We start from the raw sequence: 72,089 nt of genomic DNA, 5'->3' as shown, positions 1-72,089 counted from the left end.
GGAAGAACTGGATGTCTACATGTAAAAGACTGAAACTGGACCCACACCTTTCCCCACTCACAAAAATTGATTCAAGATGGATAAAGGACTTAAATTTAAGGCATGAAACAATAAAAATCCTCCAAGAAAGCATAGGAAAAACACTGGAAGATATTGGCCTGGGGAAAGACTTCATGAAGAAGACTGCCATGGCAATTGCAACAACAAAAATAAACCAATGGGACTTCATTAAACTGAAAAGCTTCTGTACAGCTAAGGACACAATAACCAAAGCAAAGAGACAACCTACACAATGGGAAAGGATATTTGCATATTTTCAATCAGACAAAAGCTTGATAACTAGGATCTATAGAGAACTCAAATTAATACACATGAAAAAAGCCAACAATCCCATATATCGATGGGCAAGAGACATGAATAGAACTTTCTCTAAAGACGACAGATGAATGGCTAACAAACACATGAAAAAATGTTCATCATCTCTATATATTAGAGAAATGCAAATCAAAACAACCCTGAAATATCATCTAACCCCAGTGAGAATGGCCCACATCACAAAATCTCAAAACTGCAGATGCTGGCATGGATGTGGAGAGAAGGGAACACTTTTACACTGCTGGTGGGACTGCAAACTAGTACAACTTTTCTGGAAGGAAGTATGGAGAAACCTCAAAGCACTCAACCTAGACCTCCCATTCGATCCTGCAATCCCATTACTGGGCATCTACCCAGAAGGAAAGAAATCCTTTTATCATAAGGACACTTGTACTAGACTGTTTATTGCAGCTCAATTTACAATCGCCAAAATGTGGAAACAGCCTAAATGCCCACCAACCCAGGAATGGATTAACAAGCTGTGGTATATGTATACCATGGAATACTATTCAGCCATTAAAAAAAAATGGAGACTTTACATCCTTCGTATTAACCTGGATGGACGTGGAAGACATTATTCTTAGTAAAGCATCACAAGAATGGAGAAGCATGAATCCTATGTACTCAATTTTGATATGAGGACAATTAATGACAATTATGGTTATGGGGGGGGAACAGAAAGAGGGAAGGAGGGAGGTGGGTGGGGCCTTGGTGTGTGTTACACTTTATGGGGGCAAGACATGATTGCAAGAGGGACTTCACCTAACAATTGCAATCAGTATAACCTGGCTTATTGTACCCTCAATGAATCCCCAACAATAAAAAAAAAAAAAAAAAGAAATAAAGAAAACGTCTTAAATCAATCATCTAACTTTCCACCTAAAGAACTTGTAAAATACAAGAGCAAAGTAAACCCAGAGCTAGCAAAGGAACGACGTGATAATTATCAGAGCAGAAATCCATGCAATGAAGACAGGGAACAACAGAGAATAAATCCAAATGGGAAGCTGACAAGGATGTGGAGCCGTAGTAACTCCCGTCCACCGCAGGAGGGAACGTGGGACAGCCATGTTGGGAGTGTCTTACAAAGCTAAACCTCGTTTTGCTGCAGGATCCAACAATAAGTGTCCTACATATCTACCCAACTGATTTGAAAACATATGTCCACTCAAAATTTTCCACATTGATGTTTGCTGTGACACTACTCACAGTGACCAAAAATGGGAAGCAGCCAAGATGCCCTTCAATAGGCAAGGCCATAAATCATGGCTTATCTACCCTGTGAGTGTTACTCACGGATAAAAAGAGATGAGGTATCAATCTGGGAAAAGACATGAGTCAATTTTAAATGTGTATTGCTAAGTAATGGAAAGTAGCTGGCAAAGGCTGTGTTTTGTAAGATTCCACTTACACATCACCTGGAAGAGACTAAAGCACTGGCCACACCTGTCAGTGAGGCAGAGGACAGGTAGTGGCCCTCAGAAAGAGGGAGCACACGAGAGAGGACCCACAGCAGCAGAGAGCACGCGTGGCATCAGACCTTGGCTTCTCATACTATTCTCTAATGCAAGAAACCAGAGCTCCTGGAGAAATGCCTGATTCTAGACCCAGAGCAGAGATGTGTAAGATGACCCCAGAGCACCTTGTAGTGCCGAGAAGGAAGAAAGTGCCCCTAAACCCCACAGAATATGGGCACGTCTGGGGGCACAGGACACAACTGGAAGAGCTGCCAAGGGCCAAAGCTGGCACAGCTTCAACAAGGTAAAGCAGCATCACATCATAACCCAAAGGATAAAGTAACTGTGTATAATTTAATACTGATATAAATAAATCATTCAGTGAATAGTTAGTGGGGAGAAGAGACATCTTCCATGCAGAAGAATTCCAAACAATGTGTACAGCTACTTCTCAGGAAGAAAATGAGTAACTCTCCACTTCTTAAGTGTGGATGCCACTAGGGACTTCCCTCCAAAGAGTGCTGGGAGGAGAGTAACTTTGTAATGGAAAACCTGCAAACACTACCTCAGCCAGGTGATGAAACATAACACCAACAGTCATGAATCATATTAACAGTTTGTACCTTTTCTATACCGTGATGAACGTGGCACTCTAACTCCACAATCTTCCTCCTGAAAAGCCCACTACCCAATCCAATTATAGTATAAATATCAGACAAACTCTAATTGAGGGACATTCTACAAAACATCTAATCAATACCTCTCAAAACAGTCAAAGCCATCAGAAACAAGAAAAGTCGGCCAGGCACAGTGGCTCACACCTATAATCCTAGCACTCTGGGAGGCCAAGCCAGGTGGATGGCTTGAGCTCAGGAGTTTGAGACCAGCCTGAGCAAGAGCCAGACCCCATCTCTATGAAAAATAGAAAAACTACTCAGGTGTGGTGGTGGGCGCCTGTAGTCCCAGCTACCTATAGTCCCAATGCTGTGAGCTATGATGTTCCAGCACCCTACCCAGAGTGACAGAGTGAGACTTTGTCTGAAAGAAAAGAAAGAGAAGAAAAGAAAAGAGAAGGGAAGAAAAGAAAAGGAAAGAAAGGAAGAAAATTCTGGGAAATTGTCACTCTAAGAGAAGCCTAAGGAAACATGCCTGCTCAGTGTAACATGGTATCTTTCATGTGATCCTAGATCAAACAAAAAAAGGCATTAGGTAAAACTAAGGAAATCTGAATAAAGCATGGGCCTTGGTTAATAATAATGTTTCTATACTGGTTCATTAATTATGACAAATATATAATTATAATTTTATGAATGAAGAGGCTTGGCGCCTATAGCTCAAGTGGCTAAGGCACCAGCCACATACACCAGAACTGGTGGGTTCGAATCCAGCCTGGGCCTGCCAAACAACAATGACAGCTACAACCAAAAAATAGCCGGGCACTGTGGCGGGCGCCTGTACTTCCAGCTACTTGGGAGGCTGAGGCAAGAGAATCGCTTAAGCCCAGGAGTTGGAGGTTGCTGTGAGTTGTGACGCCATAGCACTCTACCCAGGGTGACAGCTTGAGGCTCTGTCTCAAAAAAAAAAAAAAAAAAAGAAGAAGAAAGATGCAAAGAACCAGGCTGACTCTCACCAGAATTTAGGCTAATGGTTTCATGAACTTACCAATATAACTACTACTTTCTTTTTTTATATTTTTTTTTTATTAAATCATAGCTGTGTACATTGATATGATCATGGGGCACCTTTCACTAGCTTCACAGACCGTTAACTCTGCATTGGCGTCTTTAAGTCCACGCAGTACCAAGAGCTGGGAAGCAAATGTGGGCATCTCCTGCTTGACACAGGAATTCCTTTCTGAAAGTCAGATGTTTGCACCAAAACCAGGATTCCATTTCCCACTATATTTAAAGCAAACCGTATAAACAAAAATCCTCCCACCAATTTTCTTGAAGACAACTAAAACAGCAGAACATCTGCATATAAATAATAAGCTGCCAAGCTAAGACATAAAAAGTGAAAAGAAAATGCATAGCAACCCCCAGCGTGATGGGTAATAATCACTTTGGATGCAGTAAAAGGTCTTTGTTAACAGAACGTTTGAGGTGCACAAAGCCTTTGTAGACACTCAGCCTGCTTTTCACAACATCCACAAGTGATTTGCACACTCTGCCAATTACATTTTAAATGTAATAGAAGCGTGTGCTGAACATCATTTTGCTAAAATACATATTAAGTTTGGGGAATATTAATACAAAGTTTTTCCTACATAAATATTGGCAAAAACCCTCAATAGTGAGAGATATGTGTGTTTTCTGAAGCTTATACGTTAAAAACCAAAGGAAACAGATCAAAACACACACACATATTCACGTGAAAAAATATACTGACCCACATCGCATAATGCAAAAAAATCAGTATCAATGGGTTGTATATCTAAATGTAAAGAGTAGAACAATAACTGCAGAGGACATTGTCATGACCTTGAAGTAGGCAAGATCGCTTACAAAGGGCAAAGAAAAACACTAACACAAAAGAAAAAAGTCATAAATAAATCATATTAAAATTAAGCTCCATTCGTCAAAAGACACCATCAAGGGAGTTAAAACGATGCAAGCCACAGAGTGGGGAAGATGATCATAACAAATATATTCAACAGAGAACTACTATCCGGAATATCTAAGGAACTCCTGTTAATCAATAAGAAAAGGATCATGTGCCCCATACATGTATACGATTATGATTTTAATAAAAAATTAAAAAAGAGCACGTGAAAAATGGGCAAATGACTTCAGTTGACACTGCACAAGAGATCCTAATAGCCAAGGAACATTACAAACTGCACAGTTCCACTTGCCACCAAAGGTCAATACTACCCTTTCCCCACTACAATCAACTAGTTAAGGATGTGGAGAAAACCAAGATCTGATGTTAGTTAAGGATGTGGAGAAAACCAAGATCTGATATATTGCTGGTTCGAATGTAATTGTTACAATCACTTTGGAAAAGTCTGAAGTTATCTATGACGACTAAAGCTATGAACACCTCAATGACCAGCAATCCCATGCCTAGAAACAAACTAAACGCCAAACAGAAACGCACGCATGTGCTTTCCAAAAGATGCGCGCTAGAATGTTTACAGCAGCGTTATTCATTGGGGTCCTCACATGGAAAGAACCCATGCCTGTTCCCTGTAGAATCATCTCTATTTGCACAATGAAAGACTAGAGGAATATTCAGTCTTCAACTGTGTGTAATAAGAGGGTGGAATCTCTCAAGCATAACATTAACCAAAATTTCAAACCACAAAAGAGTGTATACAATACGGTTGAATTTATATAAATTACAATGAAAATAATTCATGCTATCAGAAGCGAGGATGATGGTTACCTTTGGAGAAGGTAGTTTCTGGAAGGCTAAGAACGGTGAACTTGTAGGGTGGCAGAAGCGGTCTGTTTCTCCATCGGAGCACGGTTGCGGGCCGGTGTGGTCATGTTCCTCTTCTGAAACTCAGTCAAGCTGGCCACTGACGGCGGGTACCTGCTATGGAGAGAGAGGGTGCCAGGTAGAGGCATGCATGTGTCACACATATCCACATACATGGGTTTCAGTAAAAATTAAAGGAAAATAAATAGCTTATTCAAAAACGTATTAATATTCCTTTCATGAAAAGCAGAACATCTACTTGCTTTTTTAGAGTCTGACCTACAGAAACCTGGAAACCTTGTCACCAACTTTAAAACCTTTAAATGATTGGCCAATGCCCTTAAAGTCCAGAACCTTCCGTAAGAGTGGGCCCCAATCAGAGTAACTGGTGTCCTTCTGAGAAGTGGAAACTTGGGCAATGAGACCCCAGGAGAACCCTGACACAGCAGGAAGAGCATGTGAGGAACAGCAGGGCGGTGGCTGTCTACAGGTCAAGGCAAGAGAACTTGGAAGAAACCATCCCTGCCAACACCTTGACCTTGGACATCGGCCTCCAGCATTGTAAGAAAATAGATTTCTGTTGCTATAGTAACCTTGTATTTATTAGCGCAGTCCCAGGAAGCTCCCATGCCAGAGTTTCAGTCCTGAAGATGTAAGCCGAGAATTTCACTGTGAGCTGCTCATTACGGTCACCCCAGTGCTCTCCAGCAAGCCTGAGCCTTTCTCCCTAAAACCATTTCAGGAAGAAATTCCGCTTCACAGGTGCTCTGAAGCTAACCTCCAGGACCTCATTACTTGGGTTTTCCAGCCATCAGCTTCTCTCTCAGCGATTCCTTTGTGTGGCCTCCCTGCCCCCACTTCTCTCCGCCACCTCCCTCGACTCCTCAGCTCTCTGTCTGCTGAACCTCTCATTCCTGTTTGTGGATGAACTTATTTTTAATATCCTGGGATATTTCAAATTTCCAACAAAATTTGTCTAAAATAATTGGAAGAATTTTTTGTAGCTCATGCACTTTCAGCCTTCCCTAAGTGGTATTTTCTCAAGGATTCGTGAATATGGTTAGTTGATTTTGTTCACGGTTTCGAGTTATAGTTCTCACGGCTGTGCTGAAATGACAGCCTTCTCCTCTCCAGGCTGAGGGGCCTGCGCCGTGCCCAGGGCTCAGACCTACCACACAGTCCTGAGTAGCTGACAGGCACTGTCCATCAGAGCCTCCTTCCAAGCACGGTCCTGACCCCTTGACACACACACATGCCTCTCTCACCCAGGTGACCCGACACCAGCCCTGTAGCATAGTCACACTCATCCAGAATAAGTCCTCTTTCTAGTATTTAAACCAAAAATGCTATGGCATGCCCAGATTCACTTAGCCAGAGGGTGGCAGAACCCAAGTTAAATCTCAGGTTAAATTTTAGGAAGATCCATTGGTTCCCATCATGTGTGTTCCACCCTTTCAGCAACCATGACAATTGACCCTAACAACCTATAGGATGCTTGTTATTGATTAAAGAGAAACACTCCCCTTTCCCTCCAAAATCAAATACATCTTTCTCCATGTAATCTCCCTCCCTGCTGTCACAAAACAGCTGAGAAAACTAAAAGCAGCCAAGGCACCCGGTGTCTTTTGATACTTGCCCACAGCATAGGAATCTTAGCAGGCATGATGCAATAAAAGTCATCTTTAAGAATTATTATGATCCTAGCCGTCTGGGAGGCTGAGGCAGGTGGATTGCTTGAGCTCACGAGTTTGAAACTAGCCTGAGCAAGAACCTGTTTCTACTAAGAAAGAATAGAAAAACTACCAGCAGTGCAGAAGTGTTCCCTTTTCTCCGCATCCACGCCAACATCTCTGGTCTAGAGATTTTGTGATATAGGCTAGTCTCATTGGAGTTAGATGATATCTCAAAGTAGTTTTGATTTGCATTTCTCTGATGATTAAAGATGATGAGCATTTTTTCATATGTCTGAAGGCCGTGCGCCTGTCTTCTTCAGAGAAGTTTCTCTTCAAATCCCTTGCCCAGCCTGCGATGGGATCCCTTGTTTTTTTCTTGCTGATGCGTTTGAGTTCTCTGTGGATTCTGGTTATTAAACCTTTGTCAGAGTTATACGCTGCAAATATCTTCTCCCATTCTGAGGGCTGTCTGCTTGCTCTGCTTACTGTGTTCTTAGCTGTGCAGAAGCTTTTTAGTTTGATCAAGTCCCAGTAGTGTATTTTTGAAGCTGCTTCAATCGCCGGAAAGGCTATGTTAACCACTGTGATAAAAAAGTGTCAAATGGTTTATGAAGTGAGTGTATGATGCCCCATAATCATATCATTGTATACAGTTATGATTTAATAAAAAAATTAAAAAAAAAAAAATTCATACAATCAGAATTAAATTACAGAAAAGGAGAAATATTGTTTTTAGCACATGGGATTTCCTTGTTCATTATTTTAAAGTTAAAATGTCAATTGTTTCTTTTTATAAAATAAACAATAAGTAAAGTGAAAAAAAAAAAAAAAAAAAGAAAAACTAGCCAATCGTAGTGGTGGAAGTCTGTAGTCCCAGCTACTTGAGAGGCTGAAGCAAGAGGATTGATTGCCTGAGCCCAAGAGTCTGAGATTGCTGTGAGCTGTGACACCACAGCACTCAACCCAGAGTAACAGAGACTCTATCTCAAAGAAAAAGCAATTGTTATGTTTTGAGGGACCTCACTTTTTGTATCAAAGGGAAAAAAGAACTTGCCTAGCTGAGACATACATGGAAAAGCAGCCTTTCCATAATGCTTTAAGACATGTATAACGAACACATTAACTTTCCTCAAGCCATTAAGTGCCAACGAGCATGGAGAAGTAATTATTTTTTGAGATCCTCAAAAGAGCTGAGAATTTGAAAGAAAATTATTGCTAAAAAGTAACTTTAGAACTGATACACAGTTAAACCTTGATTGGACGTTGATTGCTGGGCTAAGATCTGTCTTTCCAGATGGAGAAATTTTATCTCATTCTGAATGGGCAGCAGACCTGTGTGTGACATCAAGGGCTGGAGGCCACGAGGGTCAGGCGGGCTGGGGGGACGTGGGCTACAGGGTCACCTCTGCCTGTGTTCTCGTCAGGCACAGCCACTCACACAGCAACCTTGGGCCAATGGCAACGTCCCTCCCTGTCCTCCTCCATGACCTGGGGATGATACTAGCACTGAGTTCCCTGGTGCTGATAATTGCTGTGGTGGTGCCAACACACATTTCAGGGCTGCATGCCTTTGTTTAATGAAATAAATGAAAGCATACAGCTTCTATGAGTTTGACTGTTTTCGGTACCAAATAAGTGATAAACATCCTTCTATGCCTGGCTTATATCACTTGGCATAATGTCCCTGGGTTCATCCATGTTGTGGCAAATTATAGGATTGTTCTTCTTTTTAAAAATTGGATAATATTCTATTATCTGTATCTGTATCTCTAGAAAGATAGATAAATAATATACATTATATATATATCTATATATATCATATTTTCCAAGGTATCTAAATAGTCAATTCATAGACACAAAGAATAGAATCAGGGTTCTCAGGGGCTGGGGGGTGGAGAAATGGGGAGTCGCTGAACAATGAGTATGATGTTGCACCTGTAGTTAACAGTATGGAATCGTGCACTTTGCAGTATGTTGAGAAGACAGAAACTAACCACACACACACACACACACACACAGGAACACAAGAACATTTTTGGAGATAAGTTTAGTACCTTGGTCATGGTGATGGCATCAGGGGTGTATGTATGTATATATATATATATATATGTATGTATATATATATATATATATATATGTCAAAAATCATCAAAATCTATGCATTTTTGTGCAAACTTGTGTGTCCACTATGCTTTAAAGGCACGTATCAGTACCACCTATGGAAAGAAAGCCCGGGCAGTTAGGGAGAGCCAAGTTCTCCTGTCTTCTCTCCAGGGAGGACATTGAGCAGCTTTGCATAGACCCTTCACATCTCATTTACCTCACCTGTAAAATGAGGAACTTGAAGCAGGTAACTTGGGAGCTTTCTTGGTGCTCATCAGAAGAGGTGATGCCCGTGATCGTGTCACAAGAACTTCCACGTGGCAGGTCTAAAGGACCACAGGGACCTGATGACAGGGAATTTGGATGAGAGCTGAGGACTAATAAAACAGTTGGATATAAAGAAGAAAAGGCATCCAACTATGATGTAGTTGTTTCCTTTTCTTGGCCTCTCAGAGAAATCCTGTAAAGAAAGAAATGGTTGTGGCCCAAGCAGCTCCAGCTGCCTGCGGAGCGGTGACTATCTTTTCCATCCATCAAAGACAGGGCCGGCCCCTCCGGAGCCTGATGGAGCGAATCTCCTATAGTAATTTCTGCTTCAGGAGAGATGGGAGTCTCCTATGTCTGCTGTTATCCCTGGGGTCCAATCGTAAGCCCGTACTCATGTGAACATACTAGAAGCGTGTTTCTGGTGAGGCAGAGAAGCTGTGGAGGGAAGACAAGGACGAAATTGACCAGTCGTAACTCCAAGTAAAGGCAATGGAGGGCTGGGCTGGAGATGAGTTTCCTTCTGCATCGTGGAAGGAAGCACGCTGGACTTCAGGGACAGCCGGGGCTCCACACACACCTGCCCTTACAGTCCAGTATCAGGTGTGTAACCACAGCCTGGGATAAGTGCTAGGGCGAAAGGGTCACTTAATTCTAGATCACCTTGAGATTTCAAGAGATTGGTCTATCATCTGTTCTCTCCCAGTTACAAGCTCTACTCCTGGCCCTTTTCTTAAGTACTAATGAAATTCCTTCAAGACATACAGTCATAAAAGCAAAGGTCACAATCAATGTGGAAAGGTGACAGTAACATTCTGTGGCCCTGTGTTTAAAGACACTGTCATGCTTTTGTAAGTTCTCGTTTCTAGCAGTGCCTTCACACGGGAGAGCAGCAGTCGTCAGCTCCTCACACAGTGAGGAGGGGCGACTTGGCGTCTTGGGCTCCCACCGCTCTCGGCTTCTGGCGATGCTGGACCAGCTCTCTGTGTTCTTCAAGGGAGGGGCTGTGCACAGACCACTGCTGACCAGAGGTTGCCCCAAATCACCCCTGACATGAAGAGTAGATGCTCTGAAAAGTGAAGGCTACTTTATACACAGACCCGGGGGACTTCAATGGGTAGTACGAAGTGAAAGACTCTGAAAAGGCCCTGCCATACGATCCCAATAGGTGACAATCTGGGAAAAGGCAAGATCATGAACACGGTAAAAGATGAGGGAGGGACAAATGGGCAAGGCACAGAGGGTTTTGGGCTGTGAAACCTCTCTATAGGAGGCTGTACTGCTGAGCATAAGTCCTCATACCTCCATCCAAACCCATGCAGCTTACAGCGCCAAGACTGATGCCGTGTAAACTATGAACTCTGGGTGACAATGACGTGCCATGTAGGCGCGTCAATTGTGACAGAGGCACCACTCTGGGCTACGATGTTGATAATGGAGGTAAGCATTGTGCTAGTTAATTATCATTTTTCTAAGAGATGACAAAATACCTCATTAGTGAGACACAAATTGATTCTGGATGTGACAAATTCCCTATTTGGCATTTGGATACAATTCCTTCCTAGGGATATTATCTTTAAAACATCTATTGCTTCGTTGTTATTAAAAAATACCTTTTCTTAATACAATCACCTCTGATTTAACACTGGGTGAAAATTATACTAAGTGGTGAATGTGCCTGATAGTGAGGCAAGGTCTGAGATCAGACAGAAACAGATTTCCCATACAATAAAGGGAGTGATACGTAGAGGGTGGAATGGAAAAATGGTAAGGCAGAACCTTCTACTGTACAAAGGGTAATTCTTCCTTCCCTTCTTAATCATTCTGAGGAAGTTTTCTATGTATAAAAAGAAAAGGTCCTAAGTTAATAACTTATTTTTGTGTATCTGCACACACACATACACACAAGAAAGTCCACTGCCTCTTCATTCTTCCACGATTGCAGTGATGTTTCCAAACACTGGGTGAAATCCAGAGGCGACTGAGTAACGACTTAAAAGAGGATCTCTTGAGCTCAAGAGTTTGGGGTTGCTGTGAGCTGTGATGGCAGCGTATTCTACTCAGGGCACAGAGTGAAACTCTTTCCCCCCCGCAAAAAATAAAAAGAATCATCATAAGAGTTCACTATGGCTACTTTTGAAGAAAGTTTGAATGTGACTCTGTTCTATTTGAAGTTCTTCGCATTTTCTCACATGCCCTGGGGGGTGATGGGGAAAGAATTGCACCAGCATAGAAGAGCCAAATATAAGACTTTACCATTCTGTTCTGGGGACCCAGGGTGGGGCTCCCCTCCACCCTTAACAGATAAAAATGCCTTTTCTTATAATTATAAAGGAGAATTTTATGTAATATCTATTCCCAAATTCTAGGAATAGCCTAAAAAAATACATGTTTTAGTGATCAAGTTATAAATATTCTCTACTGGAATAGTTGAATAAAACAGCTGTTTTCTCTGCTAAAAAAAAAAAAAAAAGAAAAGAAAAGAAAAAATTGTAAGGGAAGGTAGACACAATTTAGCCTTATTACTCAGGAAAAAAAACAGGAGGCGGCCAACTTAGTGTCACCAATGCAAAGAAAGATGTATGCAAACCGTGGTAACAGCATTTTATTTCAGCATACTTGGAATGATGGCTAAGTGAAAACATCAGAAACTTTGCTTTGAGAGGATGCCAAACTATTAGGCCACTTGGGGCTCATGGCCAAGCCGATCCTGACGTGCAGACACCTGCTTCAGTGGTTATGTAGGCTGCTTGGGCCGTTTCATTTTAAAACCCGAGTTTTCAAACAACTTTAAGCCTCAAGTCCAACCTTAATTAGACCTTTGAAGAGCAAAGACAATAAGCTTTAAATATCCCCTGTTTGGCTCATAAAATCTCAGCACAACAAACCAGGAAATATTCAATTATTCCTAGGATGCCGTAAACATTTTATAGCTCCGTCCTAGTATTCCTCTTCGGTCTCTTTATGGCAGGGATGTTTGTCTGCACCACACCTCTCCTCCTCGCCCCCTGCATTTGATCTTTTTTATGTACTTGAAAGATGAGTTTGCTTTTCGATTTATACTCTTCCCCCTTCACTCCAGTGCTTTGGGGAGGAGAGGCAGGGAGTGAGGAGAAAGCTCTCAGAGTGGGGGTAGCAGCGGGTTTTCTTCTGTTCTCACCCATCTCCAAAAAATAGGAAACATCATGACACCTCGAGTCACACACAAGTAACAGAGGAATTAACACAAGCTGGACCAGCTTACAAATGTGGCACCCAGTGAACCAGAAACGATGCTCCCAGCAGAAGTGCTGGTCTCAGCCCCACGTGACGCCCCAGCTGACCGGACTGGTTTCCTCCAACCCTGCATCTTTTTTCTCCCCATCCTGCAGTCCCTTGCCAGCCAGTCTATCCAAAGCCTTGGGCTAAGTTCACCCACCGTAAACAAGAACTTATGAAAACCAAGCTTAACATTTAAGTAAAGGAAGCAAGTCCAACTCACTGCTAAACTGGCCTAGATGACCTTGGCCTTGATTCAATACTGGGTTTCTGCTTTGTTCTACTGGCTGGGGGCCCAGCTGATGCTTCTCACTGAACTAAACATTTTGAAGATCTTAGCTCATTTTGTCCTCACAACAACACTGTGATGTGGTTTTTATGATCTTCAATTCACAGAGGAGGTACCGGAGGCTCAGAGAGATCAGGGACGGAGACAGGGAGGACCTGAGAGGGACCCAAGGGCAGCAGCTAGACCCAGAGCTTGACCACCGCATGTTCTTACCATCCCATCCCTGGCTCTGGTGACAGGGTCCTTGCTTCTCTCACTTCTCCTAACTACTCCAAGGCCCCAACCCTGCACTTCGCCCACTCATCCGAGGCAGCTCCCTCCCTGCCTCTATCTCCAAATACACATTCCCCGTTTCTATCAGACAATCATATTTCTCTCAGTGTGTGCCACCCCCCCCCCCAATGACATGACCCACTTTCCTGCACTGACATCGTCCACAGCCAAGCAGACAGGTTAGGGTTGAGTTAGACGGGCCTCTGTGCAGGGAGAGCTTTCTACTGCTGTTCTCACAGGTACGCTCAGGTTTCCAGATGCCCAGCTAGACCTGAAGGGCCCCACCCCCAGGGCAAGTAACCCCAGACTCGCTGCAGAGTCAGGTGGAGCCTGCTGGAGCTCTGAACCTGGACTGTCTCCACCAGCCAGATGAGCCTGACATTGGACCGTGGAAGGGGAGCGGAGGAGCAGCGCTTGGTACCAAGCCAACACCTTGGGAAGAAGTTGCTTAGTCAAATGGAAGTCCACAGGGAAAAAGTCTTCTCAGAAATGGTCCTCACTGACTGTTATAAGGTGTCAGATGTTACACTGATTGGGGTGGGGGGGGGTACCACACAGACATTACAGACACAACAGAAGTGAAAATAAGTCCAGTTTCCAAAAGCCTCAAGGAGTTTATGAGACTCAGTTGAGCCGAGCCCAGCACTGCCACGGGCAGTTCTGATACTGATCTTCTGCTTCTGGAACTTCTTAAACTGAACTTTCCACAGCTAGATTCTGAGCAGGTTTCTTTCTCCAAGTGTGAGGTCCCACACCCCTGAGATGGGACAGGTCAGACAGCAGACCACCCGAGTTGTAAGAGGGGACTAGGTGTGTGAGGGATCTGCGCCAGGAGGACTTGGGGCTCCCACAGGAAAGCCGGCCCCCACTCCCAGAGCTAAGGGAGGAGAACTCTTAGGGAGGTGGGGGCGCCGAGCACAGATGACGCAGGGAGGGCAAGGATGTCTGTGCTTGTCTGCTACCAGGGTGGAGCCAGGGTCGGGCAGAGGAAGCCTGGAGCTGTCGCCATGGGAAGGGGGCAGGGTCACATGATACGGGAGGTCATCCTGCCCCCTCGGGCTCCAGGGTTGAGACTCCTCAAATCCCAGAAATGAGGCCCAGCAGGGACACAGCTGGACGACCAATGAATCTGAGTCTCTGTGTGACCAGCAACACCCAGGTGGGCGTGGGAATTGAGTTCTCTCAGGAGGGAGCACCCCCCTCTCAGGCAAGGTTCTCCAGAGAGAAGGAACCAATACCCACCTGTCCACATATGGGAGGAGGTTTATGCCGGAATGAAGAGCCATGGGGTACTTTTCAGCCGTAAAAACGTAGAGACTTCCTATCTTTTATATTTTCTTGTGAGGAATTTGAGAACATTCTCCTAACTACCACATGAATGGAAAAGCAAGCATCCTATGCACTCAGTGCTAATTTGAAACTGGAAAAATGAATAACTACAGGCCCACATGAGAGAAAAACAGTTAAATTCAAGAAGCAGGGAGTGGGGAGGGAGCTTGGTAAGTTCCCACCTAACGCCGTGGGTATGGGACATCTCCTGGGCGAAGGACTCAACTACAACTCAGACTTTACCTTTTAATGTGAAAAAAAATGTGACCTAATTGGATATACCCTCTTATAAACCCAAAATAAAAAAAAAAAAAGAAAGGAATTGGTTCATGTAGTTATGGGAGTTGGCAAGTCCAAAATCTGCAGGGTGGGCCAGCAGTCTGGAGCCCTGGGGAGGAGCTTATGCTGCAGGTTGAGTCCCCTCTGCCTCCGGGAGGTTGCCCGTCCACACTACCCAGGCCTTCACCTGAGTGGGCATCAGCTTCACGCAAAGCCCACTGAGTTGGATGTTACTCATCCAAAAATCATCCTCACGGAAACATCCAGAGTCATGCTTGACCACACACTCGAGCACTGTAACCCAACCAGGCTGACACAACTGTGACAGTCACACACCCACTATGGAAGCAGGCAGGTAGACAAGCCCCTTTTCCCTCCCACTCTCCTTTCTCCAGAGGTGTGAGCACTAGAAGAGGGAGGGGTGGCGAGAGGAGCTGGCATGGGTCAGGGCCTCTGGGGTCCTACCTCAATCCTCGCAGCCTCCCGCAGACTCCAGCCCCAGCTAGGAGGAGATCGCAGGCAGACATCAGCCCATCTCATGCTAACGTGTGTTCCAGCGATAACCACCCTGGACAAAGGTAACAGGCAAGGAAGCTTCATTCCAGGCTTCCCAACAGAGCTCAGTCCAAACTGGACTCCACTGAACCAGAGTATAGAGGGTTTTGTTTTGTTTTTTACCATATTTTTTTAAATTTAAGATTAATCTAGGTCATATACGATTAGGCTACACTGCTTACATTTGTCAGATATAGGGGTTTTCTAAGAGCCAGTGGGGTGAACTAGAGAGAAAGCCCTGGCTGTGGTTAGGCCACCTGTGCTTGCTAAGTGGCTTTATTCAAAGGAAAAATGGACTTTCTCCTGTCTTTATGGCAGCTTGCAGCCAGACACCTGTGGAACTTGGGCTTCCATATTTCCATAGGGGCTGGGAGATGGATTCCATGTTCTGTAATGGACAGCTCCCCAGTGTCAATCTTGGGCTATAAACCTGGTAAGACGCTTTGCACCTCCAAGGGGCAGAGCAAGAATTGACAATTGCAAGTTCTCTAAAGTGCTCTCCGTAAAGGGAGATCAAAGGCCAGAGGTCATGAAGAGCCTGTCTGGAGTCCAGTCCAGCTGTGGGGGCCGTGAAGGCTGCTTGGTTGAATGTTCTTCTAGTCCAGCTGTGGGGGCTGTGAAGGCTTCTTGGTTGAATGTTCTTCCAATCCAGCTGTGAGGGCCGTGAAGGCTGCTTGGTTGAATGTTCTTCCAGTCCAGCTGTGGGGGCCATACAGGCTGCTTGGTTGAATGTTCTTCCAATCCAGCTGTGGGGGCTGTGAAGGCTGCTTGGTTGAATGTTCTGCCTCAGCCAAGGTCTCCTCTCCTCCCTGCCCTGGAGCTGCGGAACCTTATTGTCACTGTGGCAGGTCAAGTATAAGAGGTCGTATATCACAAGGGGACAGCAGAGGTGGGAGCCAGGGGAGAAACACAAATGATTCTCAAAGGTCCTCTGCTTTCCTCAAAGGTTCTGCCAGGGTTAAGCCTCCTCCCCGAGGGGTGCCCTCAGCAATGCACCGTGTTGACTTTTTCTCCTCCCCTCTTTAAAGTGGAGAAGGTCACTTTAAGGAAGGCTTTTAGGGAAAACTTACATTATGCGCGAATTTTAGAATGACCCACGTGAAGTCTAGATTTCAAAGATTGTATGGGTAAATAATGTGGAAAGGCTTCCTTCTCTAAACACTTAAAGATACTGGGTAAAATCACAACAAGAGACCCATATGAAGCTGAAAGTACAATAAAAAAAAAAAAAAGAAAATGTTAAATCTCCAAGGACCTAAACATACAGAGCAGAAAGGCAGCAGTCGGCCCCGAAGCTGTGCTCCTGGGCAGAGGGGATTGTATCTCCCCACAGGAGGACGGGAGTGAGGGGTGGGTGGAAGGGGCCTCCCAGGAAGGAGTCCTGGGGGGCGGCGGGAGGAGGACATTGCCCAGGCAGAGGAAGCACTGGCCACAGGTATGGCTCCGAGTCAGAGGGGGAAGGGAGAGATATGAAGAAGGTGAACACTAGAATGAACACTGAAAATGTTGGCTTAGAATCAGAGGAATCAATGTGAATTCATGGTCCTGATGTATCTATGAACCAGTATAGCTGAAAGTATGGGGTGTGTGTGAAGTCCCATTAAGCAAGGAGTACACTCAGTACACAGATCTTGGCTTCTCAACATTATTCTCTGCTATAAGAAGTCAGAGTTCCTTGGAGATATGACCGATTCCAGGTTTGGGGCAGAAAAGCATGAGATGATAGCTTATGGTTCCAGAAACCAAGAAAGGAAGTAAACAATGATGGGACATGTCAAAAGAGAGGAACCAGCTTAAAGAGACTCCCATTGACCAAATTTGGAATAATTTAAACATGAAAATAAATGTTAGTAAGAGATTAACTCATGGAATAAAATTGTAAACCATGACTCTATAGTGACATAATACATTGAAAATTTGATGAGAATCAATTTTTGTGAGTGGGGAAAGGTGTCTCTAAAGACGACAGACGAATGGCTAACAGACACATGAAAAAATGTTCATCATCTCTATATATTAGAGAAATGCAAATCAAAACATCCCTGAGATATCATCTAACCCCAGTGAGAATGGCCCACATCACAAAATCTCAAAACTGCAGATGCTGGCGTGGATGTGGAGAGAAGGGAACACTTTTACACTGCTGGTGGGACTGCAAACTAGTACAACCTTTCTGGAAGGAAGTATGGAGAAACCTCAAAGCACTCAAGCTAGACCTCCCATTCGATCCTGCAATCCCATGACTGGGCATCTACCCAGAAGGAAAAAAATCCTTTTATCATAAGGACACTTGTACTAGACTGTTTATTGCAGCTCAATTTACAATCGCCAAAATGTGGAAACAGCCTAAATGCCCACCAACCCAGGGATGGATTAACAAGCTGTGGTATATGTATACCATGGAATACTATTCAGCCATTAAAAAAAATGGAGACTTTACATCCTTCATATTAACCTGGATGGACGTGGAAGACATTATTCTTAGTAAAGCATCACAAGAATGGAGAAGCATGAATCCTATGTACTCAATCCTGATATGAGGACAATTAATGACAATTAAGGTTATGGGGGGGGAAGCAGAAAGAGGGATGGAGGGAGGGGGGTGGGGCCTTAGTGTGTGTCACACTTTATGGGGGCAAGATATGATTGCAAGAGGGACTTTACCTAACAATTGCAATCAGTGTAACTGGCTTATTGTACCCTCAATGAATCCCAAACAATAAAAAAAAAAACAAAGAAAATTTGATGAGAAACAGGACCTTTTTATAATATCAAAGTCCCTTATCACAAAGTGCTTATTAATTATAAAGATAAAATAAGCAACTTTATTATGGAGAATCTGGCAAGTACCACCTTAATCAAGGATCAAAGTGAACATCATCTATAAAGGGAAAAGTCTAGGCTACAATGAAATGAACACAAGACACTTTTGTGATATGATGAGATTCATAGTGTGGGTCTTAAACAGGGTTTGGAAAACACCAAACAAAACCACGCTGAAGGATTAACTGAGGAATAACTGGCCTAGGATCTTCATAACTGTCGTGGGCATAAAAATTAAAGACAAGCGGGCAGTGCCTGTGGCTCAGTCCGTAAGGCGCCGGCCCCATATACCGAGGGTGGCAGGTTCAAACCCGGCCCGGGCTGAACTGCAACCAAAAAATAAAAAAAAAAAAAATAGCTGGGCGTTGGGGCGGGCGCCTGTAGTCCCAGCTACTCGGGAGGCTGAGGCAAGAGAATCGCTTAAGCCCAGAAGTTGGAGGTTGCTGTGAGCTGTGTGATGCCATGGCACTCTACCGAGGGCCATAAAGTGAGACTCTGTCTCTACAAAATAAATAAATAAATAAATAAAAATTAAAAAAAAATTCAAGACAAGAATGAAGAACTTTTCCAGATCAAAAAAGCTTAAAGAAATATAACTTTAGCAATATGTGCTTCTTCTGAATTAGATCTTTTGCGCTAAAGCACCAGTCTCCAACTTTTTTGGCACCAGGGACTGGTTTCATGGAAGACAGCTTTTCCATGAAAAGATATTGGGAGAGGGGGTTGATATGAGTCTGCAAGAAATTGATTTGCCATGGTCTCTGCACTGTCAAACGTCTCTGCTAACGATCATCTGTATTTGTAGCCACTCCCCAACTCTAGCAGCACCGTCTCAGCTCCACGTCAGATCATCAGGCATTAGATTCTCACAGGAGCACAACCCTGACCCCTCACGTGTGCAGTGGACAGCAGAGTTCAAGCTCCTGGGAGAACCTACTGCTGATCTGAGAGGAGGTGGAGCTCAGGCTATGATGCTAGTGATGGAACAGCTGTAAATACAGATGAAACTTCCCTCACTCGCCCACTGCCACCTCCTGGCATGTGGCCTGGTTCCCAGTAGGATTACTGGTCTGTAGCTGGGAGCTGGGGGCTGCATCTCTGAAGGAAATTATTGGAACATTTGACGAGATGAGCATGAGGACTTTGCATTGGATGGTACTGACGCTGGAATGCTGCTTCTAGGCCGTGGTGTCTGTGTTGTGGGTGAGTAGGAGCATAGGAAACACACATAAAGTGGCAGATAGAAATGTTGCGTCCATATTCTTTGTACTATAATGGAAATTTTTCTTTAATTTTTAAAGTGCTTTAAATTTTTTTTAAATGAAACCTAAGCTTAATCCCTAAATGTAATAGAAATAAAATCTATAACTGCCAAACCAATACAAACAAAATTGGAACATAAAAACCTTTATTGGTTGTCAAGAAGGTAGCAAAGGGGAGGAGGACAAAGCCACCAAGTGAAAGTGCAGCAAATGTTAGGCCCAAAATAAGACTATAGATTCAGCCCCGGGCAAATAAGTATACACCAGAACCGTAATCGGATTAACCACCCCAGGTAAAAGATAATGCTTTCATTTGCTACGAAACAAATAACATTGAGCTATGTGATATTGTGAAGAGATGTGTCTAAAATTTGAGGTTGAAAATAATAAACTAAAAATAAACAATCTATTTAAATTATTAAGGGTACAGAAGATCTGCACAACACGGTCACAAGCTCTTTCTGAAGGACCTGCCTGGGACACTGCACCCAGAACTCCTTTTCAGGCCTGCAGAGAGCAGCTTTAAAGTTGATCGTGGGATGCAAAGGAGAAAGTCTTAGGAAACACCAGGAAATCAATACTGTACGGAATCAGGAGTTCTGAGTCCCACTGTAGGCTGCCCATTCCTCTAATCCAGGGCCAGCAGTGAACAGAGCAGGAGCTTCAAAACTCACAGAGAAGAACCTCCTTGCTGCTGGTAAGTCACACGTGCACACTCCAAATAACTTCCCAAGTCTGTAATGACCATGCTGTGCTTTGCCGTGAAATCAATGCCTTGTCACCCAAATGAGTTAAAAGCCTTGAGAACTAGACCCCAAGAACACAGTCACCTCTTAGCCCTCTAAGTCCCTCCAGGCCTCTGTGACTTCGCAGACCACCAGGTCTCCATCTGTTGCCTCTCTAATTTGGATTTATAAACTACTCAAATGAATACATGTTCTCCCAAAATGCAGGAATAACCTTAAATGTGGTGAAGATACTTGACTTCTTCTTCAACCCCAGTTGTCACTTTAGGACAGAAGGTGGTGAATATGAGTGTGTGAGAGTGTGTTAGGGTATGTGACACAGTGTGAGTGTATGTGCTCCTGAGTGTGTGCATGAGTGTGTGTACATGTGTATTATGAGTGTGGGTATGTGTGCATGGAGTATGTGAGTGCTGTACATGTTGTACATGAGTGTTGTTTGTACACTCATGCACACACTTCATTACATGTACAACACTCACATACTGTACATGAAGTATACATGGGTGTGTGTTTGTGCATGAGTGTTTGAGGATATGTACATGAGTGTGTATGAGTGTGCATGTTGACATGGCTGTGTGCATATGCACAACATGAGTGTGTGTATGTGTGAACATGGGGGTGTATGTGTTCATGGGCGTGTGTATATGCTCATGAGTATGTTGTGTGTGAGTGTGTACATGTACCGAGTTGTACAATTAAGTTCGCAAACTCATCCTAGATAAAGTGCTACTCACCGTTGCTGAGTATCACACAGTCACTTTTGAAGTGCTCCCCTTGGAAAGCTACCCACAGACACCAGGGCCTAGTCTTCCCTTCAAAGCAATTCTAAAAGTCTTTCAGGAATGGCCACCAGAGATGGCACCGTACCAGACCTAAAAATTAAGTTTGCAAATTCATCCTAGAAGAAGTGAATACGTCATTCGTGAATATCACCATAGTCACCTTCAAAGTGCTCCCTGTGGGAAGCTGTGCACGGTGCCAGCGCCTAGTCCACCCTTCAATGTACTTTTCCTAGGATGAGTTCACAAATTTAATAGTCTAACCTCATATGTGTATGTGTGTGTGAGTGTATATGAGTATATGTGCCAACATGTGTCAGTGTGTACATGAGTATGTGCATGTGTGTATGAGTGTGTATGCATGAGTGTGAGCATGATGAGGGGTATGAGTATATATATGTGACTGTGTGTTTGCATGTGACTGTGTGTGTGCATGTGACTATGTGTGTGCATGTGATTGTATGTGTGCATGTGACTGTGTCTGTACACGTGACTATTGACTATGTGTTTGCATGTGACTGTGTGTGTGCACATAACTGTCTGTACACGTGACTATGTGTTTGCATGTGACTGTGTGTGCACATGACTGTGTGTATGCATGTGACTATATGTGTGCATGTGATTGTATGTGTACATGTCATTGTATGTGTGCACGTGTATATGAGCGTGTGAGCATGAGGGTGCATGTGTGTGAATGAGCATGTATGTGTGATTGTGTATGTGTGGATGAGTGTGAGTGTGCATGGGTGTATATATGGGTATGTGCACAAGGTGTGTTAGTATGTGCATGAGTATGTATGTGAGTGTGTGTATGCGTGTATGCATAGGTGTGAGTGTGTATGGGTATGTGCCCATGAGGGTGTGTGTGTGTGTGTACTGAGTGTGTGCTAGGCAGTGGGGGTTGCATGGTGTGAAACCCATATCCTTAGAGCAGCCTGGGGGCCACAGGCTCCGGGAATGAGAGGAAGGGTTTTCCAGCAAATGGACAGGAAACACAGAGTTGAAATCGAAGGGCCCAGGTGCCCGGCCGCCCCTGCTCCCCAGTGTCTCTGAGGAAAAAGGAGGTTTTTATGATAAAATTTCCAAACCTCATGAGGCAGGGATCTGGGGAGGAAGGGAGGTAAGTGGGTCAGTTTGATGCCCCTGGCATCCCCAGACTGGAACAGGATCTGGACACAGCAGGACTCGGTATACACTTCCAATGCGTCAGGGACCCGTCCCTGGGGCTCAGCACACCCAGCTCGGACCCTTGCCACTCATCATCTGACTGTGAGAAGCAAGTTGTCACTCCCTTCCCTGTACCTGTTCTTCCTGGGGTGGGGGCGGCAGGACTCCGGACAGTGAACTGCAGGGCACAGCCTGCTCTCCCTGCCCTGAGGCTGTCATGTCCTTGTGGCCCCACCATGGCACATGAAGATAGCAATGTTTCAAAGCCCCTAAAATAAAATACTGTGGATTGAGAGTTTTAAAAACACTCTATAAAGTTTTTCAGCCCAGAAATACAAATTTATACGTTTTCATGAGACTTTTACAGAACCGTGCAAGCCCCTGGCTTGGTGCTATCTGTCCTCTGTCTATAATCCCTTTTCTACTTTTCAGGACAAGTGTTTTTGTTTTAGGATGTGTATTTCATAACTCCTGCTAATATTTGAATTGGGCGATAAAAAAGAATGCAAGCAGGTATTTAGAAAGTGATGCCAACTTGCTGACAGTCTTTTCAGATGTAGAAAAAAAACAAGCAGAATTGTTAGATATTTTGTGAATAGAAATACCTTCTGATAAATGCTGCCAGGCTATACAAAGGGCATGTTCATCCCCAAACAACGGTTTGGCACATTAAATTGAACACCCAAAGAATAGACTTTCCGATTAATCTTCCAAGTACACAGAAGATAACAATTTGATTTTTATCTGTCTTGGGTTTTCAAGACAACACAAGCCAGTCCTCATGTAATTAGGGCTTGGCTTTGGAAGGATAGATCGATATGATAAATAAATCACATTGAGCAAGGACTTTATTGGTATTTGACTGAATATTAATAGTCGGATCGGGTCCGCTTCGTCCTGACCCTCCGTAGACTCCAGGCAGAATTCACTGACAACAGTCTCAGGAATGGCACAAAGGGCCTCCAGTCAATGATTTCTCAAAGTTAATATGAACAGAAAATGTTCAGCCTACTTTTGAGGATAAATGGCAGTACCAATTTCCAATAGATGAATGAAGCTTAAATGGGATGGTTCTTTTTAATTGGGTAATCTTTCAGTTTTCCATAAATACCACTGGTTCCCAGAGTTTTTGTCTGGCCTATTGTGCTGGAGATCATGACTGGCTCTGGCAGAGACTCCCAGTGGAGAAGCTATGGGCTGAGGGGGGAGGAAGCCACGCAAGAATTATCAGCAAACTCTGAAATGACCTGCATTTGCATTTGGTCCGCTTTTCTACCCAGGAAACCCCCTGCACAGGGGCCCCACCCGACACGGTGCTTACCTCCCCAGCAGCACCTGCAGGGTCTGCTGCATTTCCCCCATGGCACCCAGCCTGCAGAGGAGTCTGCTGTATTTCCCTGTTGGCACCCGGTCTGCAGGGTCTTTTGTGTTTCCCCGATAGCACGTGGTCTGCAGAAGAGGCTGCTGTCTGTCCTTGTGTCCATCTTTCTCTCTCCCTGAAAAAATACTCAGGATCACTGAAATTTCTAAACACCGACACGAAGACAAGACCCTGACTGCACTACCTGGCTTTCTCATCCAGCACCTGCCAGGCCCACATCACTCCCTCTCAGGTAACGAGGATGCCCTCACTGCCCAGAAAACATCCTTGGTTTATAAAATATCTTCATTTTCCAAACAACCGACTCTGCTTCAATGTGGAAATGGATGGTGACACTGACACCCGACTCCCCTAACAATGTGTGTAAGTAGCCTTTCACTATCCGGGATTTCAAATTTCTCAGTGTTATAATTTGAATTCAATCTGTCCTTTACCATCCAAGCAAGATGGACATCATTTTTTTTTTTTTTTATGGACATCATTTATGGCAGAAACACAAACTTGGGACAGAAACCAGATTCTTGCAACCAGGAGATTCATCTTGGATGAATCACTTGGTGCCTTTAAACCTCAACTTCTTCATCTGTAAGATGGAAATAAACAAATATGGGGAAAGATCTCATCACACTGTAAGCACTAAACACAAGATCTCTCTCTAATCACTACCCCACAGAAAGAATTTTTGACTCTTTCAATCAACTAAACTGAAATGGCTACAACAATTTAGCCATTCACCAAAGCCAGCCATCCTCTCTTCTGTATTTCAGAACTTGGTACCCAGATGCCTGGGAAAATCAAATCCAGGCAGGCCATGTCTGCTGACAGCAGCGGGCGGAGGAAGGCCCCAAGGCCTGCACTCCCCTCTGCCCCAGCTTCCCTGGGGCAAATCACCTCTCCTTACAGCCTCATTTCCTCCAGCTGTCAATGAGGAAGACTCTCCCCTTGCCATTTGGTGGATCAAAAACAAAATATTCAGATGGGACAGTGCTTTCCAAAGTGTGGTGATAAGGGGCTAATACATCTGTCCTGGCAGGTGCAGCCAAGTCTGGAGGTGGGGAAAGCAGGCCAGTCCTCCTCCCACCCACATGCTGGGGTTTGAGGAGCTCCAGAGTGCTCATCTCCCCACTTGCATCACACTAATTAATCAAGGCGGCTGATTCAGAGCATTCTAACTGGGCCAAGGCACCATGCTCCAGGGAGGAAGCCATTTATTCATATTGTATTAACTATTTATATGCATTGCTTTTATCCCATTGTCACCCAGTAGGCAAAAGCCTTTAAAAAATGGAATTAATGAGATCAAATGAGAGGGTGTTTAGAACACTCCCTGTGTGAAGGGCTTGTCTGCAACTTGAACCCCACCTTGGAAATGAAAACAATGTAACCTAAATATTTGTATCCTCATATTAATCTGAAATTTTTTAAAAAATGAAAATATTGTAAAAATTTCACATTATCATAAATTTTAGTCAGAAAAATTACCCCACACTTTCCGCAAAACAATACCTAATTCATTCTTTGTGGAGTCTAACATATACTATGTTCTGAGAGTTGTAGCAATTATGACTGAAATTTTGTTAAAGATTAAAAAAACTTGCACCTGAACTTTTTTTAATAAATGGAATTCAAAACATGTTTTCAAGGGAGAAAAGGAAAGAAGAAGAGTCCTGAGAACAGCAGGATGGTACAAAGGAACAACAGGGTGAGGAGCCCTGGTACGGGAGGAGGGGAGGCCACAGACACTGGGACGGGAGGAGGGGAGGCCACAGAGCCCTGGTACGGGAGGAGGGGAAGCCATGGACACTGGGACAGGAGGAGGGGAGGCCATGGAGCCCTGGGACAGGAGGAGAGGAGACCACGGACACTGGGACAGGAGGAGGGGAGGCCACGGAGCCCTAGGACAGGAGGAGGGGAGGCCATGGACACTGGGACAGGAGGAGGAGAGGCCATGGAGCCCTGGGACAGGAGGAGAGGAGACCACGGACACTGGGACAGGAGGAGGGGAGGCCACGGAGCCCTGGTACGGGAGGAGGGGAGGCCATGGACACTGGGACAGGAGGAGGGGAGGCCATGGAGCCCTGGGACAGGAGGAGAGGAGACCACGGACACTGGGACAAGAGGAGGGGAGGCCACAGACACTGGGACAAGAGAAGGGGAGGCCACGGAGCCCTAGGACAGGAGAAGAGGAGGCCACGGAGCCCTGATACAAGAGGAGGGGAGGCCATGGAGCCGTGGGACAGGAGGAGGGAAGGCCACTGACACTGGGACTTGAGGAGGAGAGGCCACGGACACTGGGACAGGAGGAGGGGAGGCCACGGACACTGGGACAGGAGGAGGGGAGGCCATGAAGCCCTGGGACAGGAGGAGGGGAGGCCATGGACACTGGGACAGGAGGAGGGGAGGCCATGGAGCCCTAGGACGGGAGAAGGGGAGGCCACGGAGCCCTGCGACAGGAGGAGGGGAGGCCACAGACACTTGGACAGGAGAAGGAGAGGCAACAGATACTGGGACAGGAGGAGGGGAGGTCACAGAGCCCTAGGACAGGAGGAGGGGAGGTCACAGAGCCCTGGGATGGGAGGAGGGGAGGCCACGGAGCCCTGGGATGGGAGGAGGGGAGGCCATGGAGCCCTGAGACAGAGGAGGGGAGGCCACGGAGCCCTGGGACAGGAGGAGGAGAGGCCATGGAGCCCTGAGACGGGAGGAAGGCAGGCCATGGAGCCCTGGGATGGAAGGAGGGGAGGCCACGGAGCCCTGGGACAGGAGGAGGGGAGGTCACAGAGCCCTGGGATGGGAGGAGGGGAGGCCACGGAGCCCTGGGATGGGAGGAGGGGAGGCCATGGAGCCCTGAGACAGAGGAGGGGAGGCCACGGAGCCCTGGGACAGGAGGAGGAGAGGCCATGGAGCCCTGAGACGGGAGGAAGGCAGGCCATGGAGCCCTGGGATGGAAGGAGGGGAGGCCATGGAGCCCTGGGACAGGAGGAGGGGAGGCCATGGAGCCCTGGGATGGGAGGAGGGGAGGCCACCCAGCCCTGAGACAGGAGGAGGGGAGGCGAAGCCCTTATATGGCAGGAAAATCTTGTGTAAAAAGTTTAAGATGTGGCTTGGCACCTGTAGCTCAGGAGATAGGGAGCCAGCCACATACACCAGAGCTGGCAGGTTTGATCCCAGCCCGGGCCTGCCAAACAACAATGACAACTACAACCAAAAATAAAAAAATAACCGGGGACTGTGGCTGGCGCATATTCGTAGCTACTTGGGAGGCTGACACAAGAGAATCACTTAAGCCCAAGAGTTGGAGGTTGCTGTGAGCTTTGATTGCACAGCACTCTACCAGGCAACATAGTGAAACTCTGACTCAAATAAAAAAAAAAAAAAAAAAGAGTTGAAGAATTCAGGTGGGGGCCTGGGAAGTTTGTTAGGGTCTGTCCTTGTCAAACAGAGAGAGATGACATTCTGGTCATGAGCACAGCCCTCAGCGCCCATGCTGTGTCTCCTCAGACACCTCCGACCCCTCACTTCTGGCCTCATGCAGCCATCAGGGTTATTTGTGGTCTCACCTGTTACCCTCCTAGCCCCCCAGTCTGAGCACTGCCCTGCTCCCAGCATCTTGAGACCTGGTCCACATGACCAACCAGATGTCCTGGGACCATCTCTGTGCACATGGAGTCAGAACAAAGACTTCCTCTGCTCAGGAGCTGAATATCAGAGGGGCCGAAACCAACCAGCTAATGGGCAGGTCTCCTTTACTCTAATTCATTGACAGACTTTTTATCTTTTCATTTCTTTCCACACTTGGTCCTAAGGAGGGAGGAAGAGCGAAAGGGAGTAAGAAAAATAGAGAGAACGTGCATTAATCTCCCATCTTCACTGAGCTCTGCCCTGATACCTCAGGGAGAAGAGGGCCAAACACTGCCGTACGAAACAGAGAAACAAGATTTATTCACTCATAATTGTGTTCCTGTCCTATCACTTCCCCGATATGTGTGATAACTGAACTGCAGCCCAAGTAGGGAGAGAAAAACCCAGAGGATATATAGCAAAATGCCCTGCATGACAATGTGAATTAACTAAGCATAATTTACTGTTCTAAGAAAATCACTTTTATTTATGTGTGCGGGCTAATGTGTTCTGACATGCTCCTAATTTCTATTTTGTTATTTATAAAACAGAAACCTGACAATTCACTAAATCACCACTGGCAATTCCTTCTAAAATCTGTTCCACTTGCTGGACACAAATTATTTTTTATTTAAGAACTGCCCTGGGTTTCAAAGATTCAAAGTTTGCAATTAGGAGCAAATAAATCAGATGATTGCCTGAAGTCATAAACACAGGGGTCCTCAGCAAAAATATGATTCTACGGTGACCGCCAACGTGCTGAAGATTCCACCCAGTGTGCTGCTTCTTTAGGTCAAAGAATTGAACAAGGAAGTTCCCATACCAGGAGAGTCCCTGTCAAAACCAGAACACTGCATCTAAGAAAATTTGAAGACAGTTTATTTGCAAAGGGACTCATTACAAAACATATGGACAGAGTGTAAGGAAGTCAGATCGGAAAGCGCAGGAATCCAGGGACAACAGCTGCGGACCTGTCCTCACTCTGAGGATAGTTCGCACAAGCTGAAGAGGAGGTCACCGAGTCTCCAGAAAGTAAGAAGTCCTATAGGGCAGCCCTTCATGAAAAAGCAGATATTTTAGTAAAAGGACTCGGCAAGATCCCACACAGAGGGAGTCCAGGTCCACATGCCCCTGAACCCGCCCTCCTGCCTAGCTCCGGGCTTTCTCCAAGGGCTCTTTACGTGGGTAGAGGGGATAGCAGCACAGGCAGCTCTGAGCAGAAACCCTGCAGCAAAGGATCAAGGCAGGTCCACTGCCAGAGGGGGCACGACCTGGGGGAGAATCTTAGGCCAGGACTTCTGAGGAATAAGGAAACATAAACCTCACAGACCTGCAGGTGGCAAGAACCTGGGACTGGGGACCAGGAAGGCTGGACAGCAGGTGTGTCCCTCACATTTCAGAAAACCTGCAGAAACGAGACAGGGCCGGGGACGGCAACTCATTATGTGGTTTGAAGTTTCTTTGAGTTGTTTGACAGGGAGGAAATTAATTGTTATTTGTAATCTTTACCCTTTTTTTTTTTTTTTATTAAATCATAGCTGTGTACATAGGTATGATCATGGGGCACCATACACTGGGTTCACAGACCGTCTGACACATTTTCATCACACTAGTTAACGTGGCTTTTGTGGCATTCTCTTAGTTATTTTGCTATTTAAAGAGGGTAGAAACCAAGGGCTGGTCTGACAGCCTCATTTTCACATGTAAACGAGTGTGAAGCCTGGTTTGCTCAGCCCCACTGTCATCTCCTAAGGGCAGATCTTGTCACACCTTCTTTCTTTCCCCAAAGAGCGTGAATTGTACAGAATTTCATCTCAATACATATTGGCTTGTTGAGTAAAGAGCGAGTCTGATTCTAAGTGACAAAAACATGTTATAAACTATTTTAAAGAAGTAGTGTTATTGCTTTTTGCCACATGGGATAAGGTAACACGAGATCAAGGAAAGTGACAACTTAGAGGTTTCCTTGTCTGCTTCTTGGAGGAGATAAGTGTTTGTGAGCTGTGTTTTATTTTATTGATAGAGTTAGGACATTGTATGGTGTGCCAAATGGAATGTGTAAGAAGAGATTTAACGTGAACATCGTAATGTAGCTTTTTAAGTAACTTGTGGGCACAGCTTGAGTATTAACTGCTTTTTTAAAAATACTGCCTTCTTCAGAGAGAACGAAGGTCAACCTCAGCCGCGCTCCTGGTGGTTGATAACAAACAAGGGATTCCGAAAAAGGACGGAACATACTCGCTTGCAAAAGAGATTTAAAACAGCTGGTCTGAACAGAGAATGGAGAGATTTTACTGTAATTTTTTTTTTAACAAAAGGAATTAAGCTGATCAGTGAAGAATATAGTTTTCATAATCAGCTTTACTCCATAAAACACTGGGAGGATGAGCGAGGTAGATGAGACAAAAGTTAGAATTTAGCAAAATAAAGGGAGATTCGATAATGATCACTAATATGGTCAAATATACAAGTTCCAGTGTCCACGCTGTTTCACACCTGGACACATGGTCCCCTCCGTGGCCCTGCCTTCTCCTTCCCACCTGACTCTCACGGTGGCTCCAGGGACACACGGTCCCCTCCGTGGCCCTGCCTTCTCCTTCCCACCTGACTCTCATGGTGGCTCCAGGGACACACGGTCCCCTCCATGGCCCTGCCTTCTCCCTCCCACCTGACTCTCACGGTGGCTCCAGGGACACACGGTCCCCTCCGTGGCCCTGCCTTCTCCTTCCCACCTGACTCTCATGGTGGCTCCAGGGACACACGGTCCCCTCCGTGGCCCTGCCTTCTCCTTCCCACCTGACTCTCACTCGGCTCCAGGGACACACGGTCCCCTCCATGGCCCTGCCTTCTCCCTCCCACCTGACTCTCATGGTGGCTCCAGGGACACACGGTCCCCTCCATGGCCCTGCCTTCTCCTTCCCACCTGACTCTCACTCGGCTCCAGGGACACACGGTCCCCTCCATGGCCCTGCCTTCTCCCTCCCACCTGACTCTCACGGTGGCTCCAGGGACACACGGTCCCCTCCGTGGCCCTGCCTTCTCCTTCCCACCTGACTCTCACTCGGCTCCAGGGACACACGGTCCCCTCCGTGGCCCTGCCTTCTCCTTCCCACCTGACTCTCACGGTGGCTCCAGGGACACACGGTCCCCTCCGTGGCCCTGCCTTCTCCTTCCCACCTGACTCTCATGGTGGCTCCAGGGACACACGGTCCCCTCCATGGCCCTGCCTTCTCCCTCCCACCTGACTCTCACGGTGGCTTCCAGGGACACACAGTCCCCTCCATGGCCCTGCCTTCTCCTTCCCACCTGACTCTCAATCGGCTCCAGGGACACACGGTCCCCTCCGTGGCCCTGCCTTCTCCCTCCCACCTGACTCTCACTCGGCTCCAGGCAGCTCCCGCTAATTATTTCAGCTTGGTTGTCATTCCTCTCCCACGGAGTGAGAGAACTTTCCAAACTCTCTCTCCTGATTTTAGGCCAGTTTTTTCCTCTCTTGATGGAGAAGACGCAACTCAGGATGATTTATTTCCACCTCCTCCAGATATTCAGGACATAAAGCAAGACTGTTAAAAAGGCAGGCGTGTGAAAGCAGCCTAGGAAGGCGACGGAGAGTTTCCATTAAAAATCTAGATAGACTCATAGAAAGTTGAGGCACAAGGACCCTTGGAAACCATCTCATTAAACTGCACAGAAGCGTCAGCGCCTCAGCAGGCCTGCCAGCTCATTCTCCCGTTCATGTCACAGCTTTGTCTCCCAGAATGTTCCTCAAGGTCACCAAGGTCCCGCGCATGCTCTGTGGCCCTGCTTCCTTCTGGGTCCCAGCTAGAAGGGTTTTTAAAAAATGTGGATTCTTCATTTTGACAGCAGACTCTTCCCCTCACTCCTGGTGCCAGCCTCGCCAACACTGTGTCCAGTGTGCCCAGGGACTTCCCGTCCAAGAAGTGTCTGGTTCTATGGGCTAGCTCAGAATGGGCCAAGCTGTCCGTCCTCTTCCCTAGCTCTCCTGTCCCTACCTTGCCTTGATATTTATGTCACTGTCAAATCTCCATCAGGTTGTCCTACTTTGACCCTCCATTGCAGCAAAACAAACCATGTAGAAGTCCCAATGCAGCTAGGGCTCTGGGAGCCTAGGGAGTGGCCACAGGCTGGTGGAGCAGCTTCCAGAGCTGTGCTTATAACCTCCAGAGGTTTACTTAAGAGATTTTTTAGGAACAAACTCATCTTGAGAAGAAAGTAAAAATTCTCAAGGGGAGTCCTGGGAGCGGGCATTGCCAGAGATTACAAAGAAGAATTGAACTACAGTGCAGCGTCTGTCCCTTAGATTATTTCTCTTGGCCCTAACATGAAAAAGCCTAAAATGAGATGGCTACCACTAACAATTGAGTAAGAATTAGAATTAGAAAGATGCTAAAATCAAAGGACATCTGCATAATTGACTAGAGAAAAGTGCCTCCGTGTAGACACAAGCCCTTCGCATCTGGCACCAGCAGCCTTGTTTGAATGGAGGCAAAGCACCTTCAGTGGCCACTGTGGCACAGATGCTGATTTGGCAATGGTGACAATGGGAAATGTGGCCACGGCAAGACAGAGTGGGGAAAGGAGAAGCAGGGAACGACTTGGGACACCCACGTAAACTACTTTGTAAAACACATGAGAATCCCAAGGACAGATGACTGATTCCCACTGTGACTGTTAGGCCTAGACTAAGGTGAAAAAATACCAGTTAACTCCTAACAAATTTCTGGGCTGTAAGCTCTCAATAAAATGGATTAAGTCTGGTTCACCCTCAAGATAAAGGGGAAAGCACTCACTGACTTCTTTTTATTATTATTATTATTAAATCATAGCTGTGTACATTAATGTGACCAGGGGGCACCCTACACTGGTTTTATAGACTATTTGACACATTTTCATCATTCTGGTTAACATAGCCTTCCTGGCATTTTCTTAGTTATTGTGTTAAGACATTTACATTCTACATTTACTAAGTTTCACATGTACCCTTGTAAGATGCACCACAGGTGTAATCCCACCAATAACCCTCCCTCCGCCCCCCTCTCTTCTCCCTTCCCTCCCTTTCCCCCTATTCTTAGGTTATAACTGGGTTATAGCTTTCATGTGAAAGCCATAAATTAGTTTCATAGTAGGGCTGAGTACATTGGATACTTTTTCTTCCATTCTTGAGATACTTTACTAAGAAGAATATGTTCCAGCTCCATCCATGTAAACATGAAAGAGGTAAAGTCTCCATCTTTCTTTAAGGCTGCATAATATTCCATGGTGTACATATACCACAATTTATTAATCCATTTGTGGATCGATGGGCACTTGGGCTTTTTTCATGAATTAGCAATTATGAATTGGGCTGCAATAAACATTCTGGTACAGATGTCTTTGTTATATTGTGATTTTTGGTCTTCTGAGTATATACCTAGTAGAGGAATTATAGGATTGAATGGCAGATCTATTTTTAGATCTCTAAGTGTTCTCCAAACATTTTTCCAAAAGGAACATATTAATTTGCATTTCCACCAGCAGTGTAGAAGTGTTCTCTTTTCTCCACATCCACGCCAACATCTCTGGTCTTGGGATTTTGTGATATGGGCTAATCTTACTGGAGTTAGATGATATCTCAAAGTAGTTTTGATTTGCATTTCTCTGATGATTAAAGATGATGAGCATTTTTTCATATGTCTGTAGGGCATGTGCCTGTCTTCTTCAGAGAAGTTTCTCTTCAAGTCCCTTGCCCAGCCTACGATTCACTGACTTCTTGCTTGACTAGCTCCCTGAGAAACGGACTGGGAGGTGCCAACTTTCCCTGGACTGACCTTTAAAAAACACCAGGTGGGGAAAGTACTGAAACAAAGATATATGACTAACTAACCGCAAAATTCTGCTCTGTACAATGCTTGCTAACCTACCCCGATGCACCTGGGCAGCCAACCAGGATGCAGACCAAGCCTTAAAAACCCCACCCCTTCAGCACTTGGGGCTGCTCTCAAAAACCCCACGTTGGGACACTGAGGCAGTTGCCGGCTGGCTCTTCAATAAAAGGGCTCCTCTTTAAATTCGACTTCTCTGCCTGTATAATCTTTGAGCGACTCCTGGGCCTAACAAACATTACTTGGATAAGCAAAACTGTCCTTGATGGAGAAGCTTCTTCTTTGTACCTCTGTCATCTTTTTCTGTTCCTCTGTCAGGCCTTCATGTGATTTAAAAACTAAAATTACTGGTGTTGGTCAGTAAAAACTAATAATGCATTACCCGTATGCTTGTCTCAAAACTTGATTTTTTGACTGTTGTGCTGCCCGTTTGACTCATTTTAATTTTGAAAGTTGTATTAATCAGTATTGTTGCACCAGTGCTATATAAAATAACACTGTAAACTCAGGTGCTCACAACCTGAGCACCTTATATTTTTTCTTGTATATGAGACAACTGGTTGCCTGGGGCGGCTCTGGTTTGGGCAGGGCTGATCCCCTGTGCCTACATTCTCTGGACCGGCAGCTATCTGGGGGCTGTTTCAGTAGTGACAAAACACAGGAATGCAAGAGTCCCTGTCAAATCGCTCAAGCACGTTTAAGGTCTCACACCAGGTTCATTTAAACTGTGTTGTCGAAGCAAGTCACATGTTCGAGCCCAACATCCAGAGAACCAAGAAACACACTCTCGCCACTCCAGCCCCCTGTAAGGTCACTTGCCGAAAGAAGAGAGAATGAAATTAAAAGAAGATAATCTACCACACAGGGTTCTACCACTGCTTACTACTCCAAATGAAAATAGAAGCAATCTTTTCCATTACCTTTTTTCCCTAAGGCAGTGTTTGTTAACTTGGCCATTAATTTATTCATTTATAGTACCTTGTTTGGCATAGATCCAACTTAACAAGTGGTTGTTGAGGAAGTGTTAGAGGAAAGGAAACTTTCTGCCTCTTATTTGGTTTTCTTGCTTTGGAAATGGCCAGCTTTTCATGCCTGTCTCAGTCACTTAATGTAATGTTCTCCAGATTAATCCGCATTGTTACAAATGACAAGATTTCAGTCTTTTGATGTTGAATAAAATTCTACCTTGTGCATATAACACATTTCCTTTATCCCTTCACCCACTGATGGACACTTAGATTGGTTCCATTTCTTGGCTATTTCTTGCACTGCCACAATAAACACGGCAGTGCAATTAAGTCTTCATGGCTCTGATTTCACTTCTTTGGGATATATACCCAGTAGTGGGACTGCAGGGAGGACAGGTGCCAGAGGGGAAGAGAAATAGGGAATCACTACTAATGGTTGTGGGATTTCTTTGGGGGGGTGATAAAAATGTTCTAAAATTGATTGTGGTAATGGTTTCAGAACACTGTGAACATCTTAAAGGCCTTTGAGTTTTTACACTTTAAATTGGTGAATTGTATGATGTGTGAATTATATCTCAATAAAGCTGAGTTTTAAAAAATTGCCCCGCTGGATTGTCAAACTTCAACCTAACTTTTGTCATACTGCTCTGGGGAAAGGATAGAGTTTATTTACTTATAAATAAGATATCTTGAATTACATTCAAGCTCAGATTCTGATTGTCCCGATTCTGCCTTTCAAGCCCATAATACCTTTGTACTTTTTTAATATTAAGAGAACCAACTCTCATTTCTCATTGTACGGAAACCAGGTGGCGCAGGTGAGCACTGCTAAGCAACTTGTCAAGAGCTAGTAATGCTGAGAAATACCTGGGAAGCCGATAGGACCCACAGTGGCCCCCAGCACTGGGGTTTCATGCCTTCTCTATTGGGAAAACAAAGAAGTAGCCAAGAAGTTGAGTATCCAAAAACGGGTGCCTGGATTCTTTCATCAACAGCTGCCTACTCTCTCCCTTGTGTAAAAGAAAATAGATTTGGTAAGAGACAGAAAATCTATATTCACTATTTTTCTAAGCGGCTTATTATAGCCACATGATGTGTCTGTATTATATTAGCGGCCCTCACATCCTGTCCTATTAGCATCACACCGTGACAATGTTTGCATCTGCTTATCAGGCGCAGATTAGGAGATGATTGCTTCTGACTTGTTTGAGTGCAGAGAGGAGCTAATTTGATTAGATAGAAAGCTGGAGCTGCCACCACTGCCATGGGAAGATGTCACTTATCAGCTCTTTTGCAGTCAAGTGTATCAATTGTTCTCTGAAAGGATGTCCAGCAATGTTGTGAGATGTCTTGGTCTGAAATACACCTCAAGGGGGTGTCCTAACCAATAGCCTGAAGGTATCAGAGGTCAGAAAGGTTACCTGCAACGGGAAAGCGCACACACAGGCTGGGGAGGGAGAGGAGGGCTCTTTTCACCTGGTGAAGGAGCAGGTGAGGACAATGGATTCCACATGTGGGACAAGAGTGGTGTTACCAGGAACAAGATCACGTACAATCTTTGTCTTGACTTCCACAAACGCATACACCCACGTGCGGCCCCTGTGTTAATGCATGATCCACCCCAGCCTGCCGGGCTCTGCACGTGAGTTGTGATCCCCTGGGTAATGGAGCATTTCCCAGGCTGGCCTTACCCAAAGCTGTGACAGCCACCACAGCCTTGACGATGGCTTAAGTTCCCATAATGCCCACCTTATCCACCCCTCTTCCTCATGTGTTGCCATAGGAGACACTGTTTCACCTAAGGAAGACACTGTGAGGGATGGGAAGGCCCTGGGCAGGCCCCTCCCAGTTGTGCAGGAATTTTGAAGTATCTAATTGGGAAGTACGAAATGCATATGGCCTCAGAAGCTACTTGTGACCTCTGAACCTTCCCTGACCATGGTCTAAAAAAAATAAATCCAAACCCACTAAACAGCAATAAGAGTAAAGGAAGGCACCAGAAGGGTGAGACCTCCATCAGGAACAGGGGCGATGCACATTAGCATCGCTGAATTCACTGCATATTGTCCAAGAAACACAAACATTTCTTATTTTCTATAATTTAACTTAATTTCAGTAGTGACCTCTCACCCTTTTGAAATGGTGTGAAACACAATTCAACTGTAGCCTTTCCTGCTAACCTCTGCCCCAGGATGATTTCAATGTTCGGCGATCTGACACCGTGCAAGGTCTGAGATGGCCACTGTCTGTCCACATGAGTTCCTGTGAGAGGTGCACTGCCCTGCCTGTGCCGTCTCTCTCCCAGCCAGGTACCTACTCCCGTGTCCTGCCCGCACATGATGGTCTGCGGCAAGCCTATGCCTGTGGTGTTTCTGCCCCAGCTTTCCTCTGAAGGCAGAACCTGTCGATGGCCCAGGCTTTTCCCCCCATGCGGGACTCCAGAGGGGTATGTCTCCTGTTTTCCAATCATTATATATATTTATGTTTCCTTTAACCCCCAGCCTCTCTGTGCCTGTCCTTTCACGGTAGACTCTGATGGTTCATTAGCCCTGGGACTAGAGAAAAACTAGTGCACCTTTCCTCCAAATCCAGGGCCCTCAGATGGCTAAGGGAGACATCTGCATTCCATTTTTCTGATGCAACAAAAAAAATGGGGTGGGGGGGAGAGAGGAAAACAAAACCAAAAAAAATTCCATATTACAACACTATAACCATTTGTATCGGCCACATAGTCTTTCAGTAATTCTATGGCTCTCCCGCTAACAACAAATGTGTGGGGTTGGCACTTTTGTTTCTGCCCACCATAAAGGCAGGCCAAAGCAGCAGAACGTAAGTCTCTTTGAAGGATACCATTTGAATGACCCAGAGACCAGAACAAGGCTATGCTGGGGACACGCTGGCCACCTGGCACCACGGCGTGATGCTGCCTGACTTCAGGGCTTTCCTGCTTGTCAGGCTGCCCTGCTGCCACCCTCTGCCAGAAGCCAGGGCTGGCCCTGCTGTATGCAGCTTCCAGGATTATGGCTGAGCTTCCCCAATTCCTGAGCTGCTGCCCTCTGGCCTGCCTGGCTATATGCAGCAGGACTGACCTGCAGCTGGGTTAGTCTCCTGGCCCCACCCCATGGCACACAGCCAGGCAGCTGAGGTCCCAGAGTCGACACCTATGGGTCTTAGGTTACCCAGTGACTGCCTCATGTCAATTCGTGTACTGACCCACCAGAGGTCCCCAAGTATTTCTTGTTGGCTGGCTTTCAGCAGGAGCCCCAGAACAGAATTTGTTTAAGATTAAATAGAAGACTCCTTGTTTCAATCTCAAAGGCACTAGGCCAGTTGTTAGTGAGATCAGAGACAGGTGGTTCAGGATAAAACCAAGACAAAACGATGTGTAATTACACTTTTCCACACCATTTTAATACTGCTGGTCCCCTGATGAAAGCCTTCGTAAGGGAAGCTGATGGTCAGGCTTCATTCCCCTTCTACTCGGTCATGTTTCCTGACAGTCGGCAAGAGCACGGTTCACAGACCTAAGAAAATAATTAGTTTCTAAACTGGGCTGTTCTGGGGCAAAAGTGCCCACCTGTCTCCCGCTGAGGGCCAGACTTACAGGTAAGCAGAAGGGGCGGCTGTCAATTATATTTCACTTACAGAAAGGCTAGCAAACAAGAAGTCTGTGGTCAAAAGTATCAATCTTTATCATTTTTCAACAAACATTGAGGAAATTTGGGAGAAAAGAAAAATGTCTTTTACTGTGAAGGCTGAAAGGTGGTGTTCCCTCCTTCCCCCACGGGTGTCAACGTTCCCTCTTTTCTCCGCCCTGTCCTCACTCCTGCGCGTTCTCTCGCACACACACGCACACACACACACAGAGATCCACACTTTAGTTACTTCTTCAACATGGTAGATTTACTCAGATACATTCTGTACTGGGGTCAGCCTTTTTCATTAAAGGAATTTTCCTACATATGACTAAGAACATAGCACTTTCTACATACCGTCCCTTTCAGATTTGCCTTTGAGAAGGATCTTCTGCCCCCAGTGCTGAGGACAGGCTCACATGGATGAGCCTAGGGCAGAGAGAGCGATGGTGTGAAGACAGGAAGCTGTGTATGCCCAGGCCTCACAAGCCATCGCCGCTGAGGACAAAAGCACGTGCACACACAACAGCCCACAGCTGTGCCCAGATCACGTGCGACCTCAGCAAGGTCAGCGCCCACCGGGCCAGGTGCGTGAGCATTTCCGGTAGCTCTCCAGGTGTCTCACCAGTTCCGTGCACCAGCGTCCCGGTCCTGCACTCCCAGGCCCTGCCGAGTCTGCCGTCACAGACACTCAGAGGAATGCATCTCCTCCAGACGGCCAGACCCGTGGGCCACCAGAGCACCCTTTGTTTTCTTTCACTTCTGCCCAGAGCCGTTCTTTCCGTGTCATCTAGTGCATGGTGGGAAAGTGCCTCACACTCCAGCATCCTGAGCCCTGGGCGGGAAAGCCAGACACCCCGCCATCTTGACCTCGTCCTTGTCATTTCTCTGGTCTCAGAGAACAGAAATACTTCTTTTCACAGGCCCTCATTGCCCCCGCAGTTATTTCCTGCAGGATTAAGGGAGTGGTCTCTTTCTGCTTCCACACACCTGGTGTCAGTGGACACCTCCATCTGCAGGACCCCCGTGTTAGAGATAGATGTCCTGGGACCCCAAGAAATATTTTGTTATGATAATAATAATCCATGCATATGATAAAAATTCAGACAGCAGAGAAAGATGAGAAGCAGCACCCCTTGCCTTAGACGCCCCTACTTCCCACCTGACTCTCACGTTCCAAAGGTAATTGCTCTAAGGATTCCAATCTGGCATCATGAAAACTGCCCGTGGCCTGCCCCGTGGTTATCTTCACAGCGCTACTTGGCAATAGTGCGTGTGTATTCCATATATTATGGGTATTATGTACAGTGTGTGCATTTATATACAGCAGCTCATCAGGCCTCACAAAAAAACCTACAAAACAGCTCAGTAATCACCGCTGGACCTGGAGTCTGTGCCTAGAACCACCTTGCCTGCAGCCTTCAGTACCAGCTGGTCTCATATCTCTGATTCAGGCACTTTAAGCTCCTGCTGACACCCACTGCTCTTCACGTCCCTTCCTCTTTCTCCTGATTTTTGTCATCTTATTGTTTCCAGTTCTACTACTCATTAATTACATACATGACTTAAAAAACAATTAAGCTTCTATTTTGGAGCCCCTCGATTTTATTATCTCGTGACCCTCCGTTACATCCGACAGGAAGCTCAAAGCGTCTGTGGTTTCTCCCAGCTCCCTCCTCCACTCTACTTGCCAACCCTGACAGAGTCTGACTACTTCTGTAGTGTGGAGACACCGGACTGGACGCGTGGAAATGTTACGCCTCCTAGGCTTTCTCCATAAATGGTCCCTAAAGATTCAAAATCAAAATACCATTTTTACAATGCTGATCTTACAAGGACTAGTTAGGACAAGACCAAGTGGTTCACCTGATCTGATAGAGAAGGAAACAGTATCCAAGCCACTAAAACAGTGCAAAGAGGAAACTGCTCCAGAAATACACAGGACACACATTTTCTTTTCTTACACTCACAGCCTGCTCAAGATCTAGCCGCACTTGAGACATGAAAACATGCTCCATAGATCACCCCGTTTCATAGCTGTGCTCATGTTTCAACTCTCCCCTCCAAAGCCCTGTCCTCTCCACTGTGCACCAGGCAGGGACCTTCCAGCCCTCTGCTCGGCCTTGGAGCTCGCTCCCCACAGCCAGGTGAGACTCATTATTCTTTGATTTACTTGCATTTTGCTGGGGCACATTTTTATTTTTTCATCTTTTTGTTTTTCCCACAAGAGGCATACCAGAAACATTTTTCTGAGTCTTTACATAATGGAAAATGCCTTTATTTTTGCCTCATCCTTTGCTGTTTTGACTGGTAAGGAATCCTAGATTTTAAATCATTTCCCTCAGGCTTAAAAGTATTTGTCTGCAGTTACAACTAGACGGGAGGAATAAATGCCGGGGTTCTGTAGCACGGTGTGGTGAATAAGGTTAACAGCCATTTAGTGGGTATTTTATAAAAGCCGGAAAAGAAGATTTTGAACATTCACAACAAACAAATGCTAGATGTTCGAGACGACAGATGTGCTATTATCTTGATTTGGCCATTACACGTGGTATACCTGTATCAAAAGGTCACTGTGTATTTAATAAATATGTACAATTATGTGTCACTTAAAATTTTTTAAAAAGAATGTTCACAGTTCAGAGCAGGGATCAGAAACCTCCAGCCTCTGGGCCATATGTGGCCACCACCTGTTGTAAATAAGGTTCTAGCACATGGAAAAGTAAGTATTTGTCTCTTGTCTCCTTGTGACAGAGCCAATGACCATATGCTAATTCTTTGTAAAAAAAAAAAAAAAAACCTGTGCTTCGTGTTGTATGGTCAGAACCCTTGGGGTCTTATCTTTATGCCTGGCTCCTTTACATTTTAAGGAGGATATATCTAACTATCAGATTCTTTCCCATTCTTATTAGTTAATAGTCACAGGCCTTTTTAATAAAAAGATTCTACCTTTTCATAACTCTGGGAAGTTTTCATTCATCATTTCTTATTTCCTCTCCTGTATTATTTTTTTTTTCTTATTTCTTGAACTTCCTTTCTGTGCTCTGGAAGTTTTCATCACTTTTTTCACTCCTTTCTCTGAATTTGCTCATTTCATCCATCATATTCATAAAATGCAAGAACTTTTTTGTTCTTTGTTCTGACTGCAATATCATGTCAAAGTAGCTTCAGGCAATAGAAAACATTAAAAATATGTTTTCAATAGTATCCTCCAAAAGATCAATTTCACCTGCAGTTAATTGTTCTCCTTGAGTAAAATAAACATGACAAGAGAAACACAGGCCACTGTACAGAGCTCCTTGGTTGTCTGGTCTCTGCACTAACAGATGATCCAATTAGCATAGGTGATGAGAGATCAGAGGGGTCTGCCTCTGACGATCCCTGCCCTCTGGAGAGTATCTGAGCTTTTCTGTATTATAGGTAAGGATTTTTTGTTTGTTTGTTTGTTTTTGTTTTTTGTTTTTTTCTTTGAGGCAGAATCTCACTCACTTGCCCTGGGTAGAGTGCCATGGCATCATCATAGCTCACAGCAACCTCAAATTCTTGGGCTCAAGTGATCCTCTTGCCTCCCAGGTAGCTAGGACTACAGGTACCTGCCATGATGCCTGGCTAATTTTTCTTTTCCTTTTTTTTTAGCAGAGCCATCGTCTCACTCCAACTGATCTGAAATTCCTGAGCTCAAGGGATCCACCTGCCTCAGCCTTCCAGAGTGCTGGGATTACAGGTGTGAGCCACTGCACTTGGCTTGGGTGACAGGGTGCCAGGTGTCACTTTCTTTTTTTTTTTTTAATTAAATCATAGCTGTGTACATTAATGCAATCATGGGGCACCATACACTGGTTTTATAGATCATTTGACATATTTTCATCACACTGGCATTTTCTTAGTTATTGTGTTAAGACATTTATATTCTACATTTACGAAGTTTCACATGTACCCTTGTAAGATGCACCGCAGGTGTAATCCCACCAATCACCCTCCCTCGGCCCATCCTCCTCCCTTCCCTTCCTCTCCCCCTTCCCCCAATTATAACTGGGTTATAGCTTTCATATGAAAGCCATTAATTAGTTTCATAGTAGGGCTGAGTACATTGGATACTTTTCCTTCCATTCTTGAGATACTTTACTAAGAAGAATATGTTCCAGCTCCATCCATGTAAACATGACAGAGGTAATGTCTCCATCTTTCTTTAAGGCTGCATAATATTCCATGGTGTACATATACCACAATTTATTAATCCATTCGTGGATCGATGGTGGAAAAATAAGACGATGCTGAGTTATGAACACTCATCTCAGAAACCCTACGTTTCATATCTTTAGAAATTATCTCACTGGCTTGTGCCTGGATATAAATGTTGACTGCTAAGTCTCAAAGTGTTCAGGGCAGGCCAAGGGCATAGCAGCTCTGTACATATAATTTTAATTATTCAGTGTGAATTTTGCCCCTTCCCACTCCCTTCTTCAGACCTGTTGAGTCCTCACCTATAGCTTTCCCAGGGTCCCAGCTACTTGGGAGGCGGAGGCAGGAGAATCACTTGAGCCCAGGAGTTGGAGGTTGCTGTGAGCTGTGATGCCATGGCACCCAGGGCGACAGCTGGAGGCTCTGTCTCAAAAAAAATGAACTCCTGACTAATAAATGCAAATGTATCTTGGAGTTAAACCACTTGCAACCTTTTTCTGCTAGAATCTTAGTTATCACCTGAGCAGGTAATAAGGGAATGGGACACAGGACACGACCTTCTCTGGGGACAGAGTACGGAGAGTAGAAGGGAGGTGACAGTGTGTGGATGCTGACCCAGACCAGGTGTACGCAGAGAAACCAAGAGCTCTGGTGTGCATGGAACGCGAATCTTAGAACTGACCTCTCTGACCTCTGCTGTAGGATTGCTGATCTATAAATGGATGCAAGAATAAGATGAGATTATGTATGCCAAATTTTGCTTTTTTAGAAACAGGTTTTGCTACGTGGCTTGTGGTGGATTTGAACTCCTAGGCTGAGCAGTACTCACGCCACTTCACCCAGCTTCGAGATGTTTACAAAGATAAACTTGTGTGTGTGTGTTTTCCCACAATGTCTATTTTGTCTAAATGTGTCCCTTTAACTAAAACCCTGAAGTGTCTAACTCATTGGAACACTAGAGAGAATGCTGCTCAGATACAGTCCTAGCCCTGTAAGTAGGTTTAGAATATGGGGCAAACCAAACTGCACAGACCAGGGAGCGGCTCTGTGCTCGGGAGGGGCTGTCGTCACTGCCCACGTTCAGACCCCCTGGCATTTGGAAGGAAAAGGCAAACAGAGGCTGAGAGATGGGCGAAGAGGAGCTTCATTCTTTCTGTTCTTTTTCTTAATCAAAAGGCTGAACTTCAAATCCTTACTGTGGAAACTCACGTTGAGTCTGGGACGTGGTTTATTTTTCACTTCTCTTCACTATTGCTATTCTTTGGTTTGGATTTTTATTTTGCTTCACATAAAGACTCCACAATTTTTTTTTTAATTGGATGGGTTTTCTTCACTCGTGATGTGATACCCTATTTTTTATTAAATATTAAGAAATCCATAAACGTACCCATACGTTTGGGTACGTGAGTATGGGTGAGTTGGTACCCATAAACATAAAATTCATTTCAGTAATTTTTCTTTTGCTTGGGTCTCCTGATACAAAAATTACTCTCTAAGCTCCTTTCATATTAGTTGACTCCTGTATAAATTTTAAATTATTTTCTATATTTATTTTGAAGCCTTGTAACTTTTTTTAATAGTGATCTCTTCACCTGACTCCATGTCTAGAGCAATGCCACCCTTCAGACATTGTAACAGGTGCTTTCTTCATTATTTCAGATTAATATGAGGGTACAAATGATTAGGTTACATTGTTTGCATTTGTCAGGTAAAGTTCAAGTTGTAATTGAGCTCTTCACCCAGGAGGTGTGCTGTGTACCCTTACGTGGTGCCTATTAGGTGAGAGCTTACAATCCCCCTCCTCCCCTCTCCTCTTTCCCTCCTCCTTGATTTTAATTGTGTTTTAATCACCTGTGGGTGTGTAACAGGTGCTCTCCATATGTTATTGCTCATCCTGTAACAAATGAGGTGTAATTACTCTCATTTAACAAATGAGAAACGTGGACCCAAGAAGGTGACTAACTTGCCTCGGCTCCTAACGTCTCCAGTGACAGAGCCAGAGTTGAGACGCCCAGCTCCAAGCTGCATGGCCACTACGGCCAGGGGCTCCGTAATTCCAGAACATCCTTCGGTATCTCTGATTCCCACACAAAAGTGACCTAAATGACCTTTTTAATTTATAAGACCACTGATTAGTCTTTAACATCCAGTTTAGCCCTAAAATTTTATATTCATGCCTCTTGGGTTGTCACCATTTTATTAAAGTTACATAAGAGGATATTTTTCAATAGCTATTGAGTCCTAAGACTTGAAAATATTATTTTTCATTTTCAACTTCCTTCCTTCTTCAACTCCTGTCATTTTAGATGTCAGAAATCTATTACCAGATCTCATATTAAAAGAAAAAAATTTTAGTGGGTTGTATGAAACTTTTCTAAAGAGGTCAAAACACTTTATAATGAAGCAGTTCAGAGTTTAGTTTGATAGACAAGAGATAAAAGGTAACTGAAATATATTTGAGTTCACACAATTTGATATGACAAGAAAGACGATGTATCTTACCTAAATCAACTTTTATAATTTTAAATCACATTTAGTACTCCAGAAATTTAGACATAAGAGAGCTCCATTGTCTAGCAAATAAATCAGAATAGAACTGAGTCTCCAGGTACACACAACAGCAATGTATGCAGAGAGAGAGGGCAGAAATCATCTACTGATAACCTATAAATTTGAAGGTTGTCAATTCCTTCTCTGCCTCCTTGAGATACAAATATTTTTAAAGGTTTCTTGACAGTTTAACAGCTCAGGAATGTCCTTCTCAAAGCCCTGGGGGCCACTGCTTTGAGATGTGGTCATTTGGGAAGATGGCACCCACCTCTCAGTCCCCCAGTTGTAAACTACCTGTTGTTGTAAAGAGAGGAGAAAGTTACTTGTCCTTCAGATGAATCCAGGTAGCACATGCAGATGGCCTGCCAGCCCACCCCAGCTCTCTAACCACCACCCCCACCCCACCCCCCCGATCTTTGTTTCTGTGAGTCTGATTCTCCAGGATTGGTCCATGTTTTCTTCCCAACTACTCTAGAGCATTGGATAAAATCCACTTGTTTCCTCATCTCACCCGGAGCCATTTTTCTTTGACATCTTGGGAAGGGTTTCTTAGAACTGCAAGGAATTTATAACCAGTAGAATATTTTGCAGAATGTCATTTTAATCTGATTCCCAGAGTAGTCAATAAAACAAGAAAAGAGATTAAAACTAATTTAATTAAATATGTGTATTTCTTTAAAAAGGGCTCTCTAGCTGTGCCGGGACCCACAGTCAGCACCCGCCAGGACCTCGGTATGAGCTGCACTGCGACTAGCTATCGTCACCCACCCAGACCTCGGTAAGAGCTGCCCTACGACCCACGATCAACACATGCTGGGCTTCTGCATGCCCTAACCAGGAACTGCGGGAGCTGCGCAATCCCACAGCCTCCCTCCTCCTGTACCCTCCCTGCCTCCACACCGGCCCACTCGTCTGGCCACAGACTCTGGTAGCCGCATACCCTCCCAAACCCTCCCTGCCTCTGCACAGAGCCCTTCTCCTGGCCAGAAACTGCTGGAGCCTTGGGCTCTTTGTGCCAAAGTCACTGGGCACCAGGCACTCCCAGAACGATGTGTACCACCCCCACCACCCCCACCCTGCTGCTGGATCTGGATGTGTCACACTCCAGAGCTGCTCCCACAACCAGAACTCCCTGGCTGGGTCAGCCCCAGAGGAGCTACACAGGGTCACTCCCTACAAAGATCCAGCAAAAATAGAGTGATCCCGCCGGGGTCTAATCTTGGAGAGACACCTCCCCAACTCTGAGGACAGCCAGAGGCAACGGTGAAAAATAAACATGAGGCAAAATCAACAGAAAAACTCTGGCAATATGAATAATCAGAGTACATCACTCCCCCAAGGATCAATGGGGCAGACACAGCACAAGATCCCATGCACAAGTAAATAGCTGCGATGTCAGAAAACAAATTCAGAATCTGGCTAGCAAACAAGATCAAATTAGAATTCCAAATTAGAATTTGAGATACCCAAAAGATATCTCAAGAATTCAATGAATTCAAAGACCAAATGACCAAAGATTTTTACACATTGAGACAAGAAGTTGCAGCCCTCAAAGATCTAAGAAACGCAGTACAATCCCTCAGGAACAGAATGGAGCAAGCCAGAAGAAAGGATTTCTAACATTGAATAAAAAGCTTTCAAACACTCCCAAACTCTCAAAGAGGAAGAGAAATGGAGGACAAAAAACAGATAACTCTGTCAGAGAGCTCTAGGATAATTCGAAAAAAAAACAATATTCATCTTATAGGGATACCCAAAAGTGATGAAGTACCTTCACAAGGCACAGAGTCTCTTCTCCATGAGATTATGAAGGAGAACTTTCCAGACATGCCAAGAGATTCAGAAATTCAGATAGCAGACAGTTTCAGAACTCCAGCACGACTCAACCCAAATAAGACATCCCCCAGAAACATCATAATCAATTTCGCTAAAGTTAATATGAAGGAGAAAATTCTGAAAGCAGCCAGATGAAAGAAACCATCACCTACAAGGGCAAGAATATTAGAATAATTGCAGATCTCTCTGCTAAAACCTTTCAAGCTAGAAGAGGATGGTCATTGACTTTTGATCTCCTAAAACAAAATAACTTTCAACCCAGGATCCTGTACCCAGCTAAACTGAGTTTCATTTATGATGGAGAAATTAAATGCTTTAATAATATTCACATGTTGAAGAAATTTGCCATAACTAAACCAGCTCTCCAGGATATTCTCAGACCTATCCTCCATAAGACCAGCGTAATCCTCCACCACAAAAGTAAACACACCCAGAAAATTTTGATCAAATTCCAACTTCCACAGTCACAAAAGGATTAAAAATGTCCACCGGACTCTTGAAAGGCTTATCAATATTCTCAATTAATGTGAATGGTTTAAATTGTCCTCTAAAGAGGCACAGGTTGGCTGACAGGATACAAAAACTCAAGCCAGATATCTGCTGCATACAAGAATCTCATCTTACATTAAAAGACAAATATAGATCAAGGTGAAGGGATGGTCATCTATACTCCAGGCAAATGGAAAGCAGAAAAAAGCAGGTGTTGCAATCCTACTTGCAGATGCAATAGGCTTTAAACCAACGGAAATAAGGAAGGATAAGGATGGACACTTCATATTTGTTAAAGGTAATGCTCAATATGATGAGATTTCAATTATTAGTATTTATGCACCCAACCAGAATGCACCTCATTTTATAAGAGAAACTTGAACAGACACGAGCAACTTGATTTCCTCCAATTCCATAGTAGTTGGAGATTTTAACACCCCTTTAGCAGTGCTGAATAGATCCTTCAAAAAGAAGCTAAGCAAAGAAATTTTAGATTTAAACTTAACCATTCAACATCTGGACTTAACAGACAACTACAGAACATTTCATCCCAACGAAACTGAATACACATTCTTCACATCAGCCCACGGAACATACTCCAAAATCGACCACACCCTAGGCGACAAATCCAAACTCAGCAAATTTAAAAATATAGAAATTATTCCTTGCATCTTCTCAGACCATCATGTAATAAAAGTTGAACTCAATAACAACAGGAATCTGCATACCCATACAAAACATGGAAGCTAAATAACCTTATGCTGAAGGATAGATTGGTTACAGACGAGATTAAGAAGGAAATCACCAATTTTTTTGAACAAAACAACAATGAAGACACAAATTATCAGAACCTCTGGGATACTGCAAAGGCAGTCCTAAGAGGGAAATTTATAGCACTGCAAGCCTTCCTCAAGAAAATGGAAAGAGAAGAAGTTAATAACTCAATGGGACATCTCAAGCAACTGGAGAAGGAAGAACATTCCAACCCCAAACCCAGCAGAAGAAAAGAAATAACCAAAATAAGAGCAGAATTAAATGAAATTGAAAACCAATGAATTATACAACAGATCAATAAATCCAAAAGTTGTTTTTTTGTAAAGATCAATAAAACAGATAAACCTTTGGCCAACCTAACTAGGAAAAAAAGAGTAAAATTTCTAATTTCATCAATCAGTAATGGTAAAGATGAAATAACAACAGACCCCTCAGAAATTCAAAAAATCCTTAACAAATATTACAAGAAACTTTACTCTCAGAAATATGAAAATTTGAAAGAAATCGACCAATACTTGGAAGAACGCCACCTACCAAGACTTAGCCAGAATGAAGTGGAAATGTTGAGCAGGCCTATATCAAGTTCTGAAATAGCATCAACTATACAAAATCTCCCTAAAAAGAAAAGCCCAGGACCAGAATGCTTTACATCAGAATTCTACCAAACCTTTAAAGAAGAACTATTACCTATATTACTAAACCTCTTCCAAAATACAGAAAAAGAAGGAATACTACACAACACATTCTATGGAGCAAACATCACTTGATCCCTAAACCAGGGAAAGGCCCAACAAGAAAAGAAAATTATAGACCAATATCACTAATGAATATTGATGCAAAAATACTCGATAAGGTCCTAACAAACAGAATCCAACAACACATCAAAAAAATTATACACCCTGACCAAGTGGGATTTATCCCAGGGTCTCAAGGCTGGTTCAATATACGTAAATCTATACATGTAATTCAGCACATAAACAAACTAAAAAATAAAGACCATATGATTCTCTCAATTGGCACAGAAAAAGCTTTTGATAATATCCAGCATCCTTTCATGATCAGAACACTTAAGAAAATTGGTATAGAAGGGACATTTCTTAAACTGATAGAGGCCATCTACAGCAAACCCATAGCCAATATCATATTGAATGGAGTTACATTGAAATCATTTCCACTTAGATCAGGAACCAGGCAAGGTTGCCCATTGTCTCCATTGCTCTTTAACATTGTAATGGAAGTTTTAGCCATTGCAATTAGGGAAGAAAAGGCGATCAAGGGTATCCACATAGGGTCAGAAGAGATCAAACTTTCACTCTTCGCAGATGATATGATCGTATATCTGGAAAACACTAGGGATTCTACTACAAAACTTTTAGAAGCGATCAATGAATACAGCAATGTCTCAGGCTACAAAATCAACACCCATAAATCTGTACCCTTTGTATATACCGACAATAACCAAGCCGATAAAACAGTCAAGGACTCTATTCCTTTCACAGTAGTGCCAAAGAAGATGAAATATTTGGGAGTACCTAACAAAGGATGTGAAAGATCTCTATGAAGAGAACTATGAAACTTTAAGAAAAGAAGTAGCTGAAGATGTTAACAAATGGAAAAACATACCATGCTCATGGCTGGGAAGAATCAACATTGTTAAAATGTCTATACTACCCAAAGCAATATATAATTTTAATGCAATTCCTATTAAAGCTCCATTGTCATATTTTAAAGATCTTGAAAATATAATACTCCATTTTATATGGAATCAGAAAAAAACTCAAATACCCAAAACATTACTCCAGCAATAAAAACAAAGCAGGAGGAATCATGCTGGCCGACCTGAGACTGTACTATAAATCGATAGTGATCAAAACAGCATGGTATTGGCACAAAAGCAGAGAAGTAGATGTCTGGAACAGAATAGAGAACCAATCCATGAATCCAGCTACTTACCGTTATTTGATCTTTGACAAGCCAATTAAAAACATTCAGTGGGGAAAAGATTCCCTATTTAACAAATGGTGCTGGGTGAACTGCCTGGGACCTGTAGAAGACTGAAACTGGACCCACACCTTTCACCGTTAACTAAGATAGACTCTCACTGGATAAAAGATTTAAACTTAAGACATGAAACTATAAAAATACTTGAAGAAAGTGCAGGGAAAACTCTTGAAGGAATCGCCTGGGTGAATATTTTATGAGGAGGACTCCCCAGGCTATTGAAGCAGTATCAAAAATACATTACTGGAACCTGATCAAACTTAAAATCTTCTGCACAGCCAAGAACATAGTAAGTAAAGCAAGCAGACAGCCCTCAGAATGGGAGAAAATATTTGCAGGTTATACCTCCGATAAAGGTCTAATAACCAGAATCCACAGAGAACTCAAACGTATTAGCAAGAAAAGAACAAGTGATCCCATCTCAGGATGGGCAAGGGACTTAAAGAGAAACTTCTTCGAAGAAGACAGATGAACGATCTACAAACACATGAAAAAGAGCTCATCATCCTTAATCATCAGAGAAATGCAAATCAAAACTACTCTGAGATATCACCTAACCCCAGTAAGAGCAACCCACATAACAAAATCCCAAAACCAGAGATGTTGGCGTGGATGTGGAGGAAAGGGCACACTTCCACACTGCTGGTGGGAATGCACACTAATACCTTCCTTCTGGAAAGATGTTTGGAGAATACTTAGAGACCTAAAAATAGACCTGCCATTCGATCCTGTAATTCCTTTACTAGGTTTATACCCAGAAGACCAAAAATCACAATATAACAAAGACATCTGTACCAGAATGTTTATTGCAGCCCAATTCATAATTGCTAAGTCATGGAAGAAGCCCAAGTGCCCATCGACCCACGAATGGACTAGCAAATTGTGGTACATGTATACCATGGAATACTATGCAGCCTTAAAGAAAGATGGAGACTTTACCTCTTTCATGTTTACATGGATGGAGCTGGAACATATTCTTCTTAGCAAAGTATCTCAGGAATGGAAGAAAAAGTATCCAATGTACTCAGCCCTACTATGAAGCTAATGTATAGTTTTCACATGAAGGCTATAACCCAACTATAGCACAAGAATATGGAGAAAAGGCCAAGGAAGGGGAAGGGAGGGGGGAGTTAGGGGGGAGGGAGGGTAATGGGTGAGGCCACACCTATGGTGCATCTTAGAATGGGTACAGGAGAAACTTAAAAATTCAGAATGCAAATGTCTACATACAGTAACTAAGAAAATGCCATGAAGGCAACATTGAACAGTTTGATGAGAATATTTCAGATTGTATATAAAACCAGCACATTGTACCCCTTGATTGCACTAATGTACACAGCTATGATTTAACAATAAAAAAAAATTAAAAATAAATAAATAAAATAAAAAAGGGATCTCTAATGCCAAAATACATAAACTTTACAGGGAAAATTCTTGCCACTATCTGGAGGTTTCATAAAATTCTTACATGATTGTCAAACCTTTATGTTTTACTTTAATTACCTCCTTTGCACTTATTATAGAAACAGCTAAAATCTAGCACATAAAGGTAAAAGACGTGCACTGCTAGAGTCAAAATGAAATCCCACCTTGCTAGCCAGAAAGATTGCATCCCAGGAGCTGGATTAGAAACTCATTCTGTGTATCTGCATAATGTCACTGTCTCAAACATAATGTATTCTGTCAAATAATGTTAGAGCCAGTTTCAAACTGACCTACAATCTCTATTATTGTATTAAGAAATATATAAAGACTTAATGACAATCCTACAAAATAAACGAGTGACAGCTAAACATTCACCTAGCAGCTTAGGTGGGGAGGAAGAATACATTGAATTTTCAAATTACAAGCACTTATATGAAAGCAAGTTGTTTTATATTCACACACAGGCAGGTAAGACAGACTCTTATGGGACATTTATCATGCCCTTCTTTTTCTCTAATGTCCATGTGTATTTACTATTTGAGCAAAGCAAAGTCTGCAGTCATAAAAGAATAATAACCTGCAGTGTTACTCAAAACAAATTCTTACTGGTAAGCATTTTTTTTTAATTCGCCTTAGTGTATATTCAAAGTCAAACTTGCAACAATCAAAAGGGATTCAAATCCCTCAATACCAAAGCCAGGGAAGTAGGCCACCTCAAAGCCCTGTACCCAGAGAGAAGAGGTTCTCATATCATTTGAAAAGCTTAAATATGTTAGAATCTCCTGCCTTTGGAAAAAAACAAAACAAGGAAAACAACTCAACAGTGTTAAAATTTTAAATCATCTAGCTTTTGTGGGTTCCTCCTCATCTCAAGCAGCAGAGGCTCAAGAACAGAGAATCTGTACGCACGGCATTTATCCCTCGTGGTCGCAGCACCACATGCAGTGTAAAGCCTGAGAGGTCCACAGAGCCGTCGTCTGGATGTCAGGCCCATGTTCTCCCCCGTGGCATCCTCAACCACACGAACCGCAGGCCGTGTGCGTGGCTCATGCCTGGCATCGTAGCCCTCCGGGAGGCAGAGGCAGGTGGCTAGCTTGAGCTCAGGAGTTTCAGACCAGCCTGAGCAAGAGTGAGACCCTTGTCTCTACTAAAAATAGAAAAATTAACCAGGCGTTGTGGTGGGCACCTGTAATCCCAGCTGCTTGGGAAGCTGAGGCAAGGGAATCATTAGAACCCAGGAGTTTGAGGTTGCTGTGAGCTGTGATGATGCCACACCACACTTCCCAGGGGGACAGAGTGAGACTCTGTTTAAAAAAAAAAAAAAAAAAAAGGAAAAAGAAACAGAAGTTTGCTTTGACTTATGGGTTGCTGTAAGGAAATGCCTGAGGCTGTGTAATTTATATAGAAAAGAGGTTTATATGGCTGGTGGCTCAGCAGGTTGGTACAAGAAGCAGGGAGCCAGCAGCTGCTCCTGGCGCAGGTCTCAGGAAGCTTCCACTCATGATAGAAGGGGAAGGGGAGCAGGTGTGTACAGAATCGATGATGAGAGAGCAAGCAAGAGGCGCAGGAGGGAGAGGCCGGGCTTTTTTTAACAAGTGAGTTCCACAGGAACTAATGGTGAGAACTCACTACTGGGAGAAAGTCCCCACGCCATCCAGGAGGGAGCCATCCCCATGACCCAAACACTGCCCACCAGGCCCCACCTCCCACACCGGGGACCAAACTTTAACATGAGACTCAGGGGGCCAAACAAACCATATCCAACCACTGCAGCTTGTGTAATTAATATTTAACTTACAGAAGTTGCCATTTCAGAAAGTTTGTCTTGAAGCTTTTAAATTTCGATCATATATCTTATCATTCTAAGTCTAGAAATACAGTTACTTCCAAGACAGCCTCTGAATAACACCTACTCCTAGTAACAAAATTTAATTAATATCCTCAAACATTTAAAATTGTATTCATAAATGTTTAAGTATTCCAGTTGTCTAACAGACCTTCCTGTTCTTAAATAATTTTTGTAAATTCAACAAAATAGGCTTAGAACCACAATGAACATAATATTCTCTTAATGGTTCTGATACTCTTGTGAGATTTCTGATAAGATACTTTAGTTAGGCTCCCATTCTAAAGGCCAATTTCTCCAAAATAACACAACTTGAGAAAAATCAAACATGAAGATTTCTTAATACAAAATAACATAATCAGTTCATGGTATCTTAAAGATCATTATACTTAATTCCAAATCTTTAAAAGGTGAAAGATATTGACCCACAAAAGATGACCATGACCCTTTCATTTTAAGGTTGTATAAGAACTTGGGGATTTGGGAAAAGGTCAACTGAATTCTTACCTGTTTGGAGTTGTTCTGCTAGTGATTCGGGTATTTCCAGGAGGAGACTGGGATGTGGGGTTCATATTAGACATGCTACATATTGGGTACTACAGAAATGCTTCCTGGCTAACATTTTTCCAGTAGTTAACTTTACTTCCTAATACTTGAATAGCATGGGAGGTAAAGTTTCCATTGAGAAAGACAGTCGTGCTCAGCCTACCAGCCCTGCCGTGGAGGTGAAGAGCCCTCACAGGCTGTGCTGGGCACTTGGCCTTGTCTAGGAGTGCCTTTCCCTGCTCCTGAATGGACATGCACTTCTTTGCTCAGTTTGAATGCCTGTGTCTTGTCCATGCCCCACACAGGCTGTGGGGTGAGACATACTGGCCTCCAGAGACTGATGCTCATGGTTACATCGACTTCTCTGTCTCTTCCCTGTGTGAGTCAAGTGTAGTCCCATCCAGCCCGTGTGAGTCCGTCTTTCCTAGTGGCCCAGCACTGCAAAACCATGCAGTGGGTTGAACTGAGGCTGCCGCCCCTGGTGCCTGGCACCATCAGGCTCTTTGCCGTCTTCCCAGCAACCAAACTCCTGCCATGGCAGTGGTGCCAGGAGTCACTTGCTCAATAGTATCTCTTAATACAAAGTTTTGGGACCTCAGTTTATATAAGAAGCATTGATATGTGTGTAGCCAAAACACAGTACAATACTTTCATCAAAGGATTCTGGGGAATACTCTTGAGTTTAAGAAGAGTGGAATCACATATAGATGTTTTAAAAAGGGACACATGCTTCACATTTTGCGGTCACTTTGAGGAGTTACAGTAAGCAGCTCTGTGAAAACTGTATGAAATAACCTGGCAGCAAAGCTTTCCTTCCTGACGTAATAGTTTGTTCCTTATGTATAATTATTTTACTGTGTTTAGCTACGTATTAGAAAATCATTTGAAGCTGACCAGAAATGTGTTTCAATTTTATACATTGAGTGGGAACTTTTTCTCATTATTTAACATTTTTGCACAGAAACTCTGATGTTAAACAACTGATTACCTGTGGAAAGGAGGTGCTTGTTCAATCATCTACTCAAAGATGTCTCCACATCCCATCGAAGGTTATCACTTGATTGTATTTGAATCCCTCCGTCTCTTAAACATATGAAAATATTTTCCCATCCTGGTCTAAAGTCCTTGAACTTGAAAGAAATGGTGCATATTCTTTTATTGTTGAGACCACGTAACTCCTACATATATTAAAATGATAAGTTGAAATTTGGAATTCTATAGTGATTTTATCTGGTTTGAAAGCATAGCCTATTCCCTAATTTTACCAACATACATAAAAATAGCCCTTTACAGAAAGCCTGGAATCACCTAATAACACAGCTTCTGATGGGCAACTTAGCCTGAACCATCCCTGGCCAAAGTCACAGGTCACAGATACGATGTTATGAAGAGGAGGGAGACAAAACAGCAGGTTTTTAGACAAAGCCTTGTGAAGACCACAAATTGCAAGACTTCCCACAAATTGTCATTCTTCCTCCTTTGATAATTCAATATGACTGGGTGTCTGTGGTGTTCTAGGCACTGGACCAGGTGCTGGGACAGGTCAGTGAATCTTGTGGACAAAGATCTCTGCCCTATTTAGCTGTCATTCTTGTGGAGCAGGAGAGGCAGGCAATAAATTTAACAAATCAATAAAATGCATAATGTGTTGGGTGGTGGCGAGTGGCAAAAAGGAAGATGTGAGAGATGGGGGGCAGGAGGCAGCAATTCCGTGCTGTGGAGTTCAGATTACCCAGTCCTCCACCTGTTGCTCCCCAGTCACACTATCAGCCAGCCATCCACTCCTCCTACCACTCTTGAGAACCATAAATTGCCCGGTCGATGACTGCCATACCCTGTTCCTCTATCTTCTCAATAGTTACTTTTAACCAACTTCTACTGTCCTAAAGGTACCAAAATTTAGCCGATGTCTCTTGCTAAAGCTCTATACAAACTTCACCTTTCCTCCCCAAGTTAGAACACTTGGTGAGAGTTGTTCTCAGCTCCCACATGCATAATTCTGAATCGAGACTTATAAGCCAGGTGTGGTGGTTCACACCTGTAATCCTAGCACTTTGGGAGACTGAGGCGGGAGGATGACTTGAGGCCAAGAATTTGAGACCAGCCTGGAAAACATAATGAGACCCCATCTGTTAAAAAAAAAAAAAAAAAAAAGGTTTTGTTTTAATTAGCCAGGAATAGTGGAAAGCCGTTGTAGTCCCAGCTACTAGGGAGCCTGAGGCAGGAGGCTCACTAGAACCCAGGAGTTGGAGGCTACAATGAGCTGTGATCATGTCACTGCACTCTAACCCAGGTGACAGCAGGAGATGCTTTCTCAAAGAAAAAAAGAGAGAGAGAACAAAAGAGACTTAAAATGAATGATGTTTTGGTCAATCTTCTCAGGAGCTTTTGGGGCCACAACTCAGATTGGGCCTGAGCCCCCTGCCACCCTGCCCAGGCCATGCTGGTGGGTAGGAAGCCCTCTCGACAGCTTTGCCAGCAGCTGGTCAGCTAAGCGAGCACTGCATAGCCGATCTCTATCCCCCTGCACTGAAAGGACTCGTAAGCCTTTAATCTTCCCTTTTCATTGTCCTCAGCAAAAAACTTTAACGGTACCTGTGTGAGAGCTCCGGCTTTCACAGATGATACAGAGGAGGCACCGTGCTGAGGTCCCAGGAACGGATTCTTGTCTATTGTTTGTTCTCACCGTTTGAAGATGAGCACTTGCTACTCACCCAACGACCCCTAGGTCATTTCCCAGCCTTTGCCATGTGCAGATGTTACGGTGCCAATAATGCCACACACTGAAGAGTTGGCAAGAGTTTCACTAAAGACAATCTGGAACTTCAGTGGCTTGTCTGGGTAACGTGAATTATTATGAAAACAATTCACCTACACTGTTCCTTAGGTGGGGAAAAAATGAAATTATGAAATGGAAACTTATGATAACAAATTAAATATATACATGGGTTTAAGAAGTAATTAGATACAGGAAAGAGAAGATTACCTAACTGAATGATAGGTCAGTAGAAACATAGTGCAGAGAATAAAATGCAAAGTAAAAGGAGCCCAGATACTGAGATGGAGCAGGTGCGGGGCCGAGTGGTGAGACCCTCTGCCGTGCCCGCAAGGAGGGTCTCACAGGAAAAGGGACAGAAGAGACACAACGGCACTAGAGAGATGAACAAGATTTTCAGAAACTGACAAAAGACAGCAACCAACAGATACGAGGAGCTCCTTATAGCTCTTAAGAAGCTCTCTTGCTTACAGACCCTAAGCGAGATAGACACAGATACATCCCCACCATGTGGGGATACATCCCCACAGATACATCCCCACCTTGTTACATGGCAGTAACCCTCTGAAAACTAAAGATAAGGGAACATATTAAAACCAACAAGAGAACCAATAAATGCATTAGGAGCAGCGTGAGATTGACAGCTGATTTGGGAAGAAACAACATCATGGTGCTGAAACACACGCCAACCCAGAACTCGGAGCGCAGTGAGCTCGTGCTTACACAAGGCAGGCTCATCGAACTCACATTCCCCAGAAAAACCACTATCAAACTGGGGCAAAATATTTGAAACAACAATCTGATGTCACTAAGAAAAACCAGTGCAGACAGAACATGGAAAGATAAAAATCTTCAAAAGAAGGCAACAGTCAGAGGCAAGAAGCCTGCAGGGGTGAGCCCACAGGCCGGCGTCCACACCTTCAAGGGCTGACCACCCCCCACACCTCCATCCTCAGAAAACCACCGTGAGGGTCAAATTGACTGATCCAAGCAAAGACACCCTGAAAAGGCAGAGGAGCCTTACAAATGCAGGTGGGTGTGGGGGTTGTACTGTGATTTCATTATCAGCATCATTATTAGTTAATTATTGTTTGACATCACAAACAAATTCTGTGTTAAAATATGTAGAATTTTTATAATAAAGTGAAAAACATGAAAATGTCTATAAAATATTTTCTAAAAACAAAAAAGTCTATAAAATATTTTCTTATCCACTCTAACTAGAGAATCATATTCTTCAAAGAACTATTATCCTAAAAAAAAAGTCATGGCAACTTAATGACAGCGGTGCGCCCTGGTTCAGGTGATGTAAATGGTAACATCTTCTAAGAAGAGCTTCCGTTTCGGTGAAGGCAAAAATACTGCTGTGAAAAGTGGTCTCCTCCGACGACGGTGGCAGAAGCTTCAGAAGACAGCCAAGGAGGCTCCATCTCATCAGGGGAATGAAGGCTCCCTCTTTGAAGAGAACAGGATGAAAAGTAGATGAAAAGCCTCCACGCGCACGGGCAGACTGCGGACTGACCTGCACTCACACATGGGCCTGTCAAACATCGCTCCTTGGAACTGAAGCAAACAGCTCAGCAAGCCCATGGCGTGCATAGCTAAGCCCCTGCTGTTCAGGAGCCAGTGGGCAGGACCTGCCAAAGATGGGATACCAAACAGCCCAGGTAGCGTGTGCAATGTAGAAACGTCCCATAGCAAAAAACGTCTCCTGCAAACACCTGATGGAGACTGTGATGAACCCGGGCACAGTGCGGTTCTGAGGGCAGAGAAGATCACAGCAGCAGACAGACCAGACTTGGAATGACATACTGCTCCCTGCACAGCGCACATGATCGGCGGGCACAGAGCTGGCACCAAGACCCTCCTGGGGAGTCAGAAGACACAGCTCAGAGAGAAATGATTTTGGATAGCTTTATAATTTTCAGTTATAAGTCTGGCATATTTGTAACACTTACATTACCAAAATTTAAATTGAACAAAATTTTAGGAGATAAAAACTTTTGAAGAAATATTTCATTTCTTTTGTTTTAATTTCAGATTAATAGGAGCGTACAAATGATTGGGTTACATTGTTTGCATTTGCTAGGTAAAGTTCAAGTTGTAGTTGAGCCCTTCACCTAGCGGGGGCAGGGGGTAGTGTGCTGTACACCCTTACACTGTGCCCGTTAGGTGAGAGCTTACCAATCCCCCTCTCTCTTCCCTCTCCCTTTTTCATCCTCCCCCCTTGATTTTAATTGTGTTTTTCTCTTGTGTCGAAGTGTATTTGTTCATCTCCTGGTTTCACACCAGCATTGCGTACCTTGGATACTTACTTTTCCATTCTTGTGGTACTTAATTAAGGAAAATGTTCTTCAACTCCATTCAGGTTAATACAAAAGATGTAAAGCATCTTTCTTATGGCGGAATAGTATTCCATGGTATACATACACCACCGTTTATTAATCCTTAGTGCATTCATGGGTTGATGGGCACTTGGATTGATTCCATGTCTTGGAAATTGTGAATTGAGCTGTGATGAACATTCTAGTGCAAATGTCCTTATGGTAAAATGATTTTTTTTTTCCTTCTGGGTAGATACCTACTAATGGGATTGCAGGATAAAATGGAAGGTTTAGTTTTATCTCTCATACTTCTTTCCATAGAGGTTGTATTAGTTTGCAGTTCCACCAACAGTGTAAAAGTATTCCCTTCTCTCCACATCCACGCTGGCATCGGGACTTTGGGACTTTGTGATGTTGGCTCTTCTTCTCCAAGATTATGTGATATCTTGGCAGGTGGGGGGGTGGGTTATTTGCCTTTCTGATTAGGGAGGACGAGCATTTTTTCATTCGTTTGCAGGTCATTTGTCTTCTTCAGAGAAGGTTCTGCATGTTTCTTGTCCATTTATAAGTGGGATTGTTTGATCTTTTCTTGTTGGTTAGTTTGATTTCTCTATAGATTCTGGTTATCAGCCCTTTGTCAGATTCATAGAATGCAAATATCTTCTTCACTCTAAAGGCTGTGTGTGTGCTTTAGGTGTTATGCACGTAGCCATGCAGAAGCTTTTTAGTTTGACCACGTCCCATTCATTTATTTTTGGTGTTGTGCAATTGCCAAGAGGGTCTTCTTTATTAAATCTTTTCCAAGTCCAATGTTGTTGAAAGTTCTGCCCATACTTTCTTCTAGAATTTTTATCATTTCATGTCTTAAATTTAAATCTTTTATCCAGCGAGAGTCAGTTTTTGTAAGTGGTGAGAGGTGTGGGTCTAGTTTCAGTCTTCTACATGTGGCTAACCAGTTCTCGCAGCACCATTTATTAAATAGGGATTCTTTTCCCAGTGTGTGATTTTGTTTGGTTTATTGAAGATCAGATAGCGATATGTGGTCATTTATTTATGAGTGGGTTTGAGGTCATCAGACTAAAAATAAACAGAAAATCTGGATGTGTTCCTTAAATTTAAAAAACCCAGGAAAGAAAGCTGACCTTCTAAAATATTTTAGAGAGAGCAAAATTACAACCTTCACCAAAACTTCTGAATACCTGCAAGATGAATAAGCAGCCTGATTGTATTTTAACTCGGGGAAACTAAGTGCAGTAACATGGAAGCCTGTGATTAAGGAACCTGATCATCACCTTGACTCACTGGGCCATCAGAAAACACCTAAACAAGGATGCTTAACCCTACAGTACCTCACTCTCTACTATAAGCCTCCATCTGGGACTCTGAGGAGATTTTGAAGAGAATCTCTTTACTTGCAGATGGCCAACCTAACACCACTGAAGATGATGCACTTCCTCGCACACATGGAATTAAGCTTACATATTCACCAGTTCTCTCTTATATCTAAAAACCCCCACAAACACATAAAGAATTCTAGCTAGGAAGTTCATCTTCTCAGTTTGATTTGTAAAGTACCATAATCATCCTCAGAGATTCAGAGCTCCTAGACCATTTCTGGTTTGACAATTTGAAACCATGGTTTTCATCCTGGGGACTGAGACTAGCATCCTTTCCTGTCTGTGTTGTAGGACTGAATACACAACTGAACCCTGGCTGGGCCATTTAAGACAGTAGAGCCTCAACCCATCACCTCTGCAGCAGCAGGTCAGAAGGGACAGGATGTGGCCAGTGGCGGCCAGCTGCCCTAGTTTTTGCCTCTCTCCCTACCCCAGACCAACCAAAGCCACAGATGGCCCCAAAACTAAGTAGGTAAGATTCTGTGTTTCTAGTGGGCCAACTCTCAGCCTTCTCAGACCACAACCTCCCATCAGAGCACGGCTAAAGCGTCCCTACTCTACTGCCTGCCCCAGAGTCTCAGGCAAACAGTGGTGATGACGGCTGATTTCCTGGCTGTAGCAAATGCTGAATAACTAGCCTCTGTTAGTTCTCATTTGTGGTCTTAGTGGTCTTAGTTTATTTCCACAATGTGCTAAACAATTCTGGAAAAAGGCAAAAGGAGATTTTTCCTAGTCTATGTAAAGCAAAACTTAGAAGAGGCAAAAATAACTTATCTTCCAGAATCAACTATTTTCTGAGAAAAATTAGACTCTGAACCAACTTGAATAACTTACTTACTGAAACTAATACCTCATTCATCAGTATTTGTTTGAAGAATTCCATTTTACTATGCCTACCCCTCCAAAGCTATTATAGACTATGTAATACCATACGGCTGATCTTCTTACAATAATCTCTTTAAACCCCACAGCCCTGATCCCAACTCCAAAAGTATACCACCAGTTTCTCTCTTGTGAGACATAACTAAGATTACACACAGTGTCCCCATTACTGCTGTAAGTCTAATTTGACACATTTCATGGTGGTCTTCTTGGGAAGCTGGCAGCTGGTCATCTTGGAGCTTTTTCCAGGATCTAATCAAGACCCTCTTGCTATTGAGACTCAATAACAACTCTTTGCTGAGACCTCCCGAGCTGCACACTCAAACTCTCAGACACCAAGTTTACTTTCTGTCCTGCGGATGAGTAACCCTCTTTAGGAATCCTTTGATTATCTGGTCAAATCTAAATACCCTTGTATTAGGTAGAAGCATGTCTTAATCTGTTCCTGTTGCTTCCTGTTTTTTGTTACTTCTGTTGTAAGTCTATAAGAAGAAATTTATAGAGAAGAGAAATTTATAGGGCTAGGATCAATAAATCTATATTTCCTACCACCTCCAAAGCAGCATATGTTGTTATATCCCACAAATAAATATATGATATAATTTATATAATCAGACTGGATCAGACAGATCCAGACCATATCAGACCAGTCCAGAATGGATGAGACTGGATGAGTCCAGTCCAGACCGGATCAGACGGGTCCAGATTGGATCAAATTTATAAATCATAAATGTATATATTACATCATATATCTTCCAACAACAAACATGTAATATATAAATACATATATCCCCAATAAATATATAACATAATGTATAACTAAATTGACATAATATATAATTATATATTACATATTAATATATAAATAGTATAAATTAATATATATATCACATTCATTATTGGGATATGCATATGTATGGATATAACAATATATGCCAGTAATTATTATATATTTATGATTTATATATTATAGATAACACATAATGTATTTTTATGATTGAGATACACATAATACATATGTATGCATATGTACATAATATATCTCAATCATAAATATATTAACTCTCAATCGTAAGAATTAATATTTATTTTTTGATAATATAGAGAATTTATGTATTACATATTAATATATGCATTAATTGTATTAACATACTCACAAAATACCTATGTAATACAATTACATGAATATATTATAATTTATAATATATGTGCATATTATAATGTATACACATATATTGCATATGTCCCAACAATTCATTGTCATAAATATTATTTCCTATAGTTTTATATATTTTTTAAAAGGTACAGAAAAAATATTAATAGTTTGTTAATCTTCTTACTTATAATTTCTGGTTCTCTTCATTTGTTCTTGTAAATTAAAATGACCATCTGTTGTCATTTTCTTACTCAACTACAGCTTGGCCCATACCTACCTCTTTTGTGTGGCTACTAGCAAATACATTACACTTCTATGTGACAGACTCAACAATACAATTACATGCACATGGTAGCATAACTGCCTTTTAAAATCAACTAAAAGAGGAAAAGAGATGTACATTTACAATGTCTTTTATAATTAAATAATTACTTTTACCATTATTATTTGTGTGTGCGTGTATCTGTGTGTGTATTTGAATTCTTCCCTGGGGTCATTTGCTTTTAACCTGAAGAACTCCAGTTTTATTTTTTCTAAAGCAGTCCTACTAACAACAAATTATTTTTGGTTTTTATCTGGGAATGACTTTTACTTCACCTTTTTTTTTTTTTTTATGAGACAGAGTCTTATTCTGTTGCCCATGGTAGAGAACCCTGGCATCAGCCTTGCTCACAGTAACCTCAAACTCCTGGGCTCAAGTGATCCTTCTGCCACAGGCTCCAAGACTGCTAGGACTACAGGTGTGAGCTGCCATAGCCCAGCCTCAACCTTCTTTTTTGGAAAATAAATTACTTAACACAGGATTCTTGGTTTACAGATATTTTTCCTTTTACCACTTTATTTTTTGTTTTGTTTTTTGTTGTTGTTATTGTTAAATCATAGCTTTGTACATTAGTGCAATCAAGGGGTACAATGTGCTGGTTTCATATACAATCTGAATTATTCTCATCAAATTGTTAAATGTAGCCTTCATGGCATTTTCTTAGTTATTGTATGTAGACATTTGTATTCTGCATTTAGTAAATTTCGCCTGTACCCATTCTAAGATGCACCATAGGTGTGGCCCCACCCATTACCCTCCCTCCACCCTAACTTCCCTTCTCCCTTCCCCTTCCTTGGCCTTTTCCCCATATTCTTGTGCTATAGTTGGGTTATAGCCTTCATGTGAAAATTATACATTAGCTTCATAGTAGGGCTGAGAACATTGGACACTTTTTCTTCTATTCCTGAGATATTTTACAAAGAAGAATATGTTCCAGCTCCATCCATGTAGACATGAAAGAGGTAAAGTCTCCATCTTTCTTTAAGGCTGCATAGTATTCCATGGTATACATGTACCACAATTTGCTAGTCCATTCGTGGGTCGATGGGCACTTGGGCTTCTTCCATGACTTAGCAATTATGAATTGGGCTGCAATAAACATTCTGGTACAGATGTCTTTGTTATATTGTGATTTTTGGTCTTCTGGGTATAAACCTAGTAAAAGAATTACAGGATCGAATGGCAGGTCTATTTTTAGATCTCTAAGTGTTCTCCAAACATCCTTCCAGAAGGAACGTATTAGTGTGCATTCCCACCAGCAGTGTAGAAGTGTGCCCTTTCCTCCACATCCACGCCAACATCTCTGGTTTTGGGATTTTGTTATGTGGGCTACTCTTACTCAGTTAGGTGATACCTCAAAGTAGTTTTGATTTGCATTTCTCTGATGATTAAGGATGATGCGCTTTTTTTCATGTGTTTGTAGATCGTTCATCTGTCTTCTTCGGAGAAGTTTCTTTTCAAGTCCCTTGCCCACCCTGAGATGGGATCACTTGTTCTTTTCTTACTAATACATTTGAGTTCTCTGTAGATTCTGGTTATTAAACCTTTATCGGAGGCATAACCTATAAATATTTTCTCCCATTTCGAGGGCTTTCTGCTTGCTTTACTTACTATGTTCTTGGCTGTGCAGAAGCTTTTTAGTTTGATCAGGTCCCAGTAGTGTATTTTTGATACTGCTTCAATTGCCTGGGGAGTCCTCCTCATAAAATATTCACCCAGGCGATTCCTTCAAGAGTTTTCCCTGCACTTTCTTCAAGTATTTTTATGGTTTCATGTCTTAAGTTTGAATCTTTTATTCAGTGAGAGTCTATCTTAGTTAATGGTGAAAGGTGTGGGTCCAGTTTCAGTCTTTTACAGATTGCCAGGCAGTTCACCCAGCACCATTTGTTAAATAGGGAATCTTTTCCCCACTGAATGTTTTTAATTGGCTTCTCAAAGATCAAATAAAGGTAAGTAGCTGGATTCATCTCTTGGTTCTCTATTCTGTTCCAGACATCTACTTCTCTGCTTTTGTGCCAGTACCATGCTGTTTTGATCACTATCCATTTATGGTACAGTCTCAGGTCTGGTAGAGTGATTCCTCCTGCTTTGTTTTTATTGCTAGAGTAACGTTTTGGCTATTTGAGGTTTTTTCTGATTCCATATAAAACTTGAGTATTATATTTTCAAGATCTTTAAACTATGACAATGGAGCTTTAATAGGAATTGCATTAAAATTATATATTGCGGCAGGCTGGGCCCCTCTAGGGGGTCACCACCAGGCGGCAGGAGGACCAGAAGGGCGCTGGGCGCCCTCAGCGGGACAGCTGTCCGGGCGGCCCCTCCCTACTACCCTGGGTTCAGCCGGCCACGCCCAGCCCTGCGGACCGTTGCCTGTGGGCCCAATTGTAAATTCACAGACCCGGCCCCCCAGCAGCAGAGCGCACAGTCCGCTCCCCATTGGCCGGTGGCGGTCACGTGTGGGCGCCCGCCATGTTGGGGTGGTGCCACCTCCGCCCCCACCCCGGCCCAACTCCATAGCGCCCCTAGCGGCCCTCCTCTCCACATCCCGGGGCTCGCACAGCCTGAGAGGAAGTGCTGAGGACTGGACACTCCGCGGCGGCGCGCACCCTGCTCGGCTTCCCGGTCACCCTCGCCTCGCATCTTTGCACGCGCGCGCGCGCGTGTGTGTGTGTGTGTGTGTGTGTGTGTTCTCTTACAAACGACATTTTACCATGGTTGATTGATTCGCAGTCCTCCTGCTTTGCCCTTTGTGCTGTAGCCCCGCTCCTGGTCTTCTCCGCTCCTCCCCTTGCCGGCCTCTGTGAGGGAGCGCAGGTCGCCGCTTCATCCTAGGGCTGCCTGCGGCCTGGCCTCCCCACTCCCCGCCGCCCGCCATGGCGACCGCGACCCCCGTGGCGCCGCGGACCGGTAGCCGCCCTGGCGGCCCCTCCACTTCGCTGAGCCCCACGCGGCTGTCGCGGCTGCAGGAGAAGGAGGAGCTGCGCGAGCTCAACGACCGGCTGGCGGCGCACATGGACAAGGTGCGCAGCCTGCAGACGGAGAACAGAGCGCTGCAGCTGCAGGTGACAGAGCGAGAGGAGGTGCGCGGCCGGGAGCTCACCGGCTTCATGGCGCTCTACGAGACAGAGCTGGCCAACGCTGGGTGACACGGCCTGCGAGCGCGCTGAGCTGCAGATCCAGCTGGGCAAGTTCAAGGCCGAGCATCACCAGCTGCTCCTCAACTACGCTAAGAAAGAATCTGATCTTAATGGAGCCCAGATCAAGCTTGGAGAATATGAAGCAGCACTGAATTCCAAAGATGCAGCTCTTGCTGCAGCACTTGGTGACAAAAAAAGTTTGGAGGGGGATTTGGAGGATCTGAAAGATCAAATTGCCCAGTTGGAAGCCTCCTTAGTTGCTGCCAAAAAACACTTAGCAGATGAAACTTTACTTAAAGTGGATTTGGAGAACCGATGTCAGAGCCTTACTGAGGACTTAGAATTTCGTAAAAACATGCACGAAGAGGATATTAAAGAGACCAGAAGGAAGCATGAAATGTGCTTGGTCGAGGTGGATTCCGGGCATCAGAGTACAAACTGGCTCAGGCTCTTCATGAGATGAGGGAGCAACATGATGCCCAAGTGAGGCTGTACAAGGAAGAGCTCGAGCATACCTACCATGCCAAACTTGAGAATGCCAGACTGTCCTCAGAGATGAATACTTCTACTGTCAACAGCGCCAGGGAAGAACTGATGGAAAGTGGTATGAGAATTGAGAGCCTTTCATCTCAGCTTTCTAATCTACAGAAAGAGTCTAGAGCATGCTTCGAAAGGATTCAAGAGTTAGAGGACTTGCTTGCTAAAGAAAGAAACAACTCTTGTTGCCAGCTGTCTGACAAAGAGAGAGAGATGGCAGAAATCAGGGATCAGATGCAGCAACAGCTGAATGACTATGAGCAACTTCTTGATGTGAAGTTGGCCCTGGACATGGAAATCAGTGCTTACAGGAAGCTCTTAGAAGGCGAAGAAGAGAGGTTGAAGCTCTCGCCAAGCCCTTCTTCCCGTGTGACAGTATCCTGAGCATCCTCAAGTTGCAGTGTGCGGACAACCAGAGGAAAGCGGAAGAGAGTGGATGTGGAGGAATCAGAAACCAGTAGCAGCGTGAGCATCTCTCACTCTGCCTCCACCACTGGGAACGTCTGCATTGAGGAGACAGATGTCCAAGGGAAATTCATCTGCTTGAAGAACACTTCTGAGCAGGATCAACCAATGGGAGGCTGGGAGATGATCAGAAAAATAGGAGACACATCAGTCAGTTACAAATATACCTGCAGATATGTGCTGAAGGCAGGCCAGACAGTTACAATTTGGGCTGCAAATGCCGGTGTCACAGCCAGTCCTCCCACTGACCTCATCTGGAAGAACCAGAACTCTTGGCGCACTGGTGAAGATGTGAAGGTTATTTTAAGAAATTCTCAGGGAGAGGAGGTTGCTCAAAGAAGTACAGTCTTTAAAACAACCATACCTGAAGAGGAAGAGGAGGAGGAAGAAGCAGTTGGAGTGGTTGCTGAGGAAGAACTTTTCCACCAGCAGGAAGCCTCAAGAGCATCCAATAGAAGTTGTGCAATTATGTAAACTTCTCAAATCAACTGTCTTCCTCAAAACAAAGAAGTATGGTAATCCTTATCTATATAGAGTGCAGAGCCTTCTCAGAAGCACAGAATATTTTTATATTTCCTTTATGTGAATTTTTAAGCTGTGAATCTGATGGCCTTAATTTCCTTTGTGACACTGAAAGTTTTGTAAAAGAAATCATCCATACAGGTTGATGCAAGATGTGAATTATTGACACTGAATTAACTGTGTACTGTTTAGAAAGGGTTCCTCAAATTCCTTGACTTTTTTTTTTTGTGTATGTATAGTTTTTTTTCTTTAATTTCTTATGAGAAGGGAGGGGAGGGTAATAAACCACTGTGTCTCCATGTGATTGGAAGATGGCTGCATCTAGATTAGCAATCTGCTCTTGATTATTCTCCATTATATATAAAACGGTGCTGGGGGGGGGGCTTTTTCAATATATTGAACTTTTGTACTGAATGTTTTTGTAATAAGCAATCAATGTTACAATTTTTTTTTACATAGACAAGAACTTTTTTAAGAAGGCAATATTAACCTAATTATCATATAAGCACTCTGGATGAAGGATTACACAAAACTTTGTTTTATGGTAACTTCTTTTAGATTTTGATTCATGAGGTCAGTTGTGGGAGGGAAGGGTTCACTATTAAAATGCATTAGTTGTGTTTTTAAGATAGTGTAACTTGCTTAAATTTCTTATGTGACATTAACAAATAAAAAGCTGTTTTAATAAAAAAAAATTATATATTGCTTTGGGTAGTATAGACATTTTAACAATGTTGATTCTTCCCAGCCATGAGCATGGCATGTTTTTACATTTGTTAACATCTTCAGCTACTTCTGTTCTTAAAGTTTCATAGTTCTCTTTATAGAGATCTTTCACATCCTTTGTTAGATATACTCCCAAATATTTCATCTTCTTTGGCACTATTGTGAAAGGAATAGAGTCCTTGACTGTTTTTTCAGCTTGGTTATTGTTGGTATACATAAAGGCTACAGATTTATGGGTGTTGATTTTGTAGCCTGAGACATTTCTGTATTCCTTGATCAATTCTAAAAGTTTTGTAGTAGAATCCCTAGTGTTTTCCAGATATACGATCATATCATCTGCGAAGAGTGAAAGTTTGATCTCTTCTGACCCTATGTGGATACCCTTGATCGCCTTTTCTTCCCTAATTGCAATGGCTAAAACTTCCATTACAATGTTAAAGAGCAATGGAGACAATGGGCAACCTTGCCTGGTTCCTGATCTAAGTGGAAATGATTTCAATGTAACTCCATTCAATATGATATTGGCTATGGGTTTGCCGTAGATGGCCTCTATCAGTTTAAGAAATGTCCCTTCTATACCAATTTTCTTAAGTGTTCTGATCATGAAGGGATGCTGGATATTATCAAAAGCTTTTTCTGTGCTAATTGAGAGAATCATATGGTCTTTACTTTTTAGTTTGTTTATGTGCTGAATTACATTTATAGATTTATGTATATTGAACCAGGCTTTGAGACCCTGGGATAAATCCCACTTGGTCATGGTATATAATTTTTTGATGTGTTGTTGGATGCTATTTGTTAGGATCTTATTGAGTATTTTTGCATCAATATTCATTAGTGATATTGGTCTATAATTTTCTTTTCTTGTTGGGTATTTCCCTGGTTTAGGGATCAAGGTGATGTTTGCTTCGTAGAATGTGTTGGGTAGTATTCCTTCTTTTTCTATACTTTGGAAGAGATTTAGTAATATAGGTAATAGTTCTTCTTTAAAGGTTTGGTAGAATTCTGACGTAAAGCCATCTGGTCCTGGGCTTTTCTTTTTAGGAAGATTTTGTATAGTTGATGCTATTTCAGAACTTGATATAGGCCTGTTCAACATTTCCACTTCATTCTGGCTAAGTCTTGGTAGGTGGTGTACTTTCAAGTATTGGTCAATTTCTTTCAGATTTTCATATTTCTGAGAGTAAAGTTTCTTGTAATATTCATTAAGGAATTTTTGAATTTCTGAGGGGTCTGTTGTTATTTCATCATTAGCATTTCTGATTGATGAAATTAGAGATTTTACTCTTTTTTTCCTGGTTAGATTGGCCAAAGGTTTATCTATTTTATTGATCTTTTCAAAAAACCAACTTTTGGATTTATTGATCTGTTGTATAATTCATTGGTTTTCAATTTCATTTAATTCTGCTCTGATTTTGGTTATTTCTTTTCTTCTGCTGGGTTTGGGGTTGGAGTGTTCTTCCTTCTTCAGTTGCTTGAGATGTCCCATTAAGTTACTGCCTTCCTCTCTTTCTGTTTTCTTGAGGAAGGCTTGCAGTGCTATAAATTTTCCTCTTAGGACTGCCTTTGCAGTATCCCAGAGGTTCTGATAATTCGTGTCTTCATTGTTGTTTTGTTCCAAAAATTTGGTGATTTCCTTCTTAATCTTGTCTGTAACCCATCTATCCTTCAGCATAAGGTTGTTTAGCTTCCATGTTTTTGTATGGGCATGCAGATTCCTGTTGTTATTGAGTTCAACTTTTATTCCACGATGGTCTGAGAAGATGCAAGGAATAATTTCTATTTTTTTAAATTTGCTGAGGTTAGATTTGTGGCCTAGGATGTGGTCAATTTTGGAGTATGTTCTGTGGGCTGATGAGAAGAATGTGTATTCAGTTTTGTTGGGATGAAATGTTCTGTAGATGTCTGTTATGTCCAGATGTTGAATGGTTGAGTTTAAATCTAAAATTTCTTTGCTTAGCTTCCTTTGGGAGGATCTATCCAGCACTGCTAAAGGGGTGTTTAAATCTCCAACTACTATGGAACTGGAGGAATCAAGTTGCTCATGTCTGTTCAAGTTTCCCTTATAAATTGAGGTGCATTCTGGTTGGGTGCATAAATATTAATAATTGAAATCTCTTCATATTGAGTATTATCTTTAACAAATATGAAGTGTCCATCCTTATCCTTCCTTATTTCGGTTAATTTAAAGCCTATTACATCTGCGAATAGGATTGCACCACCTGCTTTTTTCTGCTTTCCATTTGCCTGGAGTATAGATGACCATCCCTTCACCTTGAGTCTATATTTGTCTTTTAATGTAAGATGTGATTCTTGTATGCATCAGATATCTAGCTTGGGTTTTTCTATCCAATCAGCCAACCTGTGCCTCTTTAGAGGACAATTTAAACCATTCACATTAATTGAGAATATTGATAAGCCTTTTGAGAGTCCAGTGGACATTTTTAATACTTTGTGACTGTGGAAGTTGGAATTTCATCAAAATTTTCTGGATGGGTTTACTTTTGTGGTGTAGGATTATGCTGGTCTTTATGGAGGATAGGTCTGGGGAATATCCTGGAGAGCTGGTTTAGTTATGGCAAATTTCTTCAACATGTGAATGTCATTGAAGTATTTAATTTCTGTCATAAATTAAACTCAGTTTAGCTGGGTACAGGATCCTGGGTTGAAAGTTATTTTGTTTTAGGAGATTAAAAGTTGATGACCATCCTCTTCTAGCTTTAAAAGTTTCAGCAGAGAGATCTGCAGTTATTCTAATATGGTTTTCTTTCGTCTGGCAGCTTTCAGAATTTTCTCCTTCATATTAACTTTAGTGAAATTGATTATGATGTGTCTGGGATGTCTTATTTGGGTTGAGTCGTGCTGGAGTTCTGAAACTGTCTGCTGTCTGAATTTCTGAATCTCTTGGCATGTCTGGAGAGTTCTCCTTCATAATCTCATGGAGAAGAGACTCTGTGCCTTGTGAAGCCACTTCGTCACTTTCGGGGATCCCTATAAGATGAATATTGGTTTTCTTCGAATTATCCCAGAGGTCTCTAAGAGAGTGATCTGTTTTTGCCCTCCATTTCTCTTCCTCTTTGAGAGTTTGGGAGCGTTCAAAAGCTTTTTCTTCAATGTCAGAAATCCTTTCTTCTGCTTGCTCCATTCTGTTACTGAGGGATTCTACTGTGTTTCTCAGATCTTTGAGGCCTACAACTTCTTGTCTCAATGTGTCAAAATCTTTGGTCATTTGGTCTTTGAATTCATTGAATTCTTGAAATATCTTTTGGGTTACTGCTTGGAATTCTAATTCGATCTTATTTGCTATCCAGATTCTGAATTTGATTTCTGACATCTCAGCTATTTGTTTGTGTGTGGGATCTTGTGCTGTGTCTGCCCCATTGATCCTTGGAAGAATTGATCTACTCTGATTATTCATATTGCCAGAGTTTTTCTGTTGATTTTGCCTCATGTTTGTTTTTCACTATTGCCTCTGGCCATCTTCAGAGTTGGGGAGGTGTCTCTCCAAGATTAGACCCCAGCGGGATCACTCTATTGTTGCTGCATCTTTGTAGGGAATTACCCTGTGTAGCTCCTCTGGGGCTGCCCCAGCCAGGGAGTTCTGGTTGTGGGAGCAGCTCTGGAGTGTGACACACCCAGATCCAGCAACAGGGCAGGGGGTGGTGCACACGGTTCTGGGAGTGACTGGCACCCAGTGACTTTGGCACAGAGAGCCCAAGGCTCCAGCAGTCTCTGGCCAGAGAAGGGCTCTGCACAGAGGCAGGGAGGGCTCTCGAGGGCACTTGGCTACCAGAGTCCCTCGCCATACGAGTGGGCTGGTGTGGAGGCAGGGAGGGTATAGGAGGGAGGATGTGGTGTTGCGCAGCTCCCACAGTTCCTTGTCAGGGCATGTGGAGAACTGGTAGGCACGGGTCACAGGTTGCGGCACAGCTCTTACCAAGGTCTGGGTGGACGCTGATTGCAGGTCACAGCACAGCTCTTACGGGTGTCCAGGTGGACTCTGATCACGGGTAGTGGTGCAGCTCTTACCAGGTCTGGGTGGGCACCGATGGCATGTCATGGCGCAGCTCTTACGGAGGTCTGAGTTGTTTCTATATTTTGATGATTATAAATAGCACTATACCCCTAGCATTTGCGGCAGCCACAGTAGGAAGATCACTTGAGGCCAGGAGCTCAAGACCCGACTGAGCATCGTATGGAGATCCTGTCTCTTTAGTTCACAAGTCTTCACGTTGAGGATGGTGCCTGTGGCTCAGTGAGTAGGGCGCCAGCCCCATATACTGAGGGTGGCAGTTCAAACCCAGCCCCAGCCAAACTGCAACAAAAAGTAGCTGGGACACGGCACCTGTTGCTCAAGTGGCTAAGTCACCAGCCACATACACCTGAGCTGGCAGGTTCGAATCCAGCCAGGGCCCACCAAACAACAACGACAGCTATCCCTTTTACCACTTTAAATATGTCATCCCATTGCCTTCTGGCCCCCATTGTTTCTGACGAGAACTTCACTGTTAATCTCATTAGGGTTCTCTTATACACGACAAGTCACTTTCTCTTATTCCTTTTAATATTCTTTTTTAAATTTGCTTTTGGACAGTTTGATTCTGCTATGTCTAGGATAAGATCTTTTTTAATTTTTCCTGCTTGGAGTTTGTTG

General features: G+C 43.5%; 1 pseudogene across 1 annotated transcript; it reads left to right on the top strand.

Annotated features, from left to right (window-relative positions):
- Positions 1-64,921: 64,921 nt before the first annotated feature.
- LOC128598784 (lamin-B1-like) lies at positions 64,922-67,222 on the top strand (annotated as a pseudogene). The gene has a single exon (XR_008383703.1). The product of XR_008383703.1 is annotated as a lamin-B1-like (transcript).
- Positions 67,223-72,089: the final 4,867 nt, after the last annotated feature.

Source organism: Nycticebus coucang, chromosome 11 (assembly GCF_027406575.1).
Source record: "Nycticebus coucang isolate mNycCou1 chromosome 11, mNycCou1.pri, whole genome shotgun sequence".
Lineage (NCBI taxonomy): Eukaryota > Metazoa > Chordata > Mammalia > Primates > Lorisidae > Nycticebus > Nycticebus coucang.
This window is presented reverse-complemented; position numbering and strand designations above follow the sequence as displayed.